The 72,089-nt window shown below is 43.3% G+C and overlaps 4 protein-coding genes across 6 annotated transcripts; 2 read left to right on the top strand and 2 right to left on the bottom strand.

Annotated features, from left to right (window-relative positions):
- The first annotated feature begins 18,345 nt into the window (after positions 1-18,345).
- On the top strand, positions 18,346-22,141 carry LOC123106646 (uncharacterized). Of its 2 annotated transcripts, XM_044528744.1 has the most exons (6): positions 18,346-18,442; positions 19,496-19,579; positions 20,516-20,698; positions 20,791-20,844; positions 20,940-21,089; positions 21,723-22,141. In XM_044528744.1, the coding sequence occupies exons 1-6, from the start codon at positions 18,365-18,367 to the stop codon at positions 22,098-22,100; spliced, it is 927 nt and encodes a 308-aa protein (XP_044384679.1). In that variant the 5' UTR covers positions 18,346-18,364; the 3' UTR covers positions 22,101-22,141. The 2 variants fall into 2 exon arrangements, with proteins under 2 accessions (XP_044384679.1, XP_044384680.1); XM_044528745.1 differs by lacking the exon at positions 20,516-20,698 and having other exon boundaries at positions 18,356-18,442.
- Positions 22,142-28,992: 6,851 nt separating this feature from the next.
- LOC123102444 (uncharacterized) lies at positions 28,993-34,892 on the bottom strand. Of its 2 annotated transcripts, none has more exons than XR_006448957.1 (3): positions 34,712-34,892; positions 32,806-32,971; positions 28,993-29,654 (listed from the first exon to the last, which is right to left on the bottom strand). XR_006448957.1 is itself a non-coding variant. In XM_044523791.1 (3 exons), the coding sequence occupies exons 1-3, from the start codon at positions 34,774-34,776 to the stop codon at positions 29,438-29,440; spliced, it is 441 nt and encodes a 146-aa protein (XP_044379726.1). In that variant the 5' UTR covers positions 34,777-34,878; the 3' UTR covers positions 28,993-29,437. The 2 variants fall into 2 exon arrangements, 1 of the variants encoding a protein (XP_044379726.1); XM_044523791.1 differs by having other exon boundaries at positions 32,806-32,964; positions 34,712-34,878.
- Positions 30,806-32,746, top strand: LOC123102443 (AAA-ATPase ASD, mitochondrial). The gene has a single exon (XM_044523790.1). The coding sequence runs from the start codon at positions 30,945-30,947 to the stop codon at positions 32,520-32,522; it is 1,578 nt and encodes a 525-aa protein (XP_044379725.1). The 5' UTR covers positions 30,806-30,944; the 3' UTR covers positions 32,523-32,746.
- A 4,567-nt stretch (positions 34,893-39,459) lies between the features above and the next one.
- LOC123102442 (ATP-dependent RNA helicase DEAH12, chloroplastic) lies at positions 39,460-47,824 on the bottom strand. Its single transcript, XM_044523789.1, has 3 exons — positions 46,794-47,824; positions 43,355-46,316; positions 39,460-40,913 (listed from the first exon to the last, which is right to left on the bottom strand). Exons 1-3 carry the CDS (start codon positions 47,595-47,597, stop codon positions 39,637-39,639), a joined length of 5,043 nt encoding a protein of 1,680 aa, XP_044379724.1. The 5' UTR covers positions 47,598-47,824; the 3' UTR covers positions 39,460-39,636.
- Between the last annotated feature and the right edge of the window lie 24,265 nt (positions 47,825-72,089).

The following is a 72,089-nucleotide window of genomic DNA, read 5'->3' as shown; positions in this document are numbered from 1 at the left end:
TGACTTATATACCAAAATATGGGCACCGGAGGTGGGCCGAGGAGAGCACAACCCACCAGGGCGCGCCTAGGTGGTTTGTGCCCACCTGATGGGGCCCCTTTGGTAGTTATTTGCTCCAATAATTCTTAAATATTCAATAAAAAATCTCCGTGAAGTTTCAGCTTGTTTGGAGTTGTGTAGAATAGGTGGCCTGATGTAGCTTTTCTAGGTCCAGATTTCCAGCTGCCGGAATTCTCCCTCTTTGTGTGTACCTTGCATATTATGAGAGTAAAGGCATTAGAATTACTCCAAAAAGCATTATTATGGATAAAAACATTTTAAAGAACAATAAGAAAACATGATGCAAAATGGACGTATCAACTCCCCCAAGCTTAGACCTCGCTTGTCCTCAAGCGAAAACCGAAATCGAAAAACATCTCCACATGCTTTGAGAGAGAGGTGCCGATAAAAACAAAATACGGACATAGAAGCATCATGTTGATTATTATAACAACAACAAAATTAAACATAGGACTTTTATCATATACTTCTCATGAATAAGTAATAGTTCATCACACAATCGAAGTATAAAGCAAAAACTCTATTAGAAACCAACAAACTATGTTCTCGGTCAACTTTGCAACTACAATTCATCATCTTTTCAGGAAGGGTGTGTCGGAGCCTTTAGGCAAGTCCACATACTCAACCATCATATAGTCTTCTATGATTGCTAACACTCGTCATGTACACACGAGCAAAATGTTTCAACCAGACACATAGAAAGATAGGGGCTTATGGTTTTGCCTCCCAACGTACTCACCTCAAGGGTGATGCAACAATAATAATTCATGCCACCCATATTCAACTGGACATATGTGCCTAGATCTTTACTCACCACATGATGCTTGCCAAAGGAGAAAAAATAAAAGGAATAGAAAGAAAAACTTTGACTCTTGCATAAAAGTAAAAGATAGTCCCTTCGCAGAGGGAAGTAGAGGTTGCCATGCGCTTATTTGTTTGTATGCTCAATCCCTTAGTGCATAAGAATGTCATGTTGCATTGCCCCTTGTGATAGCAACCTTTATTATGCAGTCTATCGCTTTTATTATTCACCATCACAAGTTCGTGCAATGCTCAATTTTCTCTTACACTAAATGATCTCACACGTTTAGAAGCAATTTTTATTGCCTTTTTGCACCGATGACAACTTACTTGAGGGATCTTGCTCAATCCCTAGGTAGGTATGGTGGACTCTTGAAAATGAGATTTGGGTTTACGGGGTTTTGTATGCACAAGTAGTATCTCTACTTAGTGTGGAATTTTTGGCTAGTAAAGATAGGGGGCAAGCACCACATGTTGAAGGATCTACGACAATATGACTTCTATGTGAATATAAACAAACATAAACCATTAAGTTGTCTTCCTTGTCCAACGTCAACAATTTTGGCATATAATATTTTGTTGAGGGCTCACAATCATAAAAGATTTCTAGGATAGTATATTTATATGTGGATCTTCTCTTACCTTATTAATTCTTTCATGAGTTGCATCATTGACTAATGCCATGTTTGTCAATCTCTAATAAAATTTTCTACTTATACTTTTCCTTATGTGGTGCCATCACCTACCATAGGATTAGTATATAATCTTATTGATTTATTTATTTCCTTTTCTATTTTTCTTTCTTTATTTCTTTTCTTTTATTTGCAACATGAGAGTAAAGAAAGCAAAAACTCAAACTAAACTTTATTATATAATTTGCACACGATTACAAGGATAGATCACTAAGCAAACTCTCAAAGAAGAAAGGATCGAACTAAAATTTTATTCATCTAAAGCAAAAAGATCGAACTAAAATAAGTAAAAGCAAAAAGATAGTGGGATGATACAATACCGGGGCACCTCCCCCAAGCTTGGCGGAAGCCAAGGGAAGTGCCCACAACCAATACTCAGTTCTCTTTTGGTGGTGAAGAAGGTGATGTTGGTGAAGAAGAAGAAGAGATCTTGTCCTCAAATTTCCATGGCAGTGGTCCACCATCATAAGAGGAGTGAATCTCACGAGTCCTGCAACTAGAAGCCAAACTCATACCTTTAAACCTTGCCTCATATTCAAAGACTTGGTTTTGAAGATCATAGATCTGGCTTTGGAGAAAGTTGATTTGCTCGTTGAGGGTGAAGATGATGTCCTTCACGGGCTTGCCATCCACCTTGAGATCATGGGAAAGGTCCGCGTGTTTGGGAACGTAGTAATTTCAAAAAATTCCTACGCACACGCAAGATCATGGTGATGCATAGCAACGAGAGGGGAGAGTGTTGTCTACGTGCCCATGTAGACCGTAAGCGAAAGCGTTATGACAACACGGTTGATGTAGTCGTACGTCCTGACGATCGACCGATCCTAGTACCGGAAGTACGACACCTCCGCGATCTGCACACGTTCTGCTTGGTGACGTCCCATGTACTCACGATCCAGCAGAGTGTCGAGGGAGAGCTTCATCAGCACGATGGTGTGATGACGGTAATGATGATGCTACTGGAACAGGGCTTTGCCTAAGCACCGCTACGATATGACCGAGGTGATTATGGTGGAGGGGGGCACTGCACACGGCTAAGAGATCAATGATCAACTTGTGTGTCTATGGGCTGCCCCCTCCCCCATATATAAAGGAGTGGAGGAGGGGGCGGCCCTCTATGGCGCGCCCTGGAGGAGTCCTACTCCCTCCGGGAGTAGGATTCCCCCTTCCCTAGTTGGACTAGGAGAGAAGGAAGGGGGAGAGAGGGAGCAAGGAAAGGTGGGCGCCCCCCCCCCTTCCTAGTCCAATTAGGACTAGAGGGGGAGGGGCACACGGCCTGCCCTGTCTGCCTCTCTCTCTCCACTAAAGCCCATTAGGGCCCATATACCCCCCCCCCCGGGGGGTTCCGGTAACCCCCTGGTACTCCGGTATATGCCCGAACTCACTCGGAACCATTCTGATGTCCAAACATAGGCTTCCAATATATCGATCTTTATGTCTCGGCCATTTCGAGACTCCTCGTCATGCCCGTGATCACATCCGGGACTCCAAACAACCTTCGGTTCATCAAAACACATAAACTCATAATACCGATCGTCACCAAACGTTAAGCGTGCGGTCCCTACGGGTTCGAGAACTATGTAGACATGACCTAGGAACATCTCCGGTAAATAACCAATAGCATAAACTGGATGTTCATATTGGCTCCCACGTATTCTACAAAGATCTTTATCGGTCAAACCGCATAACGATATACGTTTTTCCCTTTGTCATCGGTATGTTACTTGTCTGAGATTCGATCGTCGGTATCTCAATACCTAGTTCAATCTCATTACCGGCAAGTCTCTTTACTCGTTCTGTAATGCATCATCCCAAAACTAACTCATTAGTCACATTGCTTACAAGGCTTATATTGGTGTGCATTACCGAGAGGGCCCAGAGATACCTCTCCGACAATCGGAGTGACAAATCCCAATCTCGATCTATGGCAACTCAACAAACACCATCGGAGAGACTTGTAGAGCACTTTTTATAATCACCTAGTTACGTTGTGACATTTGGTAGCACACAAAGTGTTCCTCCGGTATTTGGGAGTTGCATGATCTCATAGTCATAGGAACATGTATAAGTTATGGAGAAAGCAATAGCAAAAAACTAAACAATCATCGTGCTAAGCTAATGGATGGGTCAAGTCAATCACATCATTCTCTAATGATGTGATCCCGTTAATCAAATGACAACTCATGTCTATGGTTAGGAAACATAACCATCATTGATTCAACGAGTTAGTCAAGTAGAGGCATACTAGTGACATTTTGTTTGTCTATGTATTCACACATGTACTAAGTTTCTAGTTAATACAATTCTAGCATGAATGATAAACATTTATCATGATATAAGGAAATATAAATAACAACTTTATTATAGCCTCTAGGGCATATTTCCTTCAGGCTCCCACTGCACTAGAGCCAATAATCTAGATTGCATTGTAATAATTCTAACACCCATGGAGTCTTGGTGTTGATCATGTTTTGCTTGTGAGAGAGGCTTAGTCAACGGGTCTGCAACATTCAGATCCGTATGTATCTTGTAAATCTCTATGTCTCCCTCCTTGACTTGATCGCGGATGGAATTGAAGCTTCTCTTGATGTGCTTAGTTCTCTTGTGAAATCTGGATTCCTTTGCCAAGGCAATTGCACCCGTATTGTCACAAAAGATTTTCATTGGACCCAATGCACCAGGTATGACACCTAAATCGGATATGAACTCCTTCATCCAGACTCCTTCATTTGCTCCTTCTGAAGCAGCTATGTATTCCGCTTCACACGTAGATCCTGCCATGACGCTCTGCATGGAACTACACCAACTGACAGCTCCACCATTTAATAAAAACACGTACCCGGATTGTGACTTAGAGTCATCCGGATCAGTGTCAAAGCTTGCATCGACGTAACCATTTACGACGAGATCTTTGTCACCTCCATATACAAGAAACATATCCTTAGTCATTTTCAGGTATTTTAGGATGTTCTTGACCATTGTCTAGTGATCCACTCTTGGATTACTTTGGTACCTCCCAGTTAGACTGATAGCAAGGCACACATCAGGTCTGGTACACATCATTGCATACATGATAGAGCCTATGGCTGAAGCATAGGGAACACCTTTCATTTCCTCTCTATCTTCTGCAGTGGTCGAGCATTGAGTCTGACTCAACTTCACACCTTGTAACACAGGCAAGAACCCTTTCTTTGCTTGATCCATTTTGAACTTCTTCAAAACTTTATCAAGGTATGTGCTTTGTGAAAGTCCAATTAAGCGTCTTGATCTATCTCTATAGATCTTGCTACCTAATATATAAGCAGCTTCACCGAGGTCTTTCATTGAAAAATTCTTATTCAAGTATCCTTTTATGCTATTCAGAAATTCAGTATCATTTCCGATCAACAATATGTCATCTATATATAATATCAAAAATGCTACAAAGCTCCCACTCACTTTCTTGTAAATACAGGCTTCTCCAAAAGTCTGTATAAAACCATATGCTTTCATCACACTATCAAAGCGTATATTCCAACTCCGAGAGGCTTGCACCAGTCCATAAATGGATCGCTGGAGCTTGCACACTCTGTTAGCACCTTTTGGATCGACAAAACCTTCTGGTTGCATCATATACAACTCTTCTTTAAGATATCCATTGAGGAATGCAGTTTTGACATCCATTTGCCAAATTTCATAATCATAAAATGCGACAATTGCTAACATGATTCGGACGGACTTAAGCATCGCTACGGGTGAGAAGGTCTCATCATAGTCAACTCCTTGAACTTGTTGAAAACCTTTTGCAAAAAGTTGAGCTTTGTAGACAGTAACATTACCGTCAGTGTCAGTCTTCTTCTTGAAGATCCATTTATTCTCTATGGCATGCCGATCATCGGGCAAGTCAACCGAAGTCCATACTTTGTTCTCATACATGGATCCCATCTCAGATTTCATGGCCTCAAGCCATTTTGCGGAACTTGGGCTCATCATCGCTTCCTCATAGTTCGTAGGTCCGTCATGGTCAAGTAACATGACTTCCAGAACAGGATTACCGTACCACTCTGGTGCGGATCTTACTCTGGTTGACCTATGAGGTTCGATAGTAACTTGATCAGAAGTTTCATGATCATCATCATTAGCTTCCTCACTTACTGGTGTAGGAATCGCTGGAACTGATTTCAGTGATGAACTACTTTCCAATAAGGGAGAAGGTACAATTACCTCGTCAAGTTATACTTTCCTCCCACTCACTTCTTTCGAGAGAAACTCCTTCTCTAGAAAGGATCCATTCTTAGCAACAAATATCTTGCCTTCGGATCTGTGATAGAAGGTGTACCCAACAGTCTCCTTTGGGTATCCTATGAAGACACATTTCTCCGATTTGGGTTCGAGCTTATCAGGTTGAAGCTTCTTCACATAAGCATCGCAGCCCCAAACTTTAAGAAACGACAACTTGGGTTTCTTGCCAAACCATAGTTCATAAGGTGTCGTCTCAACGGATTTACATGGTGCCCTATTTAACGTGAATGCAGCCGTCTCTAAAGCATAATCCCAAAATGATAGCGGCAAATCAGTAAGAGACATCATAGATCGCACCATATCTAGTAAAGTACGATTACGACGTTCGGACACACCATTACCCTATGGTGTTCTGGGTGGCATGAGTTGTGAAACTATTCCACATTGTTTCAAATGAAGACCAAACTTGTAACTCAAATATTCTCCTCCACGATCAGATCATAGAAACTTTATTTTCTTGTTGCGATGATTTTCCACTTCACTCCGAAATTCTTTGAACTTTTCAAATGTTTCAGACTTATGTTTCATTAAGTAGATATACCCATATCTTCCCAAATCATCTGTGAAGGTGAGAAAATAACGATATCTGCCACGAGCCTCAATGTTCATTGGACCACATACATCGGTATGTATGATTTCCAATAACTTTGTTGCTTGCTCCATTGTTCCGGAGAACGGAGTTTTAGTCATCTTGCCCATGAGGCATGGTTCCCAAGTACCAAGTGATTCCAGAAGTCCATCAGAATGGAGTTTCTTCATGCGCTTTACACCAATATGACCTAAACGGCAGTGCCACAAATAAGTTGCACTATCATTATCAACTCTGCATCTTTTGGCTTCAATGCTATGAACATGTGTATCACTACTATCAAGATTTAGTAAAAATAGATCACTCATCAAGGGTGCATGACCATAAAAGATATTACTCATATAAATAGAACAACCATTATTCTCGGATTTAAATGAATAACCATCTCGCATCAAACAAGATACAGATATACTGATCATGCTCAACGCTGGCACCAAATAACATTTATTTAGGTCTAAAACTAATCCCGAAGGTAGATGTAGAGGTAGCGTGCCGACGGCGATCACATCGACTTTGGAACCATTTCCCACGCGCATCGTCACCACATACTTAGCCAATCTTTGCTTAATCTGTAGCCCCTATTTCGAGTTGCAAATGTTAGCAACTGAACTAGTATCAAATACCCAGGCACTACTGTGAGCATTAGTAAGGTACACATCAATAACATGTATATCAAATATACCTTTCACTCTGCCATCCTCCTTCTCCGCCAAATACTTGGGGCAGTTCCGCTTCCAGTGACCTATCCCTTTGCATTAGAAGCACTCAGTCTCAGGCTTAGGTCCAGACTTGGGTTTCTTCACTTGAGAAGCAAGTGGCTTGCTATTCTTCTTGAAGTTCCCTTTCTTCCCTTTACCCTTTTTCTTGAAACTGGTGGTCTTGTTGCCCATCAACACTTGATGCTCCTTCTTGATTTCTACCTCCGCAGCCTTTAGCATTGCGAAGAGCTCAGGAAATGACTTATCCATCCCTTGCATATTATAGTCCATCACGAAGCTCTTGTAGCTTGGTGGTAGTGATTGAAGAACTCTGTCAGTGACACTATCATCAGGAAGATTAACTCCCAGCTGAGTCAAGTGGTTGTGGTACCCAGACATTCTGAGTATATGTTCACTGACAGAACTATTCTCCTCCATCTTGCAGCTGTAGAACTTATTAGAGACTTCATATCTCTCAATCCGGGCATTTGCTTGAAATATTAACTTCAACTCCTAGAACATCTCATATGCTCCATGACGTTCAAAACTTCGTTGGAGTCCCAGTTCTAAGTCGTAAAGCATGGCACACTGAACTATCGAGTAGTCATCAGATTTGCTCTGCGAGGTGTTCACAACATCTGGCGTTGCTCCTGCAGCGGGTTTGTCACCTAGCGGTGCTTCCAGGACGTAATTCTTCTATGCAGCAATGAGGATAATCCCCAAGTTACGGACCCAGTCCGTGTAGTTGCTACCATCATCTTTCAACTTAGCTTTCTCTAGGAATGTATTAAAATTCAACGGAATAACAACACGGGCCATCTATCTACAACAACATAGACATGCAAAATACTATTAGGTACTAAGTTCATGATAAATTAAAGTTCAATTAATCAAATTACTTAAGAACTCCCACTTAGATAGACATCTCTCTAATTATCTAAGTGATCACGTGATCCATATCAACTAAACCATGTCCGATCATCACGTGAGATCGAGTAGTTTTCAATGGTGAACATCACTATGTTGATCATATCTACTATATGATTCACGCTCGACCATTCGGTCTCAGTGTTCCGAGGCCATATCTGCATATGCTAGGCTCGTCAAGTTTAACCCGAGTATTCTGCGTGTGCAAAACTGGCTTGCACCCGTTGTATGTGAACGTAGAGCTTATCACACCCGATCGTCACATGGTGTCTAGGCACGATGAACTGTAGCAACGGTGCATACTCAGGGAGAACACTTATACCTTGAAATTTAGTGAGAGATCATCTTATAATGCTACCGCCGACCTAAGCAAAATAAGATGCATAAAGGATAAACATCACATGCAATCAATATAAGTGATATGATATGGCCATCATCATCTTGTGCCTTTGATCTCCATCTCCAAAGCACCGTCATGATCACCATCGTCATTGGCTTGACACCTTGATCTCCATCGAAGCATCGTTGTCATCTCGCCAACTATTTCTTCTACGACTATCGCTACCGCTTAGTGATAAAGTAAAGCAATTACATGGCGATTGCATTTCATACAATAAAGCGACAACCATATGGCTCCTGCCAATTGCCGATAACTGTGTTACAAAACATGATCATCTCATATAATAAAATTTAGCATCATGTCTTGACCATATCACATCACAACATGCCCTGCAAAAACAATTTAGACGTCCTCTACTTTGTTGTTGCAAGTTTTACGTGGTTGCTATGGGCTGAGCAAGAACCGTTCTTACCTACGCATCAAAAACCACAACGCAGTATAGTGATTGCTTTTTGATCTTCAGAAAGAACCATGTTCATTGAATCTGATTCAACTAAAGTTGGAGAAACTGACACCCACCAGCCACTTGTGTGTGAAGCACATCAGTGGAACCAGTCTCGCGTAAGCGTGCACGTAATGTCGGTCTGGGCCGCTTCATCCAACAATACCGCCGAATCAAGACACAACTAGTGACGGCAAGAAATATGTATATACCCACGCCCACCACTCCTTTGTGTTCCACTCGTGCATATAACATCTACGCATAAACCTGGCTCGGATGTCACTGTTGGGGGACGTAGTAATTTCAAAAATTTCCTACGCACACACAAGATCATGGTGATGCATAGCAACAAGAGGGGAGAGTGTTGTCTACGTACCCTCGTAGACCGTAAGCGGAAGCATTATGACAACGCGGTTGATGTAGTCGTACGTCTTCACGGTCGACCGATCCTAGTACTGAAAGTCCGGCACCTCTGCGATCTGCACACGTTCGGCTCGGTGACGTCCCACGAACTCACGATCCAGCAGAGTGTCGAGGGGGAGCTTCGTCAGCATGACGGTGTGATGACGGTGATGATGATGCTACCAGAATAGGGCTTTGCCTAAGCACCGCTATGATATGACCAAGGTGATTATGGTGGAGGGGGGCACCGCACACGGCTAAGAGATTAATGATCAACGTGTGTGTCTATGGGGTGCCCCCTCCCCCTATATAAAGGAGTGGAGGAGGGGAGGGCCGGCCCTCTATGGCACGCCCTGGAGGAGTCCCACTCCCTCCGGGAGTAGGATCCCCCCTTCCCTAGTTGGACTAGGAGAGAAGGAAGGGGGAGAGATGGAGGAAGGAAAGGGGGGCGCCGCCCCCCCCCCCCCTTCCTAGTCCAATTTAGACCAGAGGGGGAGGGGGCGCGCGGCCTGCCCTGACTGCCTCTCTCTCTCCACTAAAGCCCATTAGGGCCCATATAATCCCCGGGGGCTTCCGGTAACCCCCCGGTACTCCCGTATATGCCCGAACTCACTCAGAACCTTTCCGATGTCCAAACATAGGCTTCCAATATATCGATCTTAATGTCTCGACCAGTTCGAGACTCCTCGTCATGCCCGTGATCACATCCAGGACTCTGAACAACCTTTGGTTCATCAAAACACATAAACTCATAATACCGATCGTCACTGAACGTTAAGCGTGCGGACCCTACGGGTTCGAGAACTATGTAGACATGACCTAGACACGTCTCCGGTCAATAACCAATAGAGGAAGTTGGATGTTCATATTGGCTCCCACATATTCTACGAAGATCTTTATGGTCAAACTGCATAACGATATACATTGTTCCCTTTGTCATCGGTATGTTACTTGCCTAAGATTCGATCATCGGTATCTCAATACCTAGTTCAATCTCATTACCGGGAAGTCTCTTTACTCGTTCTGTAATGCATCATCCTGCAACTAACTAATTAGTCACATTGCTTGCAAAGCTTATATTGGCGTGCATTACCGAGAGGGCCCAGAGATACCTCTCCGACAATCGGAGTGATAAATCCTAATCTCGATCTATGCAAACACAACAAACACCATCGGAGATACCTGTAGATCACCTTTTATAATCACCCAATTACGTTGTGACGTTTGGTAGCACACAAAGTGTTCCTCCGATATTCGGGAGTTGCATGATCTCATAGTCATAGGAACATGTATAAGTTACGGAGAAAGCAATAGCAAAAAACTAAACAATCATCGTGCTAAGCTAATGGATGGGTCAAGTCAATCACATCATTCTCTAATGATGTGATCCCGTTAATCAAATGACAACTCATGTCTATGGTTAAGAAACATAACCATCATTGATTCAACGAGCTAGTCAAGTAGAGGCATACTAGTGACATTCTATTTGTCTATGTATTCACACATGTACTAAGTTTCTAGTTAATACAATTCTAGCATGAATAATAAACATTTATCATGATATAAGGAAATATAAATAACAACTTTATTATTGCCTCTAGGGCATATTTCCTTCACCGCGATCATGAGATGATTGGCATTAAGCCCACGCTCCACCATCCCCTTGCACCGGAAGACTTCCTGATCCATGGCTTCAAGTATGGCCTCCACGGTTCCCGTGCCCTTGGGACCATAATCATCGTGGATGTACAACACCCCCCTCATGCATCTGGATGGTTTGAGGGTGCTGCACCACCTCCAACAAATATGGGTTGATGACGTTCTTGAAGAACTTGTCCTTGCAGGAGCCTGAGGTGGCCATGGTAGATAGGATCTGACAGAAAACAACAAAGAAAGGAAAACAGAGGATTTCTCCGTGATACCGTGATCAACAGGTTCGGGAAGTATATATAGATTTTTTTGATCTTGGAGGACAAGTATATGGTATAAAATGGAGTACGGAAGGTGTCCCAGGTGGGCACAACCCACCTGGGCGCGCCAGGCTTGCCCACCAGGGGACGCTTCCTGGAAGTTTCTTTATTTCCAAAAATATTAAATATTCCAAAACTGATAAAAAATATTGTTGCGGATTTTTCGGAGTTCGTTTACTTACCGTATCACGTACCTCCTTATTTTCACGATTCTGGAGTGTTCCGGAAGGACTCTTTTATGTGTTCTTCTGGTGTCAAAATTTGGATAATATTACTTTCAACATTAATAGGCGTACCTGAGATATAATGCTTTATTCGTTTCCCATTGACAACCTTTGGGTTAGTACCTTTAGAATTATTTATTTTGATGGCTCTAGACCGATAAACCTCCTCGATGACATATGGGCCTTCCCATTTTGAGAGGAGTTTTCCTACAAAGAATCTTAAATGAGATTTGTACAAAAGAACATATTCTCTGACTTTAAACTCACGCTTTTGGATTCTTTTTTCATGCCATCTTTTACTTTTTCTTTGAATAATTTTGCACTTCCATAAGCTTGGGTTCTCCATTCATCTAGAGAGCTAATATCAAATAACCTCTTTTCACCAGCAAGTTTGAAGTAATAATTGAGTTCTTTGATTGCCCAAAATGCTTTATTTTCAAACTCAAGAGGCAAATGACAAGTTTTTCCATAAACCATTTTATAAGGAGACATACCCATAGGATTTTTATATGTTGTTATATAAGCCCAAAGTGCATCGTCTAATTTCTTAGACCAATTCTTCTAGGACCTATTAACAGTCTTTTGCAAAATTATTTTTATTTCTCTATTGCTAAGTTCAATTTGACCACTAAACTGAGGGTGATATAGTGATGCAATTCTACGGTTAACATCATACTTGGCAAGCATTTTACGGAAAGCGCCATGAATAAAGTGTGAACCACCATCAGTCATTAGATATCTAGGGACTCCAAACCTTGGGAAAATAACTTCCTTAAGCATTTTAATAGAGGTGTTGTGATCAGCACTACTGGTTGGAATAGCTTCTACCCATTTAGTAACATAATCAATAGCAACCAAATAAATATGTGTGTACCCATTAGAGGAAGGAAAAGGTCCCATATAATCAAATCCCCAAACATCAAATTGTTCAATAGCAAGTGAATAATTCATAGGCATTTCTTGACGCTTACTGATATTACCTATTCTTTGACATTCATCACAAGATAAGACGAACTTATGGGCATCCTTGAAGAGAGTAGGCCAATAAAATCCAGACTGCAATACCTTATGAGCGGTTCTATCTCCAGCATGATGCCCTCCATAAGCTTCGGAGTGACATTTCCATAGGATTTGTCCTTGTTCATGCTCAGGTACACAACGTCTAATAATACCATCTACTCCTTCTTTATAAAGATGTGGGTCATCCCAAAAGTAATGTCTTAAATCATAGAAGAATTTTTTTATTTTGTTGGTATGTAAAGCTAGGTGGTAAATATTTAGCAACAATGTAATTAGCATAGTCAGCATACCAAGGAGTACTATGAGAAACATTTATTGTAGCTAACTGCTCATTAGGAAAACTATCATCAATAGGTAGTGGGTCATCAAGCACATTTTCAAGCCTAGATAAATTATCAGCTACTGGGTTCTCAACTCCTTTTCTATCAATGATATGTAAATGAAATTCTTGTAACAAGAGAACCCATCGAATAAGTCTAGGTTTAGCATCTTTCTTTTCCATAAGATATTTAATAGCAGCATGGTATGTGTGAACAGTTACTTTGGAATCAACAATATAAGGTCTAAACTTATCACAAGCAAACACCACTACTAAGAATTCTTTTTCAGTAGTAGCATAATTTCTTTGAGCACTGTCTAGAGTTTTACTAGCATAATAAATTACATTAAGTTTTTTATCAACAATTTCTCCTAGAATGGCACCAACAGCATAGTCACTAGCATCACACATAATTTCAAAAGGCAAGTTCCAATCAGGTGGTTGAACAATAGGTGCAGAAATTAAAGCTTTCTTAAGTGTTTCAAAGGCTTCTAAACAATCATCATCAAAAACAAAAGGAATATCCTTTTGCAAGAGACTAGTAAGAGGCCTAGAATTTTTTGAAAAGTCTTTGATAAATCCCCTATAGAAACCAGCATGACCTAATAAACTACGAATACCTTTATATCTTTAGGACATGGCATTTTCTCAATTGCATCAACCTTAGCTTTGTCCACTTCGATAACTCTTTCAGAAATTTTATGACCCAAGACAATGCCTTCATTAACCATAAAGTGGCAATTCTCCCAATTCAAGACAAGATTTGTTTGTTCACATCTCTGCAAAACTCGATCAAGATTGCTTAAACAATTATCAAAAGACTTCCCATAAACAGAAAAGTCATCCATGAAAACTCAACAATCTTTTCATAAAAGTCAGAGAATATAGAAGTCATACATCTTTGAAAGGTAGCAGGTGCATTACATAAACCAAAAGGCATACGTCTATAAGCATAGGTTCCAAAAGGACAAGTAAAAGTGGTTTTTTCTTGATCTGGTTGAGAAACAGGTATTTGTGAAAAGCCAGAATATCCATCAAGGACGCAAAAGTGTGTGTGCTTAGATAATCTTTCAAGCATTTGATCAATAAATGGCAAAGGGTAATGATCTTTTCTAGTTGCTTTGTTTAATTTCCTAAAATCAATTACCATTCTATAGCCTCTAACAATTCTTTGTGGAATAAGTTCATTCTTATCATTAGGAACAACAGTTATACCTCCTTTCTTAGGAACACAATGAACAGGACATACCCATCTACTATCGGCTATAGGATAGATTATACCTGCTTCCAGAAGTTTTAATATTTCCATTCTTACCACTTCTTTCATCTTCGGGTTTAATCGATGTTGGTGATCAACAATGGGTTTAGCATCAGGTTCCATATTAATTTTGTGCTAACATAGAGTGGGACTAATGCCCTTTAAATCATCAAGAGTATATCCAATACCAGCTCGGTGCTTCCTTAGAACTTTCAATAATCTTTCTTCTTCATGTTCTGAAAGGTTAGCACTAATAATAACAGGATATATCTTCATTTCATCAAGATAAGCATATTTCAAAGTGTCTGGCAATTGTTTTAATTCTAACATAGGATCACCTTTAGGTGGAGGAAGACCTCCTAGAGTTTCAATAGGCAAATTGTGTTTAAGCAGAGGACGTTTCTCAAAGAAAATTTTATCTATTTCCTTTCTTTCATGCATATGCAAATCAGTTTCATGGTGTAGCAAATATTGTTCTAAAGGATCAGTAGGTGGTACAACAATAGAAGCAAGACCAATCAATTCATCTTTACTAGGCAATTCTTTTTCATGAAGATTTCTACTAAACTTGGAAAAATTAAACTCATGAGACTCGTCACCAAAACTAACACCGACAGTTTGTTTCTCACAGTCTATTCTAGCATTAACGGTGTTCAAGAAAGGTCTACCAAAGATAATGGGACAAAAGTCATCCTGTGGGGAACTAAGAACAAGAAAATCAGTAGGGTATTTTATTTTCCCACACAAGACTTCAACATCTCTAACAGTCCCAATCGGTGATATAGTGTCTCTATTAGCAAGTTTAATAGTAACATCTATGTCCTCTATTTCTGCGGGTGCTATGTCATTCAAAATTTCTTGATATAATGTATAAGGAATAGCACTCACACTAGCACTTATGTCACATAAACCATGATAACAGTGATCTCCTATTTTAACTGAGATGATGGGCATGCCAACAACAGGTCTATGTTTATCTTTTTTATCAGGTTTGGCAATTCTAGCAGCTTCTTCACAGAAGTAAATAACATGCCCATCCATATCTTCTTCTAAGAGATCTTTAACCATAGCAATGCGAGGTTCTACTTTAATTTGTTCATCAGGTTTAGCTGTTCTAGTATAGCTTTTCTTAACCACAGTTGAAACTTTAGCATGTTCCTTTATCCTAACAGGGAAAGGTGGTTTCTCTATATAAGCAGAAGGAACAACTAGATCATCATTATAAAGTATAGTTTCTTCTTTAACTGGTACCGGTTCTTTAATTTCTTCTTTAATAGGTGGGTGATATTTAAACCACTTCTATTTAGGGAGTTCAACATGAGTAGCAAATGATTCACAAAAGGAGGCTACTATCTCAGAGTCAAGTCCATATTTAGTGCTAAACTTTTGAAAAGCATCGGCATCCATAAAAGATTTAACACAATCATGCTTAAGTTTAATACCTGACTCTTTACCTTTGTCGAGTTCCCAATCTTTAGAGTTGCATTTAATTATTTCCAAAAGATCCCATCAGAATTCAGTAGTCTTCTTCATAAAAGGGGTTGCAATACCTCGTGAACAACACCTACACACAAAATAACAAATACTTGTACCCAAGGCAAACAAGGGGTTGCCAATCCCTTGGTGGTTAATTGTAAGGATGAAATCTCGTAGTGATAGGTAGATTAACAAAAACACAAAATAAAATAATGGTAAATAAATTTCAGCAAGGTAGTTTTGGATTTTAATATATGATAAATATAGACCCGGGGGCCATATTTTTACTAGAGGCTTCTCTCTTGAACATAGCATACAGTGGTAAACAAATTATTGTTGAGAAATTGATAGAAAAGCGCATAGTTATGACGATATCCAAGGCAATGATCATGTATATAGGCATCATGTCCGAGACAAGTATACTGACTCCTGCATGCATCTACTACTATTACTCCACACATCGACCGCTATCCAGCATGCATCTAGAGTATTAAGTCCATAAAGAACGGAGTAATGCCTTAAGCAAGATGACATGATGTAGACAAAGTAAACCCAATCAATACGAATAAAACCCATCATTTTATCCTTAATGTCAATAATACAAATGCGTGTCTTGTCCCTTTATGTCAGTAGGATATAGAGCACTGCAAGATTGAACCCATTACAAAGCACCTCTCCAATTGCAAGATAAATCAATCTAGTTGACCAAACCAAGCGCATAGATCGGAGAGAAATATAAAGCTATAATAATCATGCATAAAATAATTAATAGAAGACTCAAATAATATTCATAGATGGTCTGATCATAAATCCACAATTCATCGGATCCCAACAAACACACGACAAAATAATATTACATTGAATAGTTCTCCAAGAACATCAAGGAGAACATTGTATTGAAGATCAAAGAGAGAGAAGAAGCCATCTAACTACTAGCTATGGAACCGTAGGTCTGTGGTAAACTACTCACACATCATCGGAAGGGTAGTAAGGTTGATGTAGAGGCCCTCCATGGTCGATTCCCCCTCTGGTAGAGTACCGGAAAAGGCCTCCAGATGGGATGTGGCAATAACAGAGGCTTGTGGCGGTGGGAAAAGTATTTTGGGTGGCTCTCTGTTGGTTTCCAGATTTTATAGAATTTATAGAGTTCTAATTAGGTCAAATGAAGGAATGTGGGGCCCACAAGGCACATGGGCGCGCCTACCCCCTGGGCACACCCATGTGGTTTGTGGCCTACTCCTTCGCCTTCTGGACTCCTCCCTAAGCTTCTATGTTTTCTTATGTCCAGAAAAAAATCATCAAAAACTTTCGTGGCATTTGTACTTTGTTTAGTAGTGATTTCCTAGAAAAACAAAAGCAGGCAACTGGTACTTGGCACTAAGTTAATAGGTTAGTCCCAAAAAATGATATAATATTGCATATAAAACATCCAAGATTGATACTATAATAGCATGGAACAATCAAAAAATATAGATACATTAGAGACGTATCAGATAGCATTAGTTTACTTGTATAAAGTAGCAATGCCTTTCATTAAAACACATGGAAGCTTTACATGAAGGACCAATGCTAGTCATGATCAATATCTTATGGCTTTGTGAATTGAAGAATTAACATAGGGAAAGGATACATTTGAATATCTATGGAAAATGTGTATTATACGATATTAATAGCACCAGTTGGTTCCTAGGCTGCTATATGCATCTAATGACATGATATCGTAGGATGCAAAAAAAACATATCAATGGCTACCATCATGTAAACCATTAATGCGAGAAAATAATATTGCATTCAATAAATTTAGATCAATTTGTTATTTTTTCTTCAAAGGTGCATTTTAGGAAACTCCAGGCATATTGTGATAGTATATAAATTTGTATTATTTGGTAAATTCCCTCATAACTTGAGAAAATATGGTGGTGGACATAGTGTGGAAGTGTGCATCTTCGTCACGGTCTTCCCAAGAAGGGTAATCACTGAAATTGGCAAGAAAATAAATCTAATAGGACTATCAATCTTACCAAAAGTTCTTCCAATCCTCATTTGATTATGAAGATATGAATAATAAATATTTTGACCTGAATTTAGTAAGGGGAAAGAGTGGTGAGTTTGATAGCGTGTCAGCTCACTAGGAGTGGCTTCACAAGTGTTTTGCATCTCCATCTCACTTGACAAGTATCGTATTATTTATGAGACTTGGCTAGAGTAATAAATGTTTTGATATGTGATCACTAGCGGTGGCATGACACATGTTGGGCATCTCCACATTCCCTTGTCAGGTGTCATATTTTCTATGACGCTTGGCAAGATAGTGTGGAGATAATATGACACTTGGCAAAGAGAGTGTGGTGATGTCCAACACATGTCATGCCACCCCTATCAAACCAACACCCAGTCTACCTCATGACACTTTCCCCTTTATAAAAGCAGTCCAAACATCTATTCTTCATCACCAAATGTTGATTGGAAGAAGTTTAGGTAAGATTACTAGCCCCCCTTGATTTCTTAGTTAACCTTTTAGCAAATATGTACATTTCACATTTCTTGGGAAGACTACTACCAATGTATGTATACTTCCACACTATGACCACCATACCTTATTAACTCTTTTCGCACTTTCCAACATACATATATGCATACATCCACACTATGATAACCAATATATGCATACTTCCACATTACAACCAATATATACAATCGAAATAGTCCGATGTGTTCCTAAATTTTACCATTTTGAAGATGAACAATAACCAAGTTCTTATAAGAATATTGTTTCTGACAGCAATGGATTACAAGGTGGTAGCCATGTTGATATGCTTTTTATGTGCATCCAACGATCTCAGTACAGTAGATGCATTTGGGCGCATGCAAACCAATGAGACGGTAAAACTACAATCTAATATATATTTCCTATAAATTTTCAAGAGCTATCCTTTGCCTAGCTTAATTCTTGTATTCAGTAAGGTTTAGGATATGGATCATAGCTGCCATTTTCCCTTTATGTAAAGTCTCCATGTATTTTTCACAAAGAGGTTGCTACTTTCTAAAAGTGAACTAATGCCATCATCCCAAAAATAGCCATGCTTTTTTAAGAAAAAACAAGATACATAATTGCATAATTATAGTTTTCTAATCGAATTCATATATGTACATTAATAGTACATGCACCTGCAAGATTTGAAGATCGAATAAATCAATTCACCTGCTTAAAAGAAATAATGGATAAAGACTATCATTAAATACATAGAAACTTTGTATCAACTTTCTATATACATTTCAAACCAAAAAATTTGGGTTCACTTCTTATTCCACACATTGCATCTTTTCAAAACATGCACATGACCATATGCTCCCTTCATTCTTCGGAATTTGAACAAAGTAAATATGACTTCAACCTCTGATGTTTCTAAAAATCGACTCCCTTCACCTAAACTACGTTATGGGAACTTCATTTAATCCATGTGAATAGAAAATTTGAGTTACAAATTGTTGAAAGTATAGATACCTCCATGAACAAAAGTGGGAGAAAAAATGCTTGGAATTATCAAAATAATTCTTAAGCATATGGGGAGTAAAATGAATTTCTTTATCGTGCCTCTTTTATAATATACATTTCTTAGAATATATTATGGATGCGAGTCATCTTTGTTGGAAGCTTGGAACAATATTCGCTCATAGTTCTCCAACACCTGGACTATATAAACAAGTAAGAAATAAATATACGTATATGTCTCTAGCTATTGTGATTGATACACGAAACTTATATGTGTAGGTCTGTCCCAAATAGCACTACCATATAGTATTATGATCATAAATAATCTAAAGTAAAATTATGGGTCAAAGTTGGATCTTGTCCCTATGATTTACTTCACACAATTTCTGTTGTTTCTCCCATTTGTTGAAAAGTAGGTGATGATATTACTATTCTCTTGACAGTTTTTAGCATCGCCAAGATCAGCCCCATTTGTGTTACCCAGGAGGAATAAAAGTCAATACAAAAGCAAAAATGATTACCATCATGTAAAGCATTCCTCACTATCCTCTATTCTAGTCTTTTGCTTTTGGTCCAACTAATGACGACATGCTACATTTATCTGAAATGAGGGGTCAACCTTAGCCTAACAATGGGTTATAAATAACTAGATCTTCATTTTGTTCCGAGCCTCTTTGTAATTACCAAGATTTTAATACTCCCTCTTATATGAATTAATGGACACAACCTCTATACAATGTTATATGGAGGTTGCATCAATTAATTCGCATGGAGGGAGTATAAAGGTTGGAGGATTTACATCTTTGGAAATGCTCACTAAATTGGAGGGGTATTCCATAGAAAATTCTAGGCATATGCTACTACCACCACTTTTTCGCAATCCTATAAGTTGAAAGACTACAAGTTGCTTCTATTGTAACCCTTTTTTGCATACTATTTCTATTCTTTATGTTTTTAGAAGTCCTTATGCTCAATCTCATATCTCTATGAGGACGATATATACTTCTCCCTCCGATCTATATTAATTGACATTGTTTCAGTACAAAGTTAGTACGACTTTGTAGTAAACCAACATCAATTAATATGGATAGTGGTAGTATTTCTACGAGGACCAAAATAATAAAGGAATAGTAGTTATGCATACAATATATACTAGTCTATGATAATGCATCCTGAGTGCTAAATATCATGAACCAGTACCATATTGTCACTTCATTTATTGCTTTGTAAAATCGCAATACAAATTGGGCTATGATATATTTCTTACTAACTTTTGACATTTGACTCACTATGATACTAGAATCTCTTTTACATTCTAAATTGTGGTGTCACATCACTTTTTCTTAGGTGACAGTGAAGGATACCCTTATGGTACTTTGATTGTGCGAGGTCCAAGAGTGTAGTATTTAGTTTCCAACAGCCAAATGTATTATTCATGTATATGAGCTAACAAGCCTATTTAGTTTATTTTTCATTACTGGATAGCTGGCTGGAGAACCACACTGAGTAGCCACGGCGCACGAGTTAAAATAGGTATATGGGGTTCACAAGGACAATGTCAGTCCCAAGAATCTGGGGCATCGATGTATCTCTACAATAGTGATCAAGATGACTCCTCCATCAATTTGATCCAAGATGGATTTCATGTAATTGGAAACATGTCCAAATATTATTTTCAATACCATTGTGAACTCAAGCACTACCATAAATTAAACACTTGCAACTATGGTTGGTGTAGGTACTTCCCGACTTATATAAGAATAATGATGTCCATTTCTTTATACGATGGATGGTAAGTCTATATTAATTCATTATCATTGGGGTAAATGTAAATGTTGTCGTTTACATATGTTTAATAATATGACAATTTGTTTTTTCATCCTATAGAAAGACTACTACAAATCAACGGGCTGTTATAATTTGGAGTGCCCTGGTTTTGTGCCTGCTAGTGGAGCCGCACTTGTTCCGGGCCAAGCTGTTGCTCCTCCCTCAACTTATGACAGGGACGACCGCTACATAACTATTAGCCTGCATGCAGTATGCCCTTCTACTACTACTACTACTACTACTACTACTACTACTGTTGTTGCTGCTGCTACTGCTACTGCCACTGCTCTCATAATCTCAGTTTTTAGAGGGGTTTTTTTGTTCATGAAATCAGAATGTGTATGCAAATATTTTCCCCATCATAAAAATTCCATCGCCTGTTGCTGTAATGAAATTGCAAATTAGTGAAGTAATATGAACATGTAACAAACTCCAATTCTAAAATACCCTATAGTACATTCAACATATTCTTGCATATTGTAAATGTATGAAGCATGTGTGTGATCTCTAAATATAGTCATAGTTATAGCTTATTCCACATTACAACTGAAATCCATCACATGGAAAGTATCTTAGGGTGTATTAGGGCATATTAATCTTGAATTGGTCTATTGGATCTAATAATAGGTACACGTACCATTTGGTCTTAGCACATGATACATGTACCTCAGCATAATATAGGGGAAAATCCAGAAACAAATTCAAACATTCATTTATTCATATCAAGAGTATTATTTTACTACGGAATTCCTTTTTCCACACACTAATAGCAAATTTCAATACAAGATTATTAACTTATCAATGGATCACTGACAATTTTTTATCATTTTCCATAACTCATAGGATCCAAACACGGGAGATTGGGTGTTGTATCGAGACGACTTGCATAAACCTTCATTTTTGGGGCATTTTCCAAAAGAGCTTTGTCCTAAACTATATGGTATAGCCCCCGGAGTAGGATGGATTGGATTCGTATATTACCAAGATAGGGATCAAGGTGGTCCCGCAATGGGTAGCGGTCATTTTCCAGAAGAGGGCCAAAGGAAAGCAGCATACTTCAAGAATATCAAGCTCTTTGATTCCAAAGCTAATGTGTATGATCCGAGTGCCTTGGCTAGACTTGTCAGTGCGCCAAGATGTTACAAAGTCAGTGAGGTTCTGCATGCTAGAAAGGACGGCTATATGTTTTATTATGGAGGTCCAGCTAGTTGTATGGGTTGACGAGTATTCGTCTTGAATATAATAAAAGTGATAAACACATCATTGACCATACATCTCTCATGAAATGAGTAATTTAGGCACAAGTCCAATTCACCCAAAAGCTCAAGTTGATGGGGAAAGGTGTACTATGCATTTATAGGTCAACACTTCCCCTCACATGTGGCTCCCTCAGGCCTAAACATGGACCGGAAGTGGGATGCAATTTAATTGCGCCAGCCAGATCTTGAACTCAAGACCTCTTGGCTCTGATACCATAATAAATTTATGCTCAAGCCAACTCATCCAAAAGTCGACCTGATGGAGAGAGTCGGACAATATATTTCAATAATGTGAACTCAAAACCTATCTATAGGACATAACATGTCGGTAGTAGTACAAAAATTGGCAAGAGTTTCCATGACTTAGTAGCTAAGAAAATACTAGTACATAAGCAATGAAACAAAAATAGTTGGTAAGTACTCGTATAAAAGGAGCAGCACACCACTGTTTGTAAATCAAGCCATCCAGCATCAAATCAAAGGAAAGTAGTACTAGTACAAGTCCTCACAAACTGTGTGTGTGTGTGTGCATGTGTAGACTGGACTACATGTTTATGCATCTGCTACACTTCCTCATCTAGCTACTCTTTGCTCCTCCTCATCTTATACTGGCAACACTACAAAAGACACTTCCGTGATGTGCTACTTATTGAGCTTGCGTTGGTTTTTCCCATGAAGAGGAAAGGGTGATGCAGCAAAGTAGAGATAAGTATTTCCCTCAGTTGATAATCAAGGTATCAATCCAGTAAGAGGAACACACAAGTCACCAATGGTTGTACCTACACAAACAAACAAATACTTGCACCCAACGCGATAAAGGTATTGTCAATTCCTTCACGGTACTTGCAAGGATGAGATCTAACAGTTATAGATATGAAAGATAAGTAAAAGTGCAAAATAAGATAAAGGTAAATAAATTGCAGCAAGGTATTTTTGGGTTTTTGATTTTGTAGATCTGAAAACAATCTGATAAAAATAGACCTCGGGGCCATAGTTATCACTGGAGGATTCTCTCTTGACAGAAAGCATACGGTGGGTAAACAAATTACTGTTGAGCAATTGATAGAAAAGTGCATAGTTATGATGATATCTAAGGCAATGATAATGAATATAGGCATCACATTCGTGACAAGTAGACCGATGATACATCTCCAACGTATCTATAATTTTTGATTGTTCCATCCTATTATATTATCTTTTTTAGATGTTTTATATGCATTAATATGCTATTTTATATGATTTTTGGGACTAACCTATTAACCTAGAGCTCGGTGCCAGTTTCTATTTTTTCCTTGTTTTAGAGTTTCGCAGAAAAGGAATACCAAACGGAATGAAACTTTCGCGGTGATTTTTCTTGGACCAGAAGACATCCAGGGGGCTTGGAGTGCACGTCAGGAAAGCCACGAGGCGGCCACAAGGACGGAGGCCGCGCCCAGGGGGTAGGGCGCGCCCCCACCCTTGTGTGCCCCTCGTGACTCCACCGACCTATTTCTTCCGCCTATATATTCTCAAATACCCCAAAACCTTCCAGGGGAGACACAAAACCACTTTTCCACCGCCGCAATCTTCTGTACCCGTGAGATCCCATCTAGGGGCCTTTTCCGGCGTCCTGCCGGAGGGGGATTCGATCACGGAGGGCTTCTACATCAACACGATTACCTCTCCGATGGAGCGTGAGTAGTTTACCACAGACCTACGGTTCCATAGCTAGTAGCTAGATGGCTTCTTCTCTCTCTTTGATTCTCAATACCATGTTCTCCTCAATGTTCTTGGAGATCTATTTGATGTAATACTTTTTGCGATGTGTTTGCCGAGATCTAATAAATTGTGGATTTATGATCAGCTTATCTATGAATATTATTTGAATCTCCTCTGAGTTCTTATATGCGTGATTTGATATCTTTGCAAGTCTCTTCGAACTATCGATTTGGTTTGGCTAGCTAGATTGGTTTTTCTTGCAATGGGATAAGTGCTTAGCTTTGGGTTCAACCTTGCGGTGCTCGATCCTAGTGATAGAAGGGGAACCGACACGTATTGTATTGTTGCCATCGAGGATAACAAGGTGGGGTTTTCATCATATTGCTTGAGTTAATTCCGCTACATCATGTCATCTTACTTAATGTGTTACTCTGTTCTTATGAACTTAATACTCTAGATGCAGGCAGGAGTCGGTTGATGTGTGGAGTAATAGTAGTAGATGCAGAATCGTTTCGGTCTACTTGACATAGACGTGATGTCTATATTCATGATCATTGCCTTAGATATCGTCATAACTTTGCGCTTTTATATCAATTGCTCGGCAGTAATTTGTTCACCCATCGTAGTATTTTGTATCTTGAGAGAAGCCTCTAGTGAAACCTATGGCCCCCGGGTCTATTTTCCATCATATAATATTCTATTTTTCATCATATAAGTTTCCGATCTACAATTCTACTTTCCTATTTACTTTCTTTGCAATCTTTTACTTTTTGATCTATAAACCAAAAATACCAAAATTGTTACTTTACCGTTTATCCATCTATATCAGATCTCACTTTGCAAATAACCGTGAAGGGATTGACAACCCCTTTGTCGCATTGGGTGCAAGTTGGTGTTTGTTTGTGCAGGTATTCGGTGGCTTGTTGTGTTGTCTCCTACTGGATTGATACCTACCTTGGTTCTAAAAATTGAGGGAAATATTTACTCTACTTTGCTGCATCACCCTTTCCTCTTCAAGGGAAAAACCAACGCAAGCTCAAGAGGTAGTAGGAAGAATTTCTGGCGCCATTGTCGAGGAGATCTATGCCAAACCAAGACATACCAAGTACCCATCATAAACGCTCTGAAAGATCGAGGATGTCACCTAGAGGGGGGTGAATAGGCGTTTTAAAATAATTACGGTTTAGGCTTGAACAAATGCAGAATAAACCTAGTGGTTAATTTGACAAGAACAAAACCTAAAACAACTAGGCCCACCTAAGTGCACCAACAACTTAAGCTAAGCAAGATAAGCAACTATGTAATAGCAAGATATATGACAAGAAGCGATATGGCTATCACAAAGTAAAGTGCATAAGTAAAAGGGCTCGGGTAAGAGATAACCGAGGCACGTGGAGACGACGATGTATCTCGAAGTTCACACCCTTGCGGATGCTAATCTCCGTTTGGAGCGGTGTGGAGGCACAATGCTCCCCAAGAAGCCACTAGGGTCACCGTAATCTCCTCATGCTCTCGCATAATGCAAGATGCCGTGATTCCACTAAGGGGCCCTTGAGGGCGGTCACCGAACCTGTACAAATGGCAACCCTTGGGGGTGGTCACCGAACCCTTACACTTTGGCAACCCTTGGGGCGGTCACCTGTACCCGTCAAATTGCTCGGGGCGATCTCCACAACCTAATTGGAGACCCCGACGCTTGCCCAGAGCTTTACACCACAATGATTGAGCTTCGAACACCACCAAGGTTGGGGTTAACTCCCCAACGACACCACGAAGCTTCACCACAATGGAATATGGCTCCGAGGTGACCTCAACCGTCTAGGGCGCCCAAGCACCCAAGAGGAACAAGCTCAAGGGTACCAAGCACCCAAGAGTAATAAGCTTCTCAACTTGTAACTTCCATGTATCACCGTGGAGAACTCAAACCGATGCACCAAATGCAATGGCAAGGGCACATGGAGTGCCCAAGTCCTTCTCCCCCAAATCCCACCAAAGCAACTAATGCTAGGGAGGAAAATGAGAGGAAGAACAAGAAGGAGAACGCCAAGAACTCCAAGATCTAGATCCAAGGGGTTCCCCTCACATAGAGGAGAAAGTGATTGGTGGAAATATGGATCTAGATCCCCTCTCTCCTTTCCCTCAAAAACTAGCAAGAATACATGGAGGGATTGAGAGTTTGCAAGCTCGAAGAAGGTCAACAATGGGGGAAGAACACGAGCTCAAAGGATAAGGTTGAATGGGGAAGAAGACCCCCTTTTAAAGGAGCTCCCGAATCCAACCGTTATGTGCTCAGTCCGCGCACAAGCGGTACTACCGCTCAGGGGAGCAGTACTATCGCCCGGGCGGTAGAACACAGAGAGCGGAGCGAAACAGAGTGCAAGGCAGAGCCGTATGAGCGGCACTACCGCTGGAGCCAGCGGTACTACCGTTGGCCGCAGCGGTACTACCGCTGGGACCGCGCACAGCGCCCACCACGAGCACAGGGAGAAGGAACAGGGGGGAGGGCCATTGAGCGGCACTAGGGGCGGTGGTAGCCGCGGTACTACCGCACATGAGTGGTACTACCGCCCGCTCCTACTGCCGCTGAACCCGACACGAGAAAACCACGTCTCAAGTCGAGGCGGTACCAGCACGGAACCGGAGCCATACTACCGCTTATGGCTATGGGCAGTACTACCACTGTGGGACAGCGGTACTGCCGTTTGTGGCGATAAGAGGTACTACCGCTGGCACCATCCTTATGCCACTTCCACGAAAGCAAGTATACTCCACAGAAAACCAGAACTGCCATAACTTCTGCATATGAGCTCCGAATTGAGCAAACTCAAGCTTGTTGGAAACAAGACGATGAGTGGCATCAAAACAGCGACTGGTTATAGTAAGAAGAGGCAGGGTAGGTATGCCTAACAAATGGAGGAGTGAAACCTCCAACAGAGAAGAACAGACATAACCTCCAACATCGAAAACATCATAGAAGATGCAAGTGAACTCCGTTTTCGATGAACTCGAGCTTGTCATCAAGATGACCATAAGCTCCAAAACTCACAAAGAGAAGCAAACAAGAACCAAGAAAGATAATGCAAGGATGCAATGGTTTGAGCTCTCAACGAACGATATGATCAAGCTACTCATCGAGAGCCCCCCTTGATAGTACGACAATCGATCCTATAGCCCGGTCTCCCAACTACCACTATGAGACCGGTAAAATAGAAAACCTATCAAGAGCAAACCTTTGTCTTGCACATAGTCCACTTGAGCTAGATGATGACGATCTTGACTTCCTCAAGTTGGACCACCTTTCTTGATTGTGTTGGCTCGATGAAGACTAGTTCATTGCTCCCCCATACTCCACTATGGGTGAGCCACTCTTCGGCATATCTTCATAAATCCATTGTTACCATAATGGACGACAAGCTTCAAGCATTTGATCTCTTCATGATGCTCCACTTGAACTTGCACATCGCTACCTAACCCCACAAAGAACTCTCACGAAAACCATGAGTTAGCAAACAAAGCATAATGGACAATGCTTACCATACCATGGGATCACTTGATCCCTCAGTACATCTTGTATGCTTTGTGTGTTGATCAACTTGATTCATTCTTGACTTAATCTTGATCAACCTTGAATCTTTCCAATTCTCTTCATTTGGATGATGTCTTGAAGGTAGATATGAATGATCACACAATCTTCTTCTTCAAGACATGCTTACAATAAGCTCAACACTCACATGACCAATCTTTGGATAATTTCTTGAATAGCATCTTGGTCGACATAAACTCTTCTTGAAACCAACACATGTACTCCAAGAAAAGCCTATGGACAAAACCTTCAAATATAACTCAAGGCAGTCATTAGTCCATAGAGATTGTCATCAATTACCAAAACTAAACATGGGGCACCGCATGTTCTTTCACGCTCATCCCTCACATTACATTATTTGCCATTCGCCTCTTGTTTTTCTCTCCCCCACTTCTAATATGATTTTCAAAAAGATTCGCATCTTCTTCACCATCTTCCGTTCATCTTCTTCGTTTACTTTTTGTGTGCTCGTGTGTTGGACTGCTTGCTTTGTCGCAATGACCCCTCCAAAAAATGTTGACCCTCACCTTAGGAGGGTAGACGAAATTGAGAATAATGTTAGAAGGTTCATGTCTTTACAATTTGAGCATAACAATTTCTTTAGAAACGAGCTCAAGGAGCAGAAAAGCTTTATGGAATACATGAATAAAGAGCTTGATGATATGTCTAAAGAATTTTATGGTTTGAGATCTCAGTTGGCGCATCTTGAAAATTTAGTAAGTCAAATTTCTGATAAACAAGCTACTTTACTAAACAAAATGGCAGTGAAACCAGAGGCTTTGAATAATGAGGAAGATCTTAAAGTAATTGATGTGACTCCTATTGAATCTTTATTTTCCAATGTAAATCTTGATAAATATGAAACTGGAGATGAGTCAACTTTAGTTAGAAGGCGTTTCAATGATTCGGAGTTTTTAGATCTTGATGCAAAAATTGATAGAAGGCCACAACCACTCTTATCCTCATACGATGGCTCGCGGGCCACTCACTCACGTCTCACTTACAGCTCGGTCCCAGTTGTAGGCACTTCTCCCTTTTCGGATTCGTTGATTCCTCTGACTGTTGGGCCTTCTACCTCGTCACTGTTGTGGCTCTTCTTGTCAGTAGTGACAGATTTTTCTAGTTTTCTTCCATGATTGCCTGAAGATAAGGTGGGAAAGAAGATGATGTGTACAATCGTACGGTTGCAGTGGACCAAATCAAACGCTCGCGCGGTGACCGGCCGAAATTGGGCCGGTCGACCGGCGCCTATCAGTGGCCAAACCTTAAGGAGTTTCTATACATATATTTGACCGAGAAAGTATTATTTTTCTACAATGCCCAATATACACCATCCTCCTGAGTCGAAGTAGCTACATCGGCCACAAAGGATTTAAGGTTGTCTCATTACCCCAACGGATCACAGGTGTTAGTCTTCTTCTAAAGTAGGTGGACACATATCCTTACCCCTGAAATCCTGAACAATACAGTCCTGCAGGTTGTTGATGCCAAATAGATGAGGATATTGTATACTCAGCTGTCAGTGACAGGATAGAGACGCAATCCATCATCTACAAAAGCGACAGCGATGCAATGACCAAATTAGCAACCGGAATCTTATTTTTTTTCTCGAATATGCCTAGATGGTGTATCATTGCATTGATAGGGGAGAGAGTTTAGAAATTACAGGGGATCACCACAGAGACATGCACAAGAATGGCAACGCTGTGGTGACGAGATGAGCAGAAGACACAGGGTTGCTCAGTCCCCCAAAGACACGATCAGGTTACAGCTAGCCCTAAGTTCATTCCTCTAGCTCCAGCCATGGCCCAAGAGCGAGCTTCATCCTTGATTGCTGCAAAGTGAGCGGAGCCTGCAGCCAACTATGCAGTTCCCGTTGCCTTTAGCATTAAGCAATTCCACTTCCGTGGACTGGTCGATCGATGTCGATGCTCGCCTGCTTCTTCTCAGCTCCGATAAGGCGATAACTCCTCCTAACCTGCTCCGATGGCGACCGCAGCGGCGATGCGTGCTTAGGCTCAACCTAAGCAGATCATCGCACAAATCGTTGGCATTATATATGCAAGCACACGGGCGTCCAGTCCAGGTCGAGCTACAGCTTTCCATGGAGGCAAGAGTAAAACCACCCCAAGGCACACGACATCAAAGAGGGCCAGCTCCAGGTCGGGTCGGCGGTGGCCACCATCATCTTGCTTCTCCACCACTTTCCGCCCATACCTCGCCGGCCACCTGCACCTGGGGACATCAAGGAAGGTGACAAGTGATAGAATTAGAACGATTCCCTTTCAGAAGATGCAGCGTTTCTTAAAGGAAAATATCATCTAGCTCCACTTGTAATGTTGCTATGTAGAGACCTGTGTTTTGATTTTCGGTTTGAGCTTTTTTTCGCCCTAGGCCGAGATGGCCGAATTTCAGCCATTTTCAAAAATTTCGGCTGAAATTTGACCAAAATTTGACTGCAATTTGACTTAAATTTGATCAAAATTTGCCAAATTTGAGCAATTTCGGCCTAAATATACTTTTCGCCTCAGGCCGAGATGGCCGAAATTCGGCCCAAATCCACTTTTTGCGGCCGAAAATCAAAACACAGGTAAAGACTACTACCAAGGACTCCACGTATACTGGGCAAAAGGCCTATCTCTTCTGATAGCTCATCTTCTCCTGTTCCGACGACGACAACAACGGCTACCGGTAGTGCTCAAGTCAAGTAAATCACTACACCACACCTAGCTTATGACTAGACCGTTAGAATTACAGGAGACTGAATTTGCAGTTTTCTGACCTTTTCAGTACCACCTGGCTTGATGTGTGTGACAACCAACCTAGATGGGCTTGGGTTCACTGATTTCAGTTCTACCAACATCAATCTTGTATGTAAATGGCTCTTGAAATTTGGAAAACGAAGAAGGGAGTGGCAGGATTTTGCTAGGGCTGAAAAGCTGCAGAAATTAATTTACTTGAACCCAAAGTAAACCATCTCCTGGTTAAGAAAGCCAGGAAGGTAGCCAGGTGAAGCAAAGGACAAGACATCACAGGAAGCCAATGGAGACATCAAGCAAGCAAGCTGACAAGTGATGAAGTGACAGGAGCAGAGTGAGCTGTACTCTCCCTTGCATAAAAAGATACAGTGTTTTTTCTTCTTCAAAAAAATTGTGCTATGGATTGAGTGCTACAATACGAAATACCCTAACATGGCCTGTTGGCTAGGAGAGACCCATCCATTCACTCACCTTGTCTCAATCTGTACTGGGAAAAGGGAACTCATGAGTTTGTTCCGTGTGTATGGACTCACCGATTTTTCTCGGCTCCGAGAGCTCCTCTCCACCTACCCCGACGATCTGCTCCGATGATGACAAAGACGACGACCTGGGTTAACCTAAGTGAATCACCACACGTCTCCAGCCAGCACTATATACACGCACAACCACTCACTCACTCAGGTGCCGTCCGGTGCAGAGCCAGATAGAGTTACAGCCTTCCAGCAAGAAAAACCCAAGACACAAAATCAAGAGGTGAGGTCCAGCCATGGAGGGGGCGATGGTGGAGTGGTGGCCATGGTTCGGATCGGCAGTGGCGAGCACCATCTTCCTATGGTCCATGGTGCAGAACCACATCCCGGACACCCTCCGGCTCAACCTCGCCGCTTTGGCCGCCAAGCTCACCGCCTACTTCAACCCTTACCTCCAGATCACCATCTCGGAGAACGGCGCCCAGCGCTGGAAGCGAAGCGAGCTCTTCCTTGCCGTCGAGGCCTACCTGAGCGACGCATGTGCCCGTCGCGCGCGCAGGCTCAAAGCCGAGCTCGGCAAGGACAGCAAGAACATCCAGGTCTCCATCGACGACCACGAGGGGGTCACCGACGACTTCTCCGGCGCCACGCTCTGGTGGCATGCCTCCAAGCAGCGACCCAAGTCCAATGTCATCAGTTTGTACCCTGGCGAGGACGAGAAGCGCTTCTACCGGGTCACCTTCCATAAGCAGCACCACGACCTCGTCCTCGATTCTTACCTGCCTTTCATCCTCGGCGAGGGCCGCACCGTCATCATCAAGAACCGCCAGCGCCGCCTGTTCACCAACAAAGCCAGCGGCAGCTCGAGCCCTTACGGGGCCAAGAGCGCCTGGAGCCATGTACCGTTCGAGCACCCGGCGACCTTCGACACCCTTGCCATGGACCCCAAACAGAAGGAGGACGTCATCGATGACCTCATGGCGTTCCAAGAGAGCAAGGAGTACTACGCTAAGGTCGGCAAGGCGTGGAAGCGCGGGTACCTCCTTTACGGCCCGCCCGGCACCGGCAAGTCCACTATGATAGCCGCCATGGCCAACTTCCTCGACTACGATGTCTACGACCTCGAGCTCACGGCCATCAACAACAACACCGAGTTGCGGAAGCTCTTCATCGAGACGACGGGCAAGTCCATCATCGTCATAGAGGACATTGACTGCTCCGCCGACCTCACCGGAAAACGCCGCAAGGACAAGAAGGCCTCTCGCGACAAGGACTCTGATGGCAACGACAAACCCAAGCTACCAATCGAGCCAGAGAAGGATGACGCGGCCAATGTGACGCTCTCTGGCCTGCTCAACTTCATCGACGGGCTGTGGTCTGCGTGCGGCGGCGAGCGGATCATCATCTTCACCACCAACTACAAGGAGAAGCTGGACCCGGCACTGATCCGGCGGGGCAGGATGGACAAGCACATTGAGATGTCTTACTGCCGCTTTGAGAGCTTCAAGGTACTCGCCAAGAACTACCTGGATGTCGTCGAGCACGAGCTGTTTGGGGAGATTCAGCAGCTGCTCGAGGAGACTGACATGTCGCCCGCTGACGTGGCAGAGAACCTCATGCCCATGTCCAAGAAGAAAACGAGGGACCCTGACGTATGCTTGGCAGGCCTCATCGAGGCGCTCAAGCAGGCCAAAGAAGACGCGGCGGTCGCCAAGGCGAAGGAGGAAGAGGTGGCCAAGGAGGCTGAAGCGAAGAAAGCCAAGGAGAAAGAGGAGGCTGAAATGAAGAAAGCCAAGGAGAAAGACCAAGGGAAGGACAAAACATCAGAGGAAGCCATTGGAGACAACATGCAAGCTGACAAGATACAGGAGTAGAGTGAGACTACATGCTCCGTGACCAAAAGACGCAGTGTTGGTTCAGATAAGACATATATCACTCAACTGAAATAAAATAATGTAGCTTCCTTTTGTCATTTGCTAGTTCATGCATGAAGCGACTGTTGTAATGTTGCTATAGGTAGAGGAAGTAGTACAATACTACATTATCCCAACACTGTGTATTTGTAAATGCAGAAGGAAACTAAGATTGTTTGCATAAATATGCATTTCCTCATTTCTCTACAGAAAAAAGACAGCAGTCTGCCAGAAGTTGACTTACGCATGGCCTGCACTACACTCAGGTTCTCTTTGTCTGACCAGATCCCATGAGCGCGGTGCTAGAGCTGGCACTCTCAGAATCCTGCTGCGCAGCCTCCTCACCAAGTAATCCAGTTCTTTCTTCCGAAGGTGGTTCTTCTCGTTGTTTCGATTTCGTCTTCTGAGCCCTTGAAACCACAGCTACATGAGACATAACCAACAGCAGGAGGATCACAATGCTAACACTCTGCCTAGCTGAACTTATCACGAATACTTGGTTGCGGATTATGACAACCATCAGGCTTTCTTTGGTAGAAGTGGATTGGGGAGGGGGGGATTTCAGGGGATTGGGTGAATCCCTTCCTTCCACCCAATCTCCTCAAAACCCCTTGAATCCCCCAAACCCCTTCATCCACAATCCTCTTTGTTTAAATTTTCTGTTTGGTAGGCAAGTTTTGTCATATTGACATAACATGGTCTAGAACATTTAAAAATCCAAATTTACAATGTAACTAACTCCCCTTATATCCTTGCTACAGAATTGTAAAGGTCACCTAATAAAAATGAGACAAAGTTGCTACATGGGAATAATTTAGCAGCAGTTTTTCCCAGCAGCAGCATAATTTTGCATGACTTGAAATCAATATCTCATCACAACAACAACTTTGCATGACTTGAAACTACAAACAGAATTTCCTTGCTTAGTTGTTTATCAAATTTTCATATTGTATTATATAGTCTGAGAGTGGAGAATTAAATAATGAATGCATGGAAGATAGTACTAGCAGACTAGGCTAGATGGCACATATACTCTGGTATTGGAGAACCAATGTTGCTCACCCGGATTATGCACCAAGAAAAGAAAAGAAAAAGTTCCTGTGTACAGATGGATAAACAGGACAAGGATATATTAGAGTGTGAGAGTTGCACAAAAGTGGGATGTGGGAATCTTCTGAATCAAAAGATTAGTTAGCTTCATGATCAGGGCCGTATCCGAGAAAACGGAGGCCCGGTGCCAATTAAAAAATGAGGCCCTCAACCTAACAAATAGTAGCAACTATTTTAGAGAATTTTATTTAGAGAAAACAAATAGTAGCAACTAGATACAAAGGCTTTGTTACATGTATCATCCTTCTGCCTTTGTTTTAGGATTCAGTTACTAATAAAGTAACCAAGTTACAAGTGTACATGAGTGCTGCATCAGTTGCAAATTTATGGATGGGGACCAAAATGAAGCATACTGAAGAAGGAACCAACAATCAGTATCCATTGTTGGATTGCTATGAATCTAGAAGAATGGAGCGTCCAATTTGCAAGTGCATCTATCATCTCTCTTTTGTCGCTTCAAGAAAAAGGGATGACGCCACGAAACAAAATCAACTAAGATTCAGTTACAGATATTACACTGTTGTATCTGATAGAGAAGAATAGCGAACAGATAATGTTAATGCATACAAATGAACATAAGATCAATATAAAAAATGTGGGGATACAGAGGTTATCATTGTTTGTTGTTTTTGTCCAAAAATACATCAATCTGCGTGGGGATACAGCAGCCTGTGGGAGGCCATAAATTAAACTAGAACTAAAATAACACCCCTAGCCCATGACACTAGGGAACAATAACAACAATCAGTGCTCCAGATCGATGGATTCAATTAGATAAATACCACACTCTCAGCTTGCTTCTAGCAGACCAGGCTAGAAGGCTGCTGAAGGTAACGGCCGTGTTCTGCAAATGAGAAGAGACAGACAGACTCATCGATGGACGCATCGAACTGCTGCCATGTAGGAGAGGAGAAGGATGGCCATGGAAGCAGCCTGTCTCATCATTGGACGCATCATCGAACTGCTGCAGAACGGCCGGCCATGGCCCTAGGGTTTGCAGGGGAGGGGATGGAGAAGTGGAGGAGAGGGGGAGGAATCACCTCGAGAAGTACCGGCGGAGGAGGACGGCGGCGGCGGGGCGACGCTCTGTCTCGGTGCGTCCCATTCCGCACGGGTGCCCGCGAGGCTGGCCAGCCGCGTGGATAGGAGGGGAACGAAGGGGGTCGAAGGGATTCGGCTGCGCAAACCCCGCGAAACAAGTGGGCCGACGAGGATTAGCGAGATTTCTGGGCCCCGCGGGGTTAATCCTCTAGAAACCCTGTCGATCCGCTCGTACCAAATGAGGCCTCAGGTAGGGGGAGGTCCTATCTGCAAAAGCAGGGTTCGAATCTGAGACCAGATGCTTCAAATGCTTCAAAGAAGTACAGCTAGCCAGTTGAGCTAGAGAGCTACCTGGTGTGTAATGCAGCACAACATATTAAGAACAAAACCGAGCGCACATCCGAACATTTTTAGAATTTTGTACGCAAAACGTTGTTTTTGAGAAAAAACGTGAAGGTTGTATGAAACAGCGAACACTTTTTGAAATTGTGAATAAAATTTGAAAAAACTCAACAATTCGAAAAATGCAAACAATTTTTGGAAACGGGAACATTTTTGTAAAATCTCCCAAAAAATAGAAAACGTGAAAGTTTTTTTGAAAACCCGAACATTAAATTCGAAAACAATTTTTGGATACTCGAACATTTTATAAAACTGGGAACATATTTTGAAACTCCCAAACAAAACTTGAACACACGAACAATTTTTAAAACTTGCGTATATTTTCTAAAACTGCCGAACAAAAGTTGAAACATGAACATTTTTTGGAATTTGTGAACAATTCTTTAAATGGAAACATTTATGCAAACTCGCAACAAAATTTGAAAACATGAACATTTTTGGTAATTGATGAACAAATTTTGAAATGGGAAGATTTTTTGAAACTCCCAAACATAATTTGAAAACATAAACATTTTGTGAACTTATATACTTTTTTTGAAAAGCAAACATTTTTAATAATATGGGAACATTTTTTGAATTTGTGGACAAAAATTAATAACAAGAAATTGTTTTGAACTTCTAAACATTTTAGAATTTTAGAAAAGAATTTGAAATTCTTAAGAACAAAAATAAAATAAAAATAGAAGAAAAAGGAATTGAAAAATGAAATAAAGAAACAGAAAGACGAAGAAAGAAAAAGAAAAAACAGAAAAACAAAAAACAACAAGCAAACAGAAAAAAACCCCAGTGAAAACCCGGTTCAAAACCTTCTAGAAGGTTCGCAGAACCGTTTCAGGAACCCTCCAGAAGGTTCCCAAATCCGAACGCTGTAGCGCGTGCACTATCTCGTAATTGGGCCGGCCCGTCTTGATCGATAGGTCGCTCGCCTCTGTGCGAAGCCTCGACAACTTGACGCAGAATATGAATGATATGCTGATGGCACCGTACACAAAGGAGGAAGTCAAGACGGCGCTCTTTCATATGGGAGCGACCAAGGCACCAGGGCCAGATGGTTTCCCAGCACACTTCTATCAAAGACACTGGGAGATCTGCGGAGATGAGGTCACGATGGCAGTATTGTGGATAATTAAGGGGGAGGAAAGCGCAGAGTGTGTAAATGACACGGTGCTCGTTCTTATTCCCAAGGTGATGGATCCAACGCTCCTTACACAATTTCGTCCAATAAACTTATGTAATGTGTTATGCAAAATTGCATCCAAAGTTATTGCAAACAGGTTGAAAGTTATCTTGCCGGATATAATCTCAGAAGAGCAATCTGCGTTCGTCCCAGGTCGGATGATCACCGACAATATTATTTGCGCTTATGAGTGTCTGCATTTTATGAAGCGAAGTAAAGCAAAGAGCAACAGTCATTGTGCGTTGAAATTGGATATGATGAAAGCTTACGACCGTCTGGAGTGGTCCTATCTTCAGGCTATCATGATCAAGTTGGGTTTTGCGCAACAATGGGTAAATATTGCTATGAGTATGATCAGCTCGGTGTCATTTTCAGTGATGTTTAATGGAGAGAAACTTGAATCCTTCAAACCTTCACGAGGCATCAGACAGGGAGATCCGATCTCCCCCTATCTTTTCTTGATTGCAGCAGAGGGCCTTTCGTGCCTACTAAAAACCAGTTCACAGTCATCTGTGCTTGAGGGGATTAAGGTGGCAAACACAGCTTCGGCTGTTAACCACCTCCTCTTTGCGGATGATAGCCTGTTGTTATTCAAGGCGAGTATAGAGGGGGCAGTTGAGGTTTCAAACCTTCTGGAGTTGTACTATAATTCTTCAGGGCAGCGTATCAACCATGACAAGTCGCCCATATTTTTCAGTAAAGGTTGCCCGCAACAGTTGAGAGATAGTATCAAAGCAACTCTATAAGTCCAAAATGAATCATTGAATGAGTGCTATTTGGGCATGCCAACTGATGTGGGGCAATCAAAGATGAGAACGTTCAAATATCTCAGAGATAGAGTTTGGGAAAAGGTGAAGGGATGGATGGAAAAACTCTTATCGGTTGGAGGAAAAGAGGTTTTAATTAAAGTAGCGGCTCAAGCCCTGCCTGTCTACTCGATGGCTTGTTTCAGATTACACAGAGGCCTATGTGAGAACATCTCCTCCATCATTCGGCAGTTCTGGTGGGGAAGTAAAGCGGGGAAACGTAAACCAGCTTGGGTGGCTTGGGACATTTTGACACGCCCAAAACATCTTGGAGGCCTCGGGTTCCGGGATATGGAGGTTTTTAACCTTGCTTTGTTAGCAAGACAAGCATGGAGGATACTTCAGGATCCTGATTCACTAAGCTCGCGGATTCTCAAGGCAGCTTATTTCCCTCACTCATCTGTAATGGAGGCGGAGCTTGGCAGTAGACCTTCACAAATTTGGAGAGCAATTCTCGATGGAAGAGATATGCTTAGGCTAGGCCTTATCAGGAGGATTGGTAATGGGCAAACCACGCATATATGGACGCATAATTGGTTACCACGGCCGGGGATGATGAGGCCCATTGCGCCTATTACTCCGAACCCTCCACAATTGGTCTCAGAATTGATGCACACGATGACAGCGAGCTGGAATGAGCAGCTGGTCCGAGCGGTGTTCCTGTCCATTGATGCTGAAGCTGTGCTAGCTATCCCGTTATGTACAAGAAACGTAGAGGATTTCTGGGCTTGGAGCGGAGAGCAGAGAGGTTCATTCTCTGTCAAATCTTCATACAGAATTATTATGCAAACCAAGATCTCGAGGGAGGACTGGATCGAGGAACGTGGTGGTTCTTCTGCGGCGGACAATGCAAAAACGGAATGGACAGAGCTGTGGAAAACAGATGTACCTGCTAAAATCAAGTTGTTTCTTTGGCGTTTAGCTCGGAGCTCAATTCCAACAGCTGACGTTTTGGAGCATAGAAAGATGTCCACGTCATCAACGTGCGCGCTATGCGGCGCGAGAGACTCGTGGAGACATGCCTTACTGAACTGTTCGATGGCTTGCAGTGTTTGGGCACTTGGGAACGAGGAAATATTATATCAGGTCAGCCGTTTCGACACTGATAGTGTTAAGGATTGGCTTTTTGCAATGAAGAAAGCCTTGTCGAGCGATCTTTTTGTCCGTATGACGACAACCTTATGGGCTATTTGGGCAGCAAGACGAAAGGCAATTTATGAAGATATATTTCAGAGTCCCTACTCCACCCATTGTTTCATCAATTCCTTTCTGAATGATATACAAGTTGCCAAGAGCACGGAGAGATCAGCTGCGTATTCAGTGAGGGTGAGGCCAACAGGCTGGATTAAACCTCCCGCAGGCATGATAAAAGTGAATGTTGATGCTGCCACTATGAGGAGATCGAGATTTGGTGCAATCGCTGCAATTTGCAGGAGTGAGGAGGGTCTGTATCTTGGAGCATCGGCCATAGTGTTCAATTCTATATCTGACCCTGCTACTCTTGAGGCGTTGGCGATCCGGGAAGCAATGGCACTAGCAGAGGACCTCCAGCTACAGACGATACACATTGCATCAGACTGCAAAGGCGTTGTGGATGATATCAAGCAAAAGAGTAGTCCTAACTATGGGGCTATCATTAGTGAGATTGTTGAATACTTTCGTAGTTTTCAGTTATGTAATTTTGTGCATGAGTTTAGGAGTTCAAATGTCGAGGCTCACAATCTAGCGAAGCATGTTTTGAAATTAGGGATTGGCCACCATGTTTAGTTGGGCAACCCTGGTGAACTTCAGTTCGTCCCTGTAAACGTTGTGACGAGTGAATAAAAAGCTTCATGGATTGTCTCAAAAAAAAAAACTTGACGCAACGAGCGTCCGTTAGGAAATTCCCTCAGGCAGGTACTCCTACCCAGCAACAGTAACGGCGATAAGAGAGAAAGCGTCAATGAATTTCTTTTTGTACCGCTGATGAGCGTTGTGGACGTCGACAAAGTACATGAGCAGTAATGTGATGGTTATGGGTAATATTGCTATGCTAGCATAAGTATGAAAAAACTGCCAGGATTAATGTGGAGAAACCAGTATTGCACCCTCCACTCAAGCCTAGAAACCCCTGTTTGCACCAACCACCTAGAAAGCCTGTGCTTTGCAGGAGGGCTTCACTGGTTTGGAGAAGGAACTGTGCCCTTATCCAAACCCCCATCTCTCTGATGCACACACTTCGTCAAACCAGCCAAGAACTGAACGAGCATGAACTCAAAAACGGAAACATGGAACCAATAAAGTGATTTTAGGGGAACAAAGATTCACCCACAAAGATGCCAGCAATGCTCTCAGTCATCCGTAAACAGAAGTCCCCAAACGATTTAAGTAAACATGGATAAAATGGTCAAGATATTTTCAACACAGATGTGCGCTAGTTATCGTCATGCAATTATAACAAGGTTAATATACAGACAGACGAACATCATCATCTTCCTACATTGTATACACAACAAATATAATCATTCAGCCAGCATGTGCAAAAATCTACATCCAGGTTCTACACAATGTCCACAAAGGATTGGTGCACAGACCTGAGATGGCCATAACACTCCTCGCTGCTCCTGAAGTTCGCCAAGCATGCCCAGCAGATATGGCTGCCGCACCTGCACTCGACATGGTTGCAGCCCTCAGATTTCTCGATCGTGTATCCACACGAAGGGCAGTTCTTCACATTCTCCTTCCCTCTGCGCCATTCAAGCAGCGTCGCGTCTGGGTCTTCCTTGTATTGCTTGTAAGCCTCACAGGACATCAAAGGATGATACTCAAGATGGCACTTGGTGCAGATCTCGACATAGCAAGCCCCGCAGACAAAAGGCTTGGTCTCTGCATCTGGAGCTGCCACTTGGTAGATGGATTGGCAATCGGGTGTCGGGCAGAAGCGATACATTCCTGCTCTAGATGTAACAAATGCCCTTAAGGAAGCTCTGAATAGGTCCTCCAGCTTCTCATTAGACACCAGGTGCTTCAAATCAACTATGAGGAAGGGCTTCCTGCATCCAGTTTTCAGGCAGCAAACAGGGAACGCATCATGAGATTTCATGGCAGATTCACACTGATCCACTAAGCAAGCCCGACAAAACATGTGCCCACATGATTCAAGCTCAAAAGGGTCTTCAGTCTCACACAAGCAAATAGGGCACGCATCCTGCGCCAGCTCATTGTCATCCCTTAGCTTATCCTTACTTCCTCCAACACTCCCTGACGGAAGTTGAACCAGGGCATTCTGTTTAACAGAGGTTATCAGCTCAGAGATCATCCCTTCAACCCTTCGCTTATCCTCTTTACTACCCCAAACTTTAAGTAGATGTCGCTGTTTATGTAACTCAACATTTACTGCAGGCATTTCTTTCTTAAGTCCTTCCAGATCAACTCCAAAGTTCTCTACTGTTTTCTTCATCAAGTCTGGAGGGAGGTTATGGCCACGAAGACTAATTTCCAGGGGCTTCTTCTCAAGGAGCTCTGTAAGTGCGTGCACCAATTTTGTCTCTGCTGTAGCCATCTGATCTTGGTGCCCAAAGACTTTAATATTCAGACTTTGTCTGTCGTAAAGAATGTAAGTACCAGTTTCTTGTTCAATAGATTTCAAATGTGCTACACCATCATGGGACAAAAGTAGCTGAACTGCACTTATTGTCAGGTCAGGGTGGTTTATAGTGTTGCCTTTCATCAAAATCTCAAGAGGCCTTCTCAAATCTGCTATTGTTTTTGTGGCATTTGCAGTGAGCTTTAACCGGAAAATACCATTATCAGTCTTTTCGAAATTGTAAGACACACCTGTATGAAATAGAAAACTGATTACATCTTCAAACTCACCAGTAGATATAAGCTTAAGCTTTTTGCAGTCTCAAACAACCACACAAACAATATAAATGCGGAAATGAAGCTACATAAGATTAGCAGCATAACACTTGTGATTTAGGCTTATCAAGGAGAGGAAGGGGATATCCCTATTTACTAATGTTACAGATTCTTGGATGTATACCTTGGTTGCAGTCTTGCAAGTGATCACACACATACATGTGTAAACTAGTGTATCTACCAACAAACTCTTGCGGTGATTCTTGAAATAACACATACTCCTGAATTTAACAACAACCAAAAAAGAAGTTGCATACCAACAGGAACACCAAAAATATTGTATGTACACATACTACCCCCAATCAAAATTACTTGCCATTTTTAGCCCCTGGAAACAAACAAGGCAGTGATAATAAATGATAATGCATCACTAATATGTCATGTTTACAACTCCTCAATTAAATGACCATCTCTCCTTTAGAGGTGAAAACGGACAGAACTGACCCTCATTTAGAAGTTTAGCCAACAATAACTCTAATGTAAACTTCTGACAAAATCTGACGCTTTTGCTCGCGCCATATATGTTGGCGTTGAAAAAACTTAGCATTTTTATGGAGCAAACACACATGATAGGCTCAACAGCTGGTGTTTAGTTGTTAGAGCTCAACGCCAACATATATGGTGTTGAACCGTGGCCTCCTTTCTTTGACCCACGGGTGAATTAAAACAATGAGTGTTGGCTTGTTATATAACGAGCGGCAGTGCTTGGCCTAGAAAGATTCTTTCATACCCAGTAGCAGCGTTCATCCTTTACTCTCTTTTTTTCTCTTTTCTTTATTCATGCACGTACAGGTTTTAACTTATTTGCAAGCTTCTGCTCCAAGATGGCAATCACTGATGCCTACTCTGCTATTTCACCTTGTGCTACCGGGAAAATCACATGTGGTGGATGGCTTGAGGCAGGCAAAAATGACAATGAGAAAGGTAACACAGTTCAGCGCCATGCACTCTGGCGTTAAGCACAAACAGCTCAACCCCGGGGTGTATGGCGTTGAACGTGTTTGTTCCACGAAAGTTCTAAGTTTTTTCAAATACCAAAGTGTATGGCCTTGACATAGCCAAGTTCAACACCAAGGAGACTGGCGCTAAGTGGAAGGGGCAGATTTGGTAATAAATAAATAAAAGACTAGGATCATTTTGGGCTGAACTTTTAATTATTTCTGTCAATTCTCACGTTTAACATTGGTCCATGGGAACATAGTAGAGGGAGTGCATTTAAAGGAAGTGGGGTCAGCATATGAATTTTACATGAAGCAACATGATTTGCAAGGTGTCAGCAGTTGTGGAAGCTCAAATAGTGCAGATAAGTCTTATAATCATGTCTGGAAGAGAATTTTGAGTTTGCTGTGCCCAAGTAAAGTTAACCATTTTATTTGGACACTAGGAACGCAAATGAATATTCGAAGGAGAGGCGATTATGCACAATCCCTTATGGAGATGACAAAATGAAGATGGTGACCACCTCTTATATTGCAAAAAAATTGTGAAAATGTGTTAGCATGCGGTGCTCCTCGAAGAAGAAAAGCTGAATCTCTTGAAGTGCATCTCAGCTAAAGGAACTGTGAAATTTATTTTGGAAAAGAGGCAGTGCGGTTATGAAGCTTGCCACTTTCACGTATTTAGTGGTCTCACCACAATAAGGTAACACAGAAGACACAGTCGAACCAGTCTCTGATTTCCAATTAAGATTTGCAACATACATTTCTGAATCCTTAGAACACCACCCGAATGTGAAAGTGAATATACCCAGATTTGTGAGCTCCGGAAAACCTCCTGTTCTGGAGTGGTTAAAGGTAAACTTTGATGCTTATCTGTCAAACTGTGCATGCTGGTGATAGGGAATTTGCTGTCCGGGATCATCTAGGGGCTTTAATTGCTGCCGGTGAAGGAAGCCTGTCACATGTGGACTTGGAAGCTCAAGCAATGCAGCATGATGTTCATCATGTCACCTCCTTAGGCATGGGCTGAGTTGTCCTTGAGACCGACTGCCTAGAGCTTAAACAAGCTTTGTCTAACACTGGTTATGATTTGTCAACATCCAGTGCACTAGTAAAAGACCTTAAAGAGTATGTTACTGCTCTCGTTTGATGTGTACTGTACAGAATTTATTCGTCGTAAAAGTAATGACGTCACATCTTTTTGCAGCCTTGGGGTGTGATCAGGGTCTAGATGATCGTGTAATTTGGACGGACCATTTTCATGGTGATGTTTGGGGTGTGGTAGCCAGAAATTTAGCCGTGTGCCAAATTTAATGGAATCTATGTGTTCCATTTTAAAAAAGCAAAGAAAACACATGATTCAAACAATAGAACAGCGAAGAAATTTAAGCAGGCAGGAAATGAGGAATGCAAGCACACCTTTCTGGCTTCGGAAACTCTCAAGCAGAGAATTAACTTCCTGGCTGATAACATTGTAAACATGTAATGGGCAGGACAGAGTACTATGAAATACATGCTTGCACCGTATCATCTGCCAAGGTTGACAACAAGGAAGAAAGCTTCCTTCAAGATGGTCCAGCGCTCTTGCAGCCTCTCGATGAAGACTTCCATCAAAAGTTATAGTTGCTCTCATCATTGAGTTGTTTTCCTCTGGAGGGAAGACTTCAACACGGAAATTTTGTCCAGGAAAACTCTTGTTTGGCATGAATGAAGAAATTTCTCTAATCAGCGCTTCTTCACATGCAGAAACAGAAGGGCCAATTATGGGTGCTTCCCTGAGCCTGAGCAAACGGGTCCCGAATGCACGCCCCCTGCTTGGGTTACATGGCCATGATAGTCTAGCTCTTACCGCAGGAAATGGTAATCCTCGATTATCAGAAGAACATACTGGAACCACTTTTAATGAGGAACCATGAAACTCTATTCCATTCAATTTTAACACAGCATCTTCAGCATCTTCAGGTTTGAGGAATGTAAACTTCCCCCATTTCGTTTCATCTGAGGCTATCCGAAAGTTCCCAGCTGATTTATGAAAATTAGCGACACCGGGGATCAGACTGCCCACCAAAAAAATAAGCTCCTTGTCATTGATATCATGGGCATTTTGATGGAGAACCTCTACTGTTAGATACCTCTTCCCAAGTTCCAAATGCTTGATTTCAGCACCCGAGCCAAACAATGCAAGAGGAGAACTGCCAGGCCTCCCAGGAAATAATCTTCTCTCGAGGCACTCATTCCTCAACATCTTAGCTTCACACTCCAAAGCACCGTTAACAATACAGAAGACCTTTTCTATGTCCTGCCTTGTAGCAAATAACACAACTTCATTGTTTTTGAAGTTAATTTCGACTGTTGTTCGGTCATCCCTGCATTCTTCCTTGAGATGTGAGATAATCCTGTGTTGATTTTGGCCATATTTGCCACAAAATCTTCGCAATAAATTATGACCAAGCCCACTAATCACTTTTATCTGCAGCTTATGTTTCTCCAGTTGATGAATGAAGGACATGGAATGAAGTGCATACAACGCATCATGATCAACAGCAGTTACACATACCAAATACTGATTTGGGATTGATAAGATTTCGGTAAACACCACCCACTCTGGCTTGCTGCCATAATTGAGCAATGAGCATGAGGGATGAAGGTTCACAGCCTGATCTGTCGAAATCACCTGGTAACCAAACTTTTCATGTCCTAAAAACATAGCAAGATTGCCTACAAGAGATGATAGAATAATTCTCTTTAGCAACTTATCATGCATAGAGGGAACCTCAGGATTCCAACACCAATAACTTGGGATAATAATGTTGAGTTCATGCTTTAGACAATTTTCAAGCTCTGATATAGTATCCTGGCACTTCCTCATGGTCTTGGCGTTGATGCTGTTCTGCCAGCACCACATATTCCTGTTTCCATTCCCATCCTCCCATTTTTTATAAACAGCGAGTAAAGTGAAGAGATCTCCATCTTGGTGACACAATCGGACCTTCTGAAGGTCAGCTTTATGTTTCTCCTCATTAGTGCCCACTCTACAAAATATGCTGCTAGAATTTGCCATAACAGCAGCTAGAATTACACCTTCCTTCCTCAAACCAGAATCAAAGCAATCAAGCATAATTTTGCCAAGCCTTGGCTCAATTCCCAATTTGACCAGGTAGCGTCCAGTATCAGTCAGCTCAAACAAATTACATTTACATTTGACAGCACCCAATTGTTCAAGGTTCTTCAAAGCCATATTGATTGCTTCTGGATTTGGGGCATCAACAAACTCAAAATTCTGTGCATCCCTAACACCCAAAGCAAGTATTCTCAGAACAGCAGTGCCAAGATGAACTTTCCGGATTTCAGGTTCTTGATGTACTTCCATCATTCTGAAGTGAGATTCAGAGTAAAGCCTGTAACACTTCCCTGCGCCTGTTCGACCGGCCCGGCCAGCACGTTGATTAGCGGAACTTTGGGAAATCCAATTTACTTTCAGCACATTGAGACCACTACTAGGCACAAATCTGCTCTCCTTGGCCAGTCCAGGATCAACAACATACTTCACTTCTTTGATGGTCAGCGACGTTTCAGCCATATTCGTGCAGAAGATAACTTTTCTCTTACCGGGGTAGCTGTTGAAAACACGACTCTGTTCTACATGGGAAAGCTTTCCATGCATAGGAAGTACCACAGCACTTGCATCGCTGAAGTTTTCACAGGCCCACTCAACTTCCAGTTGAGATGTCAAGAAAGCAAGTATGGCACCGTCTTCTTCATTCTTGTGAATCACACTTACCACCCTTACAACATCATTGACATAAGAAGCAGTAGCACAAGCATCATTCAGAGAGTTCGGTACAATATTGAAGGAAGCATCCACTGATACATCTGGGATATATTTAATTTCAACAGGAAAATTTCGCCCTTTAACATGGAATGTTTGACAGCCATAAAAGTATTCAGCTAGTCTATTAGCATCAGCAGTGGCAGACATTATAATGAGTCGCAAATCCACCCTATCAAGCAGCTTCTTCTTTATCAAAGCTAAGAGAAGATCGGTGTTCAAGCTTCTTTCATGAGCTTCATCAACAATAATGTATGAAACGCCATCCAGGCCCGTATCGTTCATGCAGTGATGTAAAAGATAACTATCTGTGCCAAATATGATCTTCGAACTGAAGCCCCGAGAACAGGAAAAGGTTGAACATGACGACACAAAATTTTCTGCATAGCAGCCATTGCTTTCTTCATCTACTCTACGTGCCAACGTTATAGCAGCAATTTTTCGAGGTTGGGTACAGACAATTGAACCGTTGGCAGCAAGACCTGAGTCAGCAAGATACTGAACCAATTGTGTGCTTTTCCCAGAACCAGTTTCCCCAATTAAGATCATAACCTGTAGAGAACAAAGATACATAACTTAAAACACAAATTTTATGTCATTATTCATGATTTAGAAAAATAACAAACAAGTGAAACCTAGGGGGGAAATTGTGGGTAAAGCGAAACGCTGACTACTGAATATTAGACCAAATTACATGATCAAAATGTTGGTACCTCAACGGCAAAAATGCACCTCATAACCTTGTAATGAAGATCATTAGGTGCAGTTCCATTGGAAAAGCTAGAGCAAGAATATTCTGCCAATACTACCAATATTTAAAATCACAAGAGATGACTCAGATTAACTTAACCTACATAAGCAAAGTTAAAACTTAACAGCGCATTGCAAAATTATAATATATACACAACAAAACTCCATACACTGCTTTTCCACTATGGTTCTAACAACTAAGCATAAAAGTCTGGCTCACACTGCATTGTAGATTTGCAAACATCACAAATATAACTGCAAAGAACTCGTAAAACTCGCCTGGTTAGCGAATATGTGATTGAGAATTTTTCTACGGTATGCATAGATTGGTAGCCCCTCATTGAGCCGCCTGCACTCACGCAGCATCATCGTGTGCACCCTCGCAAAATCCACATCATCATCTTCCACAATCCCAAACAGATCAACCCCCTCCTCCTCCTGGTCCACCTCCTCCTCTTCATCCGTCCCACTTAGCATCGCACGACGTATCGACATCATTGCTGCTTTATACTCGGCAATTTTAGCGTCTAACAAATCCTTGTCAGCCTCCAGCGTTTTCCTCTGGAGATTGAACTGATCGAAGTCGCGGAGGTTACTGCGGCGGACGCGCAGGCGGTGCTTGACAGTCTGGACGGAGGCTGCGAGCTGAGATGAGCGGGCGGCTAAACGGGAAACGAGGTCGGAGTCGAGGAGGCGGGAGGCGTGGGAGGCGAAGAGCGAGGAGATTAGGGGGAATGCCTTCGCGGCGAGGGCGGCGTCGGGGAGGTACGGGGTGAGGAGGTGGCGGCCCTCGAGGCGGAGCGACCAGAGGTCACGCGCCGCGGCCGCGGCCGCAGGGAGGGAGCGGAAGAGGAGGCGAGCGGCGTGGCGGCCGGAGGAGAAGACGGAGAGGCTGTCGGGGCGGAGGCCGGCGACGAGCGCGTCGACCTCCGTGGCGGACGGGGAGGAGAAATCGGGGCCCGCGCGAAGGAGGAGGATCGCGGCGGTCTGCGGGTGCGGCTGGCTGTGCTGCTGTGAGCGGTGCGGCGGCAGCGGACCCCGATCCGGCGGGCGGAAGGGGCGGTCGGCGTGAGATCGAGCCATGGCGGCAGCGGAGGGGTTTGCGAAGGTTTTGGTCGGTGGTCGGAATCGGACGGAATGTTTGTCAGGCACTTCAGACTAGATTTTTTTATCTGCTTTGCCAAAAAGCGCAGTCCAGTGCCACTCCACGAAACGGCGGCTGATTTCTAGACCGTGCGGTTCGTCCGTGACGCGTGGGATTCGACCCAGCGAGGGCAACAAGGTAGAGTGGAGCCACGCGGGTGGTGGCAGCGGTGAAGACGAGGATGAAACTTCATGATGCAAAAGGGTCAGGGTTGAAGAGTGGGAGGTTCTAGGCAACGGAGGAGATGACGAGGACGTAGAAGGGTTAGATGGATGATAGGAGCGACGACACAACCGACGGTGATGGCGGGTGGTTGAGGTTGGGGTGGCGAGGCGAAGAGGAATGGAAGAGATAATGGTTACACTGGTAGGAAGTCGAATCGTTGAATAAGGAGGAAGCTGTCGACGCCTCATAATATTATGTATCAGAATTAGGGTTTTGATTTCATCTTCTGCCCCCATCCGTCTCATGATATAAGACGTTTTTACAAGCTAACATAGCTTATGAAAGCGTTTTATATTATGAAATAGAGGGAGTATCTATTAATCTTCATAATTATAGCATACATGTGTAAGAATATATGTGAAGTTAGGTAGATATGTTTGTTGTGGTGCATAAATCAATCCATTATTATTATTGTTTCATGAAAAGAGACAACACATCAAGCTAGTTGGCTAGGTAAGTACATACTTCTTTTAACAAGGATGGGAACCCTAAAGTCCTAGAAGCTATCATTTGTTTGCAAAAAAGTTACAAGCACTGCATAAAGGATCCTAAAAGGTACATAAATAACAACAAGCTCGTTCCTGATGCAACTAGGAGCCTCAATAGCACGGTAATAACCTAATTGAGTCTTAATGCACACAATTACCTCATTGAAGACTCGGTTGCCAAGGTCTCTGACACATGCCTTGTCGGCGATGGGGAGATTTTTGGCGATCAAGAAGATGGGAGCGTGGAAGGGCTAGATGGATGGTGGGAGCACCGACAAAAGTGGTGGTGGCGCGGTTGGTTGAGGGTAGGGTGGCGACGCGAAGAGAAGCCACAGTGACGCCAATCGCTAGTGGGAGAGACAATGTTCCTACCATCGTAGGTGGGAGAGACAATGTTCCTACCATCATAGGGAGTCGGATAGTTGAAGATTAATGGAGGCGCCATCAGCTGTGTAAGAATGTTAAGTTAGTCAATATGACCCATGTAATTTATTAAGTGATTCTAATTATAGCGTTTGGTGTGATTATTGGTGAATATTATGGATTTGAATTAGGGTTTCAATTTCCTTCTGTCTATTATAATCTTCCTATTATGGCGTATATGCAAAAGAATATATGTGAAGTTGGCTAGGTATGTTCTTTGCGGTGGATAAATCAATCCATTGCTATTTTTTTCTTCAAAATAGGCAACACATTAAGCTAGCTAGCTAGGTATGGCTCTTCTTTTATTAGTGGAAGTGGTGCATTTCTTTACGAGGGAGGCCCATGGTCATCTCATGTAAGGTCTAAAATGATGAAAAGCCTATCATCTCTTGAACTACCTAATCTGGTAAGCTTGAACATGGTCCAAGGAGTTCTAATAGGGAAATCCTTTGAGCCAGCTCAACTTCTACATATTTTAACATGGATAGGAACCCAAAGGTTCTACAAGCTGGCATTTCTTGCAAAATTGTTACTACTATGCATAAAGGACCCTAAAAGAAAACTATATGACAACAATGTCCTTTCCTTTTCCAACTAGGACCCCAAACAGCATAGAATAGCGTAGTTGAATACTAATGCACACAACAAACTCACTCGAAACTCGATTGCCACCGTCTCTGGCGCATGCCTTGCCAGGATGGGAGGTTTTAGGCGATCAAGAAGGTGATGGGGCATAGAAGGTCTAGATGGATGGCAGGATCAGTGATAAAACTAACAGTAGTGGGCGTTGGTTGAGGATGGGATGACTATGACGCCAATGGTGGATGGTAGAGACAATGCTTAGATTGTTAGGGAGTCAGATAGTTGAATAGGAGAGAGCTACCATCACACATGTAAGATGACACGTGTAATTTATTGAGTGATTCTAACCAAAGCATTTAGTGTGATGGTTGGTGAATATTATGGATTAGAATTAGGGTGTTAGTTTCCCGTGTTATCTAATCTTGGTAAGTATGGCATATATGCAAAAGAATATATGTGAAGCTAGCTAGGTATGTTTGTTGCAATGCATAAATCAATATATTAATATTCTTGTTTCATGAAAAGAGCGATCACATCAAGCTGGCTATCTAGATAAGTACATACTTCTTTTTAACAAGGATATGAACCCTAACTTCCTAGAAATCGACATTTTATTGCAAAATTATTACAACACTGCATAAAGGACCCTTAAAGAAACAACAAGTAGGAGCCTAAGTAGCACACATTAACGCAATGGGGTCCTAATACACACATCGACCTAATCAAAGACTCAATTATCACCATCTCCGATGCATGCATTGACGGCGATGGGAAGGTTTTAGGCGGTCGAGAAGATGCCGGGGGAGTACAAGGGCTAGATGGATATGGTAGGAGCGACAAAAAGCCAGTGGTGATGGCAGATGGTTGAGGGTGGGGTGGCGAGCCGAAGCTAAGTGGCCGAGTTAGACAGTTGGAAACGAGGGGAGCCACCATCAAGCGTGTAAGAATGTTTAGATATTCACTATGACCCATGTAATTTATTAAGTGGTTCTATTTAAAACATGTAGTGTGACCGTTGATGCTTACTATGGATTACAATTAGATTTTTAATTTTCTCTTATGTCTATTAATCTTCATAATTATGGTGTATATGTGAAAGAATATATGTGAAGCTATCTAGGTCTATTTGCTGGAGCACATGAATCAAGCCATAATTATTCTTGTTTTGTGAAAAAAGGCAACACTTATGCGTGCAAGCGGTACTACCGCTGGCCATGGGACGGTACTACTGTTTTAAATGGTACTACTGCTCCGGACCTGTGGTACTACCACTAGGGGAGGGGTACTACCGGCCTCCTGCCATTCTTAGTACCCAGGCGGTACTATCATTGGGTCCAGGACAGTACTACCCCTAACCTGTGGTATTATGATACATCCATTTTGCATCATGTTTATCTATTGTTATTTACTATGTTTTAATGCATAATAATGCCTTTTGGAGTAATTCTAATGCCTTTTCTCTCATAATATGCAAGGTTCACACAAAGAGGGAGAATACCTGCAGCTGGAATTCTGGACTTGGAAAAGCTACGTCAGAGTTACCTATTCTACACATCTCCTAATGAGCTAAAAATTTATGGAGAATTATTTTGTAATATATGAGGAATATTGGAGCAAATAACTACCAGAGGAGGCCCACTATCGGTGTCAAAACCGGCCGATCTTGGGTAGGGGGTCCCGAACAATGTGTCTGAGGATCGAAGATAACAGGGGACAAGGGGAACACGATGTTTACCTAGGTTTGGGCCCTCTTAATGGAGGTAAAACCCTACATCCTGCTTGATTGTATTTGATGAGTATAGGGGTTACAAGAGTTAATCTACCTCGAGATTGAAGTGGCTAAACCCTAGATGTCTAGCCTGTATGAATTCCGATGATCTTCACAGACTAAACCCTCCAGTTTATATACACACCGGAGGGGCCTAGGGTTGTACAGAGTCGGTTCGTGGAAGAAGGAAATTACATATTGCTACCTCTTGAGCACTGCGTTGGTTTTCCCTTGAAGAGGAAAGGGTGATGCAGCAAAGTAGCGTAAGTATTTCCCTCTATTTTTGAGAACCAAGGTATCAATCCAGTAGGAGGCCACACGCAAGTCCCTCGTACCTACACAAACAAATAAGAACCTCGCAACCAACGCGATAAAGGGGTTGTCAATCCCTTCACGGTCACTTACGAGAGTGAGATCTAATAGAGATAATATGATAATATTTTTGGTATTTTTATGATAAAGATTAAAAGTAAAGATAGCAAAATAAACGGTGCCAGAAATAACTTGTTGACGGGAGATTAATATAATGGAGAATAGATCCGGGGGCCATAGGTTTCACTAGTGGTTTCTCTCAAGATAGCATAAGTATTACGATGGGTAAACAAATTACTGTCGAGTAATTGATAGAATTGAGCATAGTTATGAGAATATCTAGGTATGATCATGTATATAGGCATCACGTCCGTGACAAGTAGACCGACTCATGCCTGCATCTACTACTATTACTCCACACATCGACCGCTATCCAGTATGCATCTAGAGTATTAAGTTCATAAGAACGGTGTAACGCTTTAAGCAAGATGACATGATGTAGAGGGATAAACTCATGCAGTATGATATAAACCCCATCTTTTTATCCTCGATGGCAACAATACAATACGTGTCATTTCCCCTACTGTCACTGGAATCGAGCACCGCAAGATTGAACCCAAAGCTAAGCACTTCTCCCATTGCGAAAAGATCAATCTAGTAGGCCAAACCAAACTGATAATTCAAAGAGACTTGCAAAGATAACCAATCATACATAAAAGAATTCAGAGAAGATTCAAATATTGTGTAACACCCTCGATGCGACTATATCTCCCACGTGTCGAGGCACGACTTAGAGGCATAATCGCATTGAAGGCATATGTCGCAAGTGAGGTAATCTTCACACAACCCATGTAATATATAAAGGAAAGAGATACATAGTTGGCTTACAATCGCCACTTCACACAATTACATGAATAAAGCATTACATCAACCAAATACAAACAGGGTCCGACTACGGAACCAAAATAAAAGAAGAACCCCAAATGCGACAAAGGTCCCCGATCGACCCCAACTGGGCTCCACTATTGATCAACTAGAACGAAAACAAAGGGCAAGATCTTCATCGAGCTCCTCCTGAGCTTGGTTGCGTCATCTGCACGGACTCATCGGCACCTGCAAGCTCGTTTTGGAAGTATCTGTGAGCCACGGGGACTCAGCAATCTCGCACCCTCACAATCAAGACTATTTAACCTTATGGGTAAGGTAAAAGGTATGAGGTGGAGCTGCAGCAAGCGACTAGCATATATGGTGGCTAACATACGCAAATGAGAACGAGAAGAGAAGGCAAAGCACGGTCGATAAAAGTATGATCAAGAAGTGATCCTATAGCAACCTACGTCAAGCATAACTCCAACAACCGTGTTCACTTCCCGGACCCCGCCGAAAAGAGACCATCACGGTTACACACGCGGTTGATTCATTTTAATTAAGGCCAAGTTCAGGTTTTCTACAACCGGACGTTAACAAATTCCCATCTGCCCATAACCGTGGGCACGGCTTTCGAAAGTTCAAATCCCTGCAGGGGTGTCCCAACTTAGCCCATCACAAGCTCTCACGGTCAACGAAGGAATAGACCTCCACCCAAGACGTTCCGATCAGACTCGGTATCCCGGTACAACAAGACATTTCGACAGGGTAAAACTAAACCAGCAACACCGCCCGAATGTGCCGACAAATCCCGATAGGAGCTACACATATCTCTTTCTCAGGGCACACTCAGATGAGACATCCTACGAGTAAAACCAACCCTCAAGTTGCCCCGAGGTGGCCCCGCAGTCTACTCGGTCGGACCAACACTCAGAGGAGCACTAGCCCGGGGGGGTTAGAATAAAGATGACCCTTGAGTCTACAGAACCCAAGGGAAGGTGGTAGGTTGTTAGTGCAAATGGTAAAACCAAAGTTGGGCATTGCTGGAGGAGCTTTACTTAAGGCGAACTGTCAAGGGGTTCCCATTATAGCCCAACCGCATAAGGAACGCAAAATCCGGGAACATAACACCGATATGATGGAAACTAGGGCGGCAAGAGTGGAACAAAACATCGGGCATAAGGCCGATCCTTCCAACCTTTACCAAGTATATAGATGCATTAATTAAATAAGATATATTGTGATATCCCAACAAGTAAACATGTTCCAACAAGGAACAACATCTCCATGTTCCAACAAGGAACAAACTTCAATCTTCACGTGCAACTAACAACGCTAAAAGAGGGGCTGAGCAAAGCGGTAACATAGCCAATCAACGGTTTGCTAGGACATGGTGGGTTAGAGGTTTGACATGGCAATTTGGGAGGCTTGAAAGCAAATGGTAGGCATCGTAGCATTGGCATAGCAAAAGAGCGAGCAAACTAGCATAGCAAAGATAGTAGTGATTTCGAGGGTATGATCATCTTGCCTGAAATCCCGCAAGGAAGAAGAACGAGTCCATGAAGAAGACAAACGAACATAGTCGAACGGGTCCTCACAAACACGACGTTATCGGAACCAACCCGAAGAAGCAACACCGGAAAGAAGCAAACAACATGGTAAACAACCATCACATAGACATGGCATGATGCGCAAACAAGTATGATGCATGTCCGGTTTAATGAGGCATGGCATGGCAAAGTGCACAAACAATCCAACAAATTAAATGGAGCTCAATATGCAACGAGTTGCATATTGACGAAACACCACGATAAGTTATTTAGTTTGATCCCGTTTATGTACCCAACAATATTAAATGTTGTTAAGCATGGCAAGAGGGTGAAGCAAATGAAAGCTACCTATCTAGTCAAGGTTAAATGAGGCCGGAAGCAACGAACAACAAATCCGGAAACTCCTCATGTGCATATTTTAGGTTTGGTCCTGTTCTGCCCTAAACCATATTTTATGGTTATTAAACATGCAAGATTATGCCACCATGTTAAACTAGGCAAAATTCTACCCCATTTACATACAAAGTTTATTAAATTCGGAGTTACGGTTATTTAGTTATGAATTAAATCATTTTAACATGGCATAGGAGCAAATTTACTCAAACAGCATTTTAAACATTTTAAACATGGGTGAAAGTTGCATATTATGAATCTAGACAAAATTCTAAGCAAGTTTCATATATGAAACATTTTAATCCGATGCACCAATTGTGAGTTATTAAATGCATGAACTAGGGGGACTTTTCTACAAAACAGTAAATCCTGGGATAAAAGCTAAATTCGCAGATCTGGGAAAAAACTACACAGGCCGAATCTGGTGCAACTGGGCTGCTCACATTGGGCTTCAGAGAGCTGGCAGATCCGGGCCTGGTGCGGTGCGGAAGTGGCTGGAGCTGGGCCACGAGGTGCGACCGGTCAACGGGGAGGCTGGACGAGGCGGGCGCTCGCTCGATGGGGAAGCAGCTGGGCCTGGGCGCGGTCAATGCCAGCAGGCGGCGCGCGGCGTTCGTCTCTGGATCAATGCCGAAGCAGAGGAGATCGAGCGGTCAACGGGTACGGCGAGGCCCTCGTCGGGTCCTGGTTCGAAGCAGAGGACGAAGGTTACATGGGGAAAACCGAAGGACGTGGATCCGGCGCGGGTGGAGCTTGAGCAAGGCTTGCATGGCAGCGTCGGCTTCGGCCTCTGCAAACCACAGAGGCAACAGAGAATTAGAACAACAGCGGGTAGATTAAAGAGGGAGAGAAGCACCAGGGGAAGAAGGAAAAGAGAAGGAGAGGTGTCGCCTGGTGGTGGAGCTGGTCCGACGATTGGACTCGGCGTGCACGAGGTGGTCGCCTCGATCCGCCTGGATCGGGCGCGGGGCTGCCTGCGGGAGAGCTCAGGAGGACGGGGCTTCGCTGGGAACGAGGAGGAGACGCACGGCTAGGAGAGCTCCGGGCGTAGAGGAGGCCGGGATGAGCGGGACAACACCGGAGGCAGAGTAGCTTGGGGTGGTGCAGAGCTTCGGTGGGCGTGGCCATGGCCGTGCTTGCTCGGGTAGGAGGATGTTGTTGGCTGCTGCGATTTGGGCCACGCGGAAAACCAGGGAGGTGGTCGGAGGTTGGTTGGAGGGAGGTGGTTCGGGATGGATGGTGGTTGGCTCGGTGAGGAAGCCGAGGAGGAGACCAGGTGGGCTGGCGGCGGCGGGCGGAATGGACGGATGGGACATCCTAGGATCTAGGGTTAGGCAGTATATATAGCAAGGATTTTTGACAAGGGCTAATCGGACCCTCCGATTAAAATCAAACGGTCGAGATAAATAGGTTGGGGAGTCCAAGGAAGAAAACAAAGATATTTGAGGGATATTTGGGGATTATCCGAATCAAACGATGATGACTGAGCGGGTCAGGTCCGGGACAACTTTCGGACGCGCGCGCGAGGAGGGCCGCGGGCTGACGGGAGAGGTTAGGTTGGGCCTGGCGGAAGGTAGTGGACTGTGCAGAAGGCCTCAGGCTGAGAAAAAGGGAGAGAGAAGGCCCGGCGACTGTTTTTGGAGACCGAAAACGTCCGACGTTAGACCGGCTACTATTGCCGCTATGTTATCCATTGGGGCATCAAATGATCTCCGAATGCGATGAAACTTGACAGGCGGTCTATCTACACTATAATAAGACCACACGTCAACTCTCATCCCATTCTGAGAACATTTTCCGGCCACTTATAAAAAAATATTTCGGACATGCCGCGGGCGCGTGCAAGTGTCTCTGGGCTCAGAACGGACAACGGAAAGAACGGGGGAACCCGGACGAATGCAAGTTTTGAAAACATGATGATGCAATGCACATGATGACATGATGAAATGCAACACGCAAGCAAATGACAAGGCAACAACAGCGAATAACTGAACGACACCTGGCACATCGGTCTCGGGGTGTTACAACACTCCACCACTACGAGAGGATCTCGTCCCGAGATCTAGAATGGCACCGGAGAGAAAACGAAAGAGACAGAGAAGAGGTAAAACTAAGTTGCTTCTTTGACAAACGAGTGAAAGCACAAACCTTGAAAAAGGTTAGGCCGTTTCGAGAAAAGAATACAACGGAGATGAACGAAGTTGAAAACACTCCATTAGAAAAGAGAGACAAAGAACATTGAGAAACCTTTGAGGTTGAAGGGAAGATATATATACACTCCGGTTAAGGAAGGGGATCAAGGGAGACCAAATTCGGGTAGCACTCCGGTTGAAAAGAAAGTAATTGAACAAGAACTTGATAAGGTGATAGAACTTGAAAAGAGGGCACGACACTCCGGTTAAATGGACAATCATGAAAAGAACATGATCTTGACACAACAAGAAGATGGGTTGAAGAGAACAACAACACGATGCCTCCGGAACGAAAGAATAGAAGTTGTATCGACGGAACAAAAGAACGGAGAAGAAAACAACATCTTCTACCTCCAATGAGCTTGAAAAGCATCTTAAAGAGAAGGGTCACACGGAGTTGTTGAAACAATCCACAACGAAAAGAATAAACTTGATATGGTCTTATGGAAAACATCTCAAATTATGAGGTGACAGCCTGCCACTCACGGGAAAAGAATTGATTGGATTTATATGACAAGGAGACGAGAAACTTATTTCACCGAGAGGATAAAAGAAGAACTTGGGTCATTTATAAGCACCATAATAGCAACAAACCTTAGGGAAAGTTTTAGGTGAAAATAAACCCAAGATAACTCAAAGAAGAGATTGATGGATTTAAAATATCTCATTCTTGACACCATGTGAATCATGAAAAACATGAACTCAAATGATCAAGAATGACATAATACCACCTCCGATAATATGGTAGAAAGAAATTGCACTCCAGATTACAATATGAAGAAAGCTTGAGCTTCTTAGAAAAGAATCTCGATGAGCACTTCGAGAATGAATTAAATCATATATGAACCATCATGTAGAACTTCCGTGAAGAACTCCGGTAAACAAAAGATACCGAAAAGAAAGAGAAGTTGAAAACACAAGGTGAAACCTTGTAATGATTTAGATGGATCTCCGTGATAATTAGAGCTTGGAACTCCGGGAAAGAAGGATGAGCACTTGAACCCAAGAATTTAATCATCGTGAACAAACTCCGGAAGAAAAGATTAACATAAGGATGAAACAAGAGTAAGAATTATGTTATGTGTATCCTTCACCAATTTAAATTGATGACAAGCAACGGATTTGGCATACCACTTATTCTCGTAGAGAGATTAGGATAGATATGGCGCAAACTTGGGAAAGTCTTCAACGATCCACCGGTGGAATCGAAACAGCGAATGAATTGATATGATAACGAAAGAAGAGGAATCTTGCACGAACCACCGTAAGAATTAAAATGACCAAGGAAAAGATAAGGACAACACCGGGAAGAATTAGCAAATGAACGACGAAGCTTGAGAGAATCTAGATACATGAGAACGAAGAGATCAAGAACTGATTAGAGGATAAATGATCGATGCACCGGTAAGATTAGGAGAACGGTAACTGAAAGCTGGGAAAGAATAATTATGAGATGATGGGCTCCGGAGAATCGAACTGAAAAGGCTCCTGAATTACTCTGGATGGTTGAAAAGAATATCTCACAATCGCAAATAATTATGAGAGGATGGCAACAAGCTAGAATCACGAATCTTGAAGAGAATGGAGCAAGATTAAAGAGAAACTCTTCTTCGGTCTTCAAATGACAACGAGAGACACCACCGTGAATTGTTGAGGCACTCCGGAATGAATAATGGAAAGGTTGAGCCAACGATGAAAAGAATTTGAAAGATTTTAGAGGAGGACATTTGACTGATGGCAATTCATTCTTACGTCAAACTTTGAAAAGAATTTTAAGGATATCTCCGGGAGAATTAGAAGAGTCAGGTAAGATCCTGGGAAAAGACCTGTGGGTCAGGGCCCACTCAAAAGAAACATCGTAGAACGATTTAAAAGAGGGAATGCACCAGTTGAATTAAATGGCTAGAATGAAATAACATCCTCGAAAGAGTTTGAACGAATGTAGAGTGGAAACACGAATCTTCGAGATATCTTGAGCACTCCAGAATAATTGAATAGCGAGAAGTGGAAGATTAAGAGGTGCACCGGCATAAATAGGCATTGGGCAAAAAGAAAAGGAGTATGCTCAATACCAAAGCTTGAATTAATTCCACCGGAGAAGAAAATGAGTGAAGAGTGACGAACTTGAAGCTTCGTTAGAATCTTCATGAGAATCACCAGATACGAACATTGAAAGAAAAGAATGAAGAGACTTCACAAGAATAAAATGGATACTTGATGAAGAAATCTGAGTCCTTGAAGAAAAAACAAGGGTGGGTGGGCGGGAAAAACAAAGGTAACTTGGAGCCGGATGAAACAAGCAATATTGAGAAGAACTGATAATTGCTCTTGCGAATATTGAAGTGATTGAATCCACTTGAAGAGAAGCACACCGGTTAAAAGGATTGACAAAAACAATCTTGATGATCAAGAAGGATTGGTATCCACACCGGAGTATGAGAACACCATTTGGGAAAGGTATGGAATCAACATTTAACTTCGAAGCAACTCGAATACCACATCTCAAAACAAAACAAGGATTGGCTTGTAAAATAAGCCAGAACAAACATATGATAGAGATTTCGTCTGAAGTTTTCGTGGTGGGGCCTACACGGGCTCGATCGTACAGCACCATCATGTACAAGGCAGTGCACATGACATACGAAGCGTCCCCGAGTCGGCATAGCCAAGGACTCTTTAAGACACAACGAGACCACTATAAAACCGACCGTGAATAGGCGGACCACTAGACGTCGAACCCCAATTTCGTATCATACATCTGTCGGAAAGAAATCCTAGGAGCTACTTGAATTCCCACCTATGAAACTCCCGAAATTTTCCGGTTATGCAATCAGGTGTTGGGGATACAGGGGAAGCATAATATCTCACCCAAACTAGCAAATCCTACATCCAGCTGTATCCATCCTTCAACACATAACCAAGAAACCTTCGGAAATTGTCTACCTCAACCTTCGAAAAGCATCTGTTATACAAGTTATGGCAATACTCCCGAACTCCCGCCCCAGTACTGGGTGGCGTCGAGGTTATCTCACCAACGAACTGCATAAAAGAGATTTTCGATGTCGGCGTACTAAACTCAGGTATTCCAGAACTGCAACGATAAAATTATGATGACAACACCTCAGAGCTCAACTCCCCGGGACACTTCCACAAAACCCCTGACAGGAGGCACCAAGACAAAGTTCTCATCATAAAACCATCGGAACGATTCCGAGATACCCGCGTGATCCTAAATTTTTTTTGTGAAATTTGAGAAGAGAAGAGTCAAAACTCTACGTCAGGATGCCTTACCAGAGCGATGAGGAGACTGGGAAGTAAAAAGAATTCCTAAACTTTCCGATATATAATTCCTAAATGACTCAAAATATTTTTCTAGACACAACTCGGCTGCTAAAAACGATCAAGCAATGGGGCTCCTAAGGTCGGGGAAGGCTCTGATACCAACTTGTAACACCCTCGATGCGACTATATCTCCCACGTGTCGAGGCACGACTTAGAGGCATAATCGCATTGAAGGCATATGTCGTAAGTGAGGTAATCTTCACACAACCCATGTAATATATAAAGGAAAGAGATACATAGTTGGCTTACAATCGCCAGTTCACACAATTACATGAATAAAGCATTACATAAACCAAATACAAACAGGGTCCGACTACGGAACCAAAATAAAAGAAGAACCCCAAATGCGACAAAGGTCCCCGATCGACCCCAACTGGGCTCCACTACTGATCAACTAGAACGAAAACAAAGGACAAGATCTTCATCGAGCTCCTCCTGAGCTTGGTTGCGTCATCTGCACGGACTCATCGGCACCTGCAAGCTGGTTTTGGAAGTATCTGTGAGCCACGGGGACTCAGCAATCTCGCACCCTCGCGATCAAGACTATTTAAGCTTATGGGTAAGGTAAAAGGTATGAGGTGGAGCTGCAGCAAGCGACTAGCATATATGGTGGCTAACATACGCAAATGAGAGCGAGAAGAGAAGGCAAAGCACGGTCGATAAAAGTATGATCAAGAAGTGATCCTATAGCAACCTACGTCAAGCATAACTCCAACAACCGTGTTCACTTCCCGGACCCCGCCGAAAAGAGACCATCACGGTTACACACGCGGTTGATTCATTTTAATTAAGGTCAAGTTCAGGTTTTCTACAACTGGACGTTAACAAATTCCCATCTGCCCATAACTGCAGGCACGGCTTTCGAAAGTTCAAATCCCTGCAGGGGTGTCCCAACTTAGCCCATCACAAGCTCTCACGGTCAACGAAGGAATAGACCTCCACCCAAGACGTTCCGATCAGACTCGATATCCCGGTACAACAAGACATTTCGACAGGGTAAAACTAAACCAGCAACACCGCCCGAATGTGCTGACAAATCCCGATAGGAGCTGCACATATCTCTTTCTCAGGGCACACTCAGATGAGACATCCTACGAGTAAAACCAACCCTCAAGTTGCCCCGAGGTGGCCCCGCAGTCTACTCGGTCGGACCAACACTCAGAGGAGCACTAGCCCGGGGGGGTTAGAATAAAGATGACCCTTGAGTCTGCAGAACCCAAGGGAAGGTGGTAGGTTGTTAGTGCAAATGGTAAAACCAAAGTTGGGCATTGCTGTAGGAGCTTTACTTAAGGCGAACTGTCAAGGGGTTCCCATTATAGCCCAACCGCGTAAGGAACGCAAAATCCGGGAACATAACACCGATATGATGGAAACTAGGGCGGCAAGAGTGGAACAAAACACCAGGCATAAGGCCGATCATTCCACCCTTTACCAAGTATATAGATGCATTAATTAAATAAGATATATTGTGATATCCCAACAAGTAAACATGTTCCAACAAGGAACAACATCTCCATGTTCCAACAAGGAACAAACTTCAATCTTCACGTGCAACTAACAACGCTAAAAGAGGGGCTGAGCAAAGCGGTAACATAGCCAATCAACGGTTTGCTAGGACATGGTGGGTTAGAGGTTTGACATGGCAATTTGGGAGGCTTGAAAGCAAATGGTAGGCATCGTAGCATTGGCATAGCAAAAGAGCGAGCAAACTAGCATAGCAAAGATAGTAGTGATTTCGAGGGTATGATCATCTTGCCTGAAATCCCGCAAGGAAGAAGAACGAGTCCATGAAAAAGACAAACGAACGTAGTCGAACGGGTCCTCACAAACACAACATTATCGGAACCAACCCGAAGAAGCAACACCGGAAAGAAGCAAACAACATGGTAAACAACCATCACATAGACATGGCATGATGCGCAAACAAGTATGATGCATGTCCGGTTTAATGAGGCATGGCATGGCAAAGTGCACAAACAATCCTACAAATTAAATGGAGCTCAATATGCAACGAGTTGCATATTGACGAAACACCACGATAAGTTATTTAGTTTGATCCCGTTTATGTACCCAACAATATTAAATGTTGTTAAGCATGGCAAGAGGGTGAAGCAAATGAAAACTACCTATCTAGTCAAGGTTAAATGAGGCCGGAAGCAACGAACAACAAATCCGGAAACTCCTCATGTGCATATTTTAGGTTTGGTCCTGTTCTGCCCTAAACCATATTTTATGGTTATTAAACATGCAAGATTATGCCACCATGTTAAACTAGGCAAAATTCTACCCCATTTACATATAAAGTTTATTAAATTCAGAGTTACGATTATTTAGTTATGAATTAAATCATTTTAACATGGCATAGGAGCAAATTTACTCAAACAACATTTTAAACATTTTAAACATGGGTGAAAGTTTCATATTATGAATCTATACAAAATTCTAAGCAAGTTTCATATATGAAACATTTTAATCCGATGCACCAATTGTGAGTTATTAAATGCATGAACTAGGGGGACTTTTCTGCAAAACAGTAAATCCTGGGATAAAAGCTAAATTCGCAGATCTGGGGAAAAAAACTACACATGCCGAATCTGGTGCAACTGGGCTGCTCACATTGGGCTTCAGAGAGCTGGCAGATCCGGGCCTGGTGCGGTGCGGAAGTGGCTGGAGCTGGGCCACGAGGTGCGACCGGTCAACGGGGAGGCTGGACGAGGCGGGCGCTCGCTCGATGGGGAAGCAGCTGGGCCTGGGCGCGGTCAACGCCAGCAGGCGGTGCGCGGCGTTCGTCTCTGGATCGATGCCGAAGCAGAGGAGATCGAGCGGTCAACGGGTACGGCGAGGCCCTCGTCGGGTCCTGGTTCGAAGCAGAGGACGGAGGTTACATGGGGAAAACCGGAGGACGTGGATCCGGTGCGGGTGGAGCTTGAGGAAGGCTTGCATGGTGGCGTCGGCTTCGGCCTCTGCAAACCACAGAGGCAACAGAGAATTAGAACAACAGCGGGCAGATTAAAGAGGGAGAGAAGCACCAGGGGAAGAAGGAAAATAGAAGGAGAGGTGCCGCCTGGTGGTGGAGCTGGTCCGACGATTGGACTCGGCGTGCACGAGGTGGTCGCCTCGATCCCGCCTGGATCGGGCACGGGGCTGCCTGCGGGAGAGCTCGGGAGGACGGGGCTTTGCTGGGAACGAGGAGGAGACGCACGGCTAGGAGAGCTCCGGGCGTAGAGGAGGCCGGGATGAGCGCGACGACACCGGAGGCAGAGTAGCTTGGGGTGGTGCAGAGCTTCGGTGGGCGTGGCCATGGTCGTGCTTGCTCGGGTAGGAGGATGTTGTTGGCTGCTGCGATTTGGGCCACGCGGAAAACCAGGGAGGTGGTCGGAGGTTGGTTGGAGGGAGGTGGTTCGGGATGGATGGTGGTTGGCTCGGTGAGGAAGCCGAGGAGGAGACCAGGTGGGCTGGCGGCGGCGGGCGGAATGGACGGATGGGACATCCTAGGATCTAGGGTTAGGCAGTATATATAGCAAGGATTTTTGACAAGGGCTAATCGGACCCTCCGATTAAAATCAAATGGTCGAGATAAATAGGTTGGGGAGTCCAAGGAAGAAAACAAAGATATTTGAGGGATATTTGGGGATGATCCGAATCAAACGATGATGACTGAGCGGGTCAGGTCCGGGACAACTTTCGGACGCGCGCGCGAGGAGGGCCGCGGGCTGACGGGAGAGGTTAGGTTGGGCCTGGCGGAAGGTAGTGGACTGTGCAGAAGGCCTCAGGCTGAGAAAAAGGGAGAGAGAAGGCCCGGCGACTGTTTTTGGAGACCGTAAACGTCCGACGTTAGACCGGCTACTATTGCCGCTATGTTATCCGTTGGGGCATCAAACGATCTCCGAATGCGATGAAACTTGACAGGCGGTCTATCTACACTATAATAAGACCACACGTCAACTCTCATCCCATTCTGAGAACATTTTCCGGCCACTTATAAAAAAATATTTCGGACATGCCGCGGGCGCGTGCAAGTGTCTCTGGGCTCAGAACGGACAACGGAAAGAACGGGGGAACCCGGACGAATGCAAGTTTTGGAAACATGATGATGCAATGCACATGATGACATGATGAAATGCAACACGCAAGCAAATGACAAGGCAACAACAACGAATAACTGAACGACACCTGGCACATCGGTCTCGGGGCGTTACATATTGTTCATAGATAATCTTGATCATAAACCCACAATTCATCGGATCTCGACAAACACACCGCAAAAGAAGATTACATCGAATAGATCTCCAAGAGAATCGAGGAGAACTTTGTATTGAGATCCAAAGAGAGAGAATAAGCTATCTAGCTAATAACTATGGACCCGAAGGTCTGAGGTAAACTACTCACACATCATCGGAGAGGCTATGGTGTTGATGTAGAAGCCCTCCGTGATCAATGCCCCCTCCGACGGAGCGCCGGAAAAGGCCCCAAGATGGGATCTCACGGGTACAGAAGGTTGCCGCGGTGGAATTAGGTTTTCGTGGTGCTCCTCGATGGTTTGGGGGTACGTAGGTATATATAGGAGGAAGAAGTAGGTCGGTGGAGCCACGAGGGGCCCACGAGGGTGGAGGGCACGCCCCCTGCCTCGTGGCCTCCTCGTTGATTGCTTGACGTACACTCCAAGTCCTTTGGATCACGTTTATTCCAAAAATCACGCTCCCGAAGGTTTCATTCCGTTTGGACTCCGTTTGATATTCTTTTTCTGCGAAACACTGAAATAGGCAAAAAAAACAACAATTTGGGCTGGGCTCCGTTTAATAGGTTAGTCCCAAAAATAATATAAAAGTGTATAAATAAGCCCATTAAACATCCAAAACAGAATATATAATAGCATGGAACAATCAAAAATTATAGATACATTGGAGACGTATCAAGCATCCCCAAGCTTAATTCCTGCTCGTCCTCGAGTAGGTAAATGATAAAACAGAATTTTGATGTGGAATGCTTCTTAGCATAATTTTCAATGTAATTCTTTTTATTGTGGCATGAATATTTAGATCCGAAAGACTCAAGATAAAAGTTTAATGTTGACATAAAAACAATATTACTTCAAACATGCTAACCAAGCAATTATTTCTTATCAAAATAACATAGCCAAAGAAAGCTTATCCCTATAAAATCATATAGTTAGGCTATGTTTTAATTTCGTCGCACAAAACATTCTCATCATGCATAACCCCGATGACAAGCCGAACAATTGGTTCATACTTTTTAACGCACTTCAGCCTTTTCAACCCTTACGCAATACATGAGCGCAAGCCATGGATATAGAACTATGGGTGGAATAAAGTATAATGATGGGGGTTATGAGAAGACAAAAAGGTAGAAAGTCTCACATTGACGCGGCTAATCAATAGGCTATGGAGATGCCCATCAATTGATGTCAATGAGAGGAGTAGGGATTGCCGTGCAACGGATGCACTAGAGCTATAAATGTATGAAAGCTCAACAAAAGAAACTAAGTGGGTGTGCATCCAACTTGCTTGCTCACGAAGACCTAGGGCATTTTGAGGAAGCCCGTCATTGGAATATACAGGCCAAGTTCTATAATAAAAAATTCCCACTAGTATATGAAAGTGACAACATAGGAGACTCTCTATCATGAAGATCACGATGCTACTTTGAAGCACAAGTGTGGAAAAAGGATAGTAACATTGTCCCTTCTCTCTTTTTCTCTCATTTTTTTCTTGGGCCTTCTCCTTTTTTTCTTTGGCCTCTTTTTTTAGTCCGGAATCTCGTCTCGACTTGTGGGGGAATCATAGTCTCCATCACCCTTTCCTCACATGGGACAATGCTCTAATAATGATGATCATCACACTTTTATTACTTACAACTCAAGAATTACAACTCAATACTTAGAACAAAATATGACTCTATGTGAATGCCTCCGGCGGTGTACCAGGATATGCAATGAATCAAGAGTGACATGTATGAAAAATTATGAATGGTGGCTTTGCCACAAATACGATGTCAACTACATGATTATGCAAAGCAATATGACAATGATGGAGCGTGTCATAATAAAAGGAACGGTGGAAAGTTGCATGGCAATATATCTCAGAATGGCTATGGAAATGCCATGATAGGTAGGTATGGTGGCTGTTTTGAGGAAGATATAAGGAGGTTTATGTGTGATAGAGCGTATCATATCACGGGGTTTGGATGCACCGGCGAAGTTTGCACCAACTCTCAAGGCGAGAAAGGGCAATGCTGTTGGGGAACGTAGTAATTTCAAAAAAATTCTTACGCACACGCAAGATCATGGTGATGCATAGCAACGAGAGGGGAGAATGTCGTCCATGTACCCTCGTAGACCGTTAAGCGGAAGCGTTATAACAATGCGGTTGATGTAGTCGTATGTCTTCATGATCGACCGATCTTCAATATCGAACGTACGACACCTCCGCGTTCAGCACACGTTCAGCTCGGTGACGTCCCGTGAACTCACGGTCTAGTAGAGCTCAAGGGAGAGTTTCGTCAGCACGATGGCGTGGTGACGATGTTGATGAAGTTACTGACGCAGGGCTTCACCTAAGCACCGCTACGATATAACCGAGGTGGATTATGGTGGAGGGGGGCACTACACACGACTAAGAAATCAATAGATCAATTGTTGTTGAGGGAGTCCTGGATTAGGGGGTCCTTGAACAGCCGGACTATATACTTTGGCCGGACTGTTGGACTATGAAGATACAAGATTGAAGACTTTGTCCTGTGTCCGAGTGGGATTCTCCTATGCGTGGAAGGCAAGCTTGGCAATTCGGATATGTAGATCTCCTCCCTTTGTAACCGACTCTGTGTAACCCTAGCCCCCTCCGGTGTCCATATAAATCGGAGGGTTTAGTCCGTAGGACAACAACAATCAGAATCATAGGCTAGCTTCTAGGGTTTAGCCTCTACGATCTCGTGGTAGATCAACTCTTGTAATACTCATATCATCAAGATCAATCAAGCAGGAAGTGGGGTATTACCTCCATCGAGAGGGCCCGAACCTGGGTAAACATTGTGTCCCCTGCCTCCTGTTACCATCCACCTTAGATGCACAGTTCGGGACCCCCTACCCGACACCTGCCAGTTTTGACACCGACATTGGTGCTTTCATTGAGAGTTCCACTGTGTCGTCACCATAAAGCTTGATGGCTCATTCGATCATCGGCAACGATGCGATCCAGGGTGAGGTTTTTCTCCCCGGACAGATCTTCGTATTTGGCGGCTTCGTACTGCGGGCCAACTCGCTTGGCCATCTGGAGCAGATCGAGAGCTACGCCCCTGGCCGTCAGGTCAGGCTCGAAAACTTAAACTACACTGCCGACATCTGCGGGGACTTGATCTTCGACGGATTCGAGCCCATGTCAGGTGCGCCGCACAGTCTCAACGAGCATGACTTAGCTCTGCCGTCGGACGGTGTCCGGGAGATCACACATGTGGCTACTACGGCCCTCGATCCGGAGCAGATCGTGCCATCCGACGATGGGTGGATAGACCCCTCCACGGAGGCCGCACACTCAGCGGCGATAGAGCCGAATACTGACTTCACCCCCTATGAGACCTGTGTTGCCGGACCCTTGGATTCATCCCCGGCCACATGCTCTGAACCGCCCGCGCCCGTGCCTATAGAATCTGACTGGGCACCGATCATGGAGTTCACCTTCGTGGATATTTTTCAACACTTGCCCTTGGGCGACTTGCTAAATTCATTGAAATCTCTCTCCTTGTCAGGAGACCCTTGGCCGAACTATGTACGGCTTGAGTGGGAAGCGGACGACAAAGAAATTCATTCCCCACCCACCACCCACTTAATAGCCACTGTCGGCGACTTAATCGACATGCTTGATTTCGGCTCCGAAGACATCGACGGTATGGACGAAGATGTAGGATAAGAACAGGAACCACCGCCCACAGGGCGCTGGACTGCCACCTCATCATATAATATATACATGGTGGATACAACCAAAGAAAACAATGATGAGGAACGGAAGGATGCAGCGGAGGGTAATCCCCTCGAGAAGCAACCAAAGCGACGACGTAGGCGCCGCTCCAAATCCCACCTCGGCAAAAACAGCGATAACAGCGCAGGAAAGAATAATACCCCGGTCGACTCCAAAGCAAACGACGACCACATGGACCCAGCGATAGAGCAGGATGAACCAGCAGACGCCGAACATAGTACGGAGCCGTTGCCCGATCACAGCAACGCTGAGGGTAAAGCTCACCAACCTGTCTCCGGAGAGGAGAACAGTCCGGACGAGGATGCACACATCATCCCGGAAAGGCACTTGGAGCAAGAGAACCTCCATAGAAGGCTTATTGCCACCGCGAGGAGTCTAAAGAAGCAGAAGCAAAGGCTTAAAGCCGTGCAAAATACACTCAACAGTAGATGGAACAAAGTGCTCGACACTGAAGAAAAATACGGTGGCAGTTGCCACACAAAGAGCTATCCAAAGCGCAAGCTGCTGCCTGAATTCGACGACGAGGCTTTAGAGCCCACACAACCGAAAAATAAAACGCCCGATCAGCTAGATCGACCACCCCGTGGCCGCGATAGGGAGGCTAACGATGTTGAACATAAGTCAGTGCACGATTTACGTGAGGACTTGCACCAAAAAGCCGGCCTAACCAGGTCCATCTACGGATCTATAGGAAGCGCACTCCGGCACAGAATCAAAACAGAAGACCACAACCGTCAGAACGCCATGGCACACCCAAATACAGGGGTGCCGCACACCCCCTATGCTTCACCAATGAGGTGGTGGATCACGAATTTCTCGAAGGATTCAAACCCGTGAACATAGAGGCATATGACAGAACGACAGACCCTGGGGTCTGGATTGAGGACTTTATCCTTCATATCCACATGGCTCGCGGAGATGATCTCCATGCCATCAAATACTTACCCCTCAAGTTGAAAGGACCAGCTCGACACTAGCTGAAGAGCCTCCCTGAAAACTCAATTGGAAGTTGGGAAGAGCTCGAAGATGCTTTTAGGACTAATTTTCAAGGGACCTATGTCCAACCTCCGGATGCAGACGATTTAAGTCACATAATTCAACAGCCCGGAGAGTCATCTCGAAAGCTTTGGAACAGATTCCTCACTAAGAAGAATCAAATTGTTGACTGCCCGGATGCCGAAGCCTTAGCAGCTTTCAAACATAGTTTTTGGGACGAATGGCTCGCGAGACACCTCGGCCAGGAAAAACCGAGGACAATGGCAGCCCTAACAAGCTTTATGACCCGCTTTTGCGCGGGCGAAGATAGTTGGCTGGCCTGTAGTGGCACCAGTGACCCAGGCACATCCGAAGTCAGGGATGGCAATGGAAAACTACACCGAAATAAAAGCAAGCATCGAAACAATGAAGACAGCCCAGACAACACGGCAGTAAACGCCGGATTCAGGGGCTCTCGACCCGATCAACGGAAAAGCCATTTAAAGGTAGCAGAGACGGACCGTCCAGCCTAAACAAGATTCTAGACAGATTATGTCAGATTCATGGCACCTCCGACAAATCGCAAATCACACCAACAGGGAATGCTGGGTCTTCAAGCAGGCCGGCAAGCTAAACGCCGACCACAAGGGGAGGGAGACACCAAGCGAAGACGAGGATGAGCCTCGCCAGCCGAACACTGGGGGACAGAAAAAATTCCCACCAGAAGTCAAAACAGTAAACATGGTTCACGTAACGAAGAGGAGGAGCGAACACACACTCCAAGACATATGCGTCGTAGAGCCCGTCACCCCAAAGTTCAACCCCTGGTCGGCCTGCTCGATCACCTTTGATCGTAGGGATCACCCGACTAGTATCCGACACGGAGGATCAACTGCCTTGGTACTAGACCCAATAATTGACAGGTACCATCTCACCTGAGTCCTTATGGACGGTGGCAGTAGTCTTAATCTGATATATCAGGACACCGTCCACAAAATGGGGATAGACCCGACAAGAATCAGCCAAAGCAATACTACCTTTAAAGGAGTAATACCAGGCCCAGAGGCCCGCTGCACGGGCTCTCTAATACTATAGGTTGTATTTGGTTCTCCCGACAACTTCTGAAGTGAAAAGTTAACCTTCGACATTGCTCCGTTCCGAAGTGGCTATCAAGCACTACTCGGAAGAATGGCCTTCGCTCGTTTTAATGCAATACGGCATTACGCTTATCTTAAGCTTAAGATGCCCGGCCCACGTGGTATCATCATAGTTAACGGAAATACAGAACGTTCCTTACGTGCAAAAGAATGTGTGACGGCTTTGGCAGCCAAACATTGAGCGGCCTCTCCAACCAGAATAAATGATCGGTCGTCAAGATCGCGGACATGGCTAGACGAGTCCGGTGCACCACTAGCTGTAATAGCTCAGACAAACCTAAGGTTAGGTCGATGGATATACCCCCATGGGTGGTGCTAGGGGCTTCCCACATGTAAAAATGACTACAGTTCGACTTGATCTTATTTAGATTGAATTTTAATGGTTTATTAATAATAACCAATTTTTAACACGAAAACTTTCACCTGGGCTTTTCTCTCTTACAGATCATCATCGTGCTACACCCTTCCAGGATACGGCACAATGGAGACACAGGCGCAGATGTGCAACAGGGCCCCGTTCAAAAGTTTCTTTTTAGATTAAGACCCTGTGTAAACCTTTTTTACTGTCTCTTGTTGGTTCACACCCTCAGGATATTCAACATAACCTAATACGGATGCTGGCGTTATTGACATTTTTTTCACGTCAGACTAATGCATGTACTTGGAAATTCAGGGCTTATTATCGAGGGCGTTACTTGATACGTCTCCAACGTATCTATATTTTTTGATTGCTCCATGCTATATTATCTACTGTTTTGGGAAATATTGGGCTTTATTATCCACTTTTATATTAACTTTGGGACTAACCTATTAACCGGAGGCCCAGCCCAGATTTGCTGTTTTATGCCTATTTCAGTGTTTCGAAGAAAAGGAATATCAGACGGAGTCGAAACGGAACGAAATCAACTCGAGAAGTTATTTTTGGAAGGAAACACACCCGATGGACTTGGACCCCACATCAAGGAAGGAACGAGGTGCTCACGAGGGTGGGGGCGCGCCCCCCTATCTCGTGGGGCCCTCGTGGCTCCCCTGACGTACCTCCTGCACCCATATATACCTACGTGACCTAAAACTTCCAGAACGAAAGATAGATCGGGAGTTCCGCTGCCAGAAGCCTCCGTAGCCACCAAAAGTCAATCGGGACCCTGTTTCGTCACCCTGCTAGAGGGGGGAACCCTCACCGGTGGCCATCTTCATCATCCCGGTGCTCTCCATGACGAGGAGGGAGTAGTCCTCCCTCGGGGCCGAGGGTATGTACCAGTAGCTATGTGTTTGATCTCTCTCTCTCTCGTGTTCTTGATTTGGCATGATCTTGATGTATCGCGAGCTTTGCTATTTTAGTTGGATCCTATGATGTTTCTTCCCCCCTATACTCTCTTGTAATGAACTGAGTTTTCCCCTTGAAGTAATCTTATCGGATTGAGTCTTTAAAGACTTGAGAACACTTGATGTATGTCTTGCCGTGGATATCTTTGGTGACAATGGGATACCATGTGCCACTTGATGTTTGTTAAGGTGATCAACTTGCGGGTTTCGTGACATTGGGAACCTATGCATAGGGGTTTGCACACGTTTTCGTCGTGATTCTCTGGTAGAACTTTGGGGCACTCTTCGAGGTCCTTTGTGTTGGTTGAATAGATGAATCTGAGATTGTGTGATGCATATCGTATAATCATACCCATGGATACTTGAGGTGACATTGGAGTATCTAGGTGACATTAGGGTTTTGGTTGATTTGTGTCTTAAGGTGTTATTCTAGTACGAACTCTAGGGCTGTTTGTGACATTTATAGGAATAGCCCAACGGATTGATTTGAAAGAATAACTTTGAGGTGGTTTCGTACCCTACCATAATCTCTTCGTTTGTTCTCCGCTATTAGTGACTTTTGGGTGACTCTTTGTTGCATGTTGAGGGATAGTTATGTGATACAATTATGTTAGTATTGTTGAGGGAACTTACACTAGCGAAAGTATGAACCCTAGGCCTTGTTTACCATCATTGCAATACCGTTTACGCTCACTTTTATCACTTGCTACCTTGCTGTTTTTATAATTTCAGATTACAAATACTCATATCTACTATCCATATACCACTTGTATCACCATCTCTTCGCCGAACTAGTGCACCTATACAATTTACCATTGTATTGGGTGTGCTGGGGACATA

The sequence above is a fragment of the Triticum aestivum genome, chromosome 5A, assembly GCF_018294505.1.
Source record: "Triticum aestivum cultivar Chinese Spring chromosome 5A, IWGSC CS RefSeq v2.1, whole genome shotgun sequence".
NCBI classification, from domain to species: domain Eukaryota; kingdom Viridiplantae; phylum Streptophyta; class Magnoliopsida; order Poales; family Poaceae; genus Triticum; species Triticum aestivum.
This window is presented reverse-complemented; position numbering and strand designations above follow the sequence as displayed.

Coding starts and splice junctions, on each gene's coding strand:
- LOC123102443 (XM_044523790.1), top strand. CDS start 30,945: ATGGAGGGGGCGATGGTGGAGTGGTGGCCATGGTTCGGATCGGCAGTG.
- LOC123102442 (XM_044523789.1), bottom strand. CDS start 47,597: ATGGCTCGATCTCACGCCGACCGCCCCTTCCGCCCGCCGGATCGGGGT. Junction 46,317..46,793: donor ATCACATATTCGCTAACCAG/GCGAGTTTTACG, acceptor TGTTCTCTACAG/GTTATGATCTTAATTGGGGA. Junction 40,914..43,354: donor GAGTTTCCGAAGCCAGAAAG/GTGTGCTTGCAT, acceptor TATTTCATACAG/GTGTGTCTTACAATTTCGAA.
- LOC123106646 (XM_044528744.1), top strand. CDS start 18,365: ATGTTGATATGCTTTTTATGTGCATCCAACGATCTCAGTACAGTAGAT. Junction 20,699..20,790: donor TGATCCAAGATGGATTTCAT/GTAATTGGAAAC, acceptor TGGTTGGTGTAG/GTACTTCCCGACTTATATAA. Junction 21,090..21,722: donor TAACTATTAGCCTGCATGCA/GTATGCCCTTCT, acceptor CATAACTCATAG/GATCCAAACACGGGAGATTG.
- LOC123102444 (XM_044523791.1), bottom strand. CDS start 34,776: ATGGGACGCACCGAGACAGAGCGTCGCCCCGCCGCCGCCGTCCTCCTC. Junction 32,965..34,711: donor CTCCGCCGGTACTTCTCGAG/GTGATTCCTCCC, acceptor TCAAGGGCTCAG/AAGACGAAATCGAAACAACG. Junction 29,655..32,805: donor GAGTGTAGTGCAGGCCATGC/GTAAGTCAACTT, acceptor TGATGTCCCCAG/GTGCAGGTGGCCGGCGAGGT.